Source organism: Camellia sinensis, chromosome 9 (assembly GCF_055761805.1).
Source record: "Camellia sinensis isolate YWXY chromosome 9, ASM5576180v1, whole genome shotgun sequence".
NCBI classification, from domain to species: Eukaryota; Viridiplantae; Streptophyta; class Magnoliopsida; order Ericales; family Theaceae; genus Camellia; species Camellia sinensis.
In genome coordinates this window covers 43,389,927-43,462,015 of record NC_138969.1, presented here as the reverse complement: position 1 = coordinate 43,462,015, position 72,089 = coordinate 43,389,927, and the positions used below count along the sequence as shown (strand labels likewise).

The window sequence follows — 72,089 nt, the reverse complement described above, 5'->3', positions numbered from 1 at the left end:
CTTCCCGAGCGGAAGGAGGGAAATCGCAACTTCCTCGCCTAGGCATCCTAGTAAAAGTAACGGAGACACGTTAGCACACTCATACATGTGCCGAAGCTAAACACTTACATCCTAACACATGGACAACTGTAATTCACTCCACATAAGCACATAAACATGTAAGCACTTACGAATTTCATTTCCAGATAATGATAGTCCCGAGGCGTTACTAGAGTTCCGATCAGAAACAGCATTGATCAAGTGCCTTTCCAACTGGACTCCCAGAAACCCAAGGATCCAATCAACATCCAAGAAACTACATTCCATACCCAAATAGTCACATAAACATGTTATCACAAAAGTACGTAACATTACGTCTAAGTCTCTAACGAGCGAGAGAAACCCATTGTGATACTAATCACTTCCCACGTACCCAAAGTATTCGAACCAGGTACGCTCTGATACCAAGTTGTAACGCCCTCAAAATAATAACTTTAAACCCATTAAATACGACATGCATTGATATTCAAAAGCTTCACATTCTTTCATTTATCAGAGTTTCATTACAAAAAGTATTACATGTTAACAACAAAAGCAAATGCCCTATGGGCTTACAGCTTTCCAAGTTAACACTTGGTTACAACAAAAGAGTACTAACTCAAACACGTTAAGCCCTTGGCTTGAATTTACATGTAATACATCAAAAGTAAAACAACAAAAAGTCCGCCTCTGGCCTCCCAAGCTACGTCCTTGGAGGTGGCATGCTACCTGTACCTGAAAATGATATTCCCATATAGGGTGAGCCACAGCCCAGAAGAAATACACTAAACCAACCATGAACAATGACTAAAAGATTAGCAACTGATAGATGGTCAACACTGACACTTCCATTTACATCTCCCTACGTTACCATGACAGCCAAGTCTATGTTACAATTCACTTTTCATTTTTGTTCAACTTTGAGTTTGAAAACAAGGCTCAGTACTCTGGCCAGAACGTTTGATGAGATTATAGTTCATCACTAGAACACTTTCGAAATCCAAGGTGGATACACATTATGGTGTTGTATCAATAACACATAAACTACTCCCATACTTCGCAAACAATGAAGATATACATTTTAGTGCTATATCAAATCAAACAAACTTTTCAATAGATAAGCATATGAGCTATATCACTACTACAACAGATAAGCATATGAGCTGTATCAACACTTCAATAGATAAGCATATGAGCTGTATCAACACTTCAACCGATAAGCATATGAGCTATATCAACATTCCAACAACCGGTTTAGAGGTACATCCCCCATCTTCCCCTAAACCATTAACCGGTTTAGAGGTACATCCCCCATCTTCCCCTAAACCGTGGAGTACATCCCCTATCTCCTCCCATACACAAGTAATGCATATAAACACAGAATCACATATGCAATCAATCAATACATAAAATTAATGTATTCCATCAACCGACATGCTCTATGACACATCCAATTGATTAGTTTTAGTTTGCCTAATCATCAAGCATTGTCTACAACAATCAACACTACCCTCCACCGGTAGCCCCAAAGCAATTATTTCTAAGCAGGAAATAAATGCACAATGGATATTCAATCGACATTTCAATTCGGTGAGTGATAAATAATTCAACTACACCTTTTAACCCCATGCACTCCCAATCTTAACAATTCCATTTCATTTCCTCATTTCCCACAATTAATTATCTCAATTAATTAAACAATGTAATTAGGTCATTTTCCATAATTACCATTACCACCCTTAGGTCCCATTTTCATCAATGATTCAACATTTATTCCATTTCTCTATACCAAACATGCATCTAGGGTTATTACAAATAAAACCCCAACTTTTGTAAAATAACACAAAAGGCCCAAACTTTCACAAAATTACCAAACCAACCCCAACCTCTCAAATTACCAAAATTTAAGGACAAAATCCATAGAGAGGAGTAGGATATCCCTACCTCAAATTCAGAGCTCCAAGGGAGAAGATGAGTAAAACTCAGAAGTGCTCCAAATCCCAAATTTCTCAGATCTCAACAAAGCCCTCGACGATCAACACACTTCTTACAAAGGCCCAAGGTGAGGAAAACACTCTAGGTAGATCAATCCTAAGAGAGAAGTTCGGTTTTAGAGTGAGGTGCTCTCCAATGGAGGTTTTGAAAAAGTAAGAGAGAGAAAGGAAATCAAAAAGTGATCAAAAAGGTGGTTTCACGAACTGATATAAAAGCAGGTCCGCTCGAGCGTACAACACCCCGCTCGAGCGTACAGACACAGGTTCACGCTCGAGCGTCCAAAGATCCGCTCGAGCGCCGGGTGCACTCTCCCAGAATTTTCTGCAGACGACCAAAATGCTGAGAGAAGGAAATTCACGCTCGAGCGTCCAAACTGCCGCTCGAGCGGAGAGGCAACAACAAAATCCCGCTCGAGCGCCAAATCGCCGCTCGAGCGGAGAGACCAAAACCTGGGCAAAATTTCTAAGTTTTAAAACACGACCCACTTATTCCCAACCTGCCCAACACAACCCAAAATTCTAATTAAAAGAGTAAGGGATAGAAATGAGGATAAGATAACAACGAATCTACGGAACCGAGTCCGGATTATAGTTAAACAACAACAGGAAATATCGGGACCGCTATAGACATGAAAGTAAATCATTCGCTTCGGTCATAATCACATACAAACAATCTACTACAAATCAACAACTCTAAAACTTAGTAATAAAAAGAATTACATGGTGGTACAGAAAGATCTCCATATCTCATATCACTTTGATCATCACTATGAATTGGTTGGCCTATTTCTCCATATTGATATTCCTGGTAGTAGTTATTGAAAGTGCATTGATCATAAGTGGTGTTGTTGCTGCCACTACTACTTGATTGTTGTTGTGTCATTGTAAGCCCCCCTGTACAATAATTGAAATCCTTTGTATATGGATATTGATGAGGTTGTTGAGAGTAGTTCCTGTTAGGTTTTTATTCTTGGCAATCCAATTTGACAAAACTCCTTTCAATTGTACTTTTATTCGCTCTTTTATTTCAGTGAGGCTATGCGTATTTAGATGTGAATCTAACTCGAATTGTACCTTGTAGAGAAGTTTCAGAAAATAATTCTTTTTATGCTTGCCACTTCGCTGACTATAACGGGGATCGAGCGGTCGTGTCTGTGCTCGAGCGAAGAATCCTTGGTTCCAGAAGTTTGATCGCCTGCAAAAAAACACTGGGAGATGTTTTTTTCCTGCTCGAGCGAAATTTCCTCTCTAGCGGAGATCAGGAGATCACATAACATATTGCTATAAATATGTGTTTCAATCAGATTTTAGGGTTACGTTTCCAGATCTTCTTCTTGGATATTAGGGTTTATATCTGGGGCTATTTTGCTAGTTTTTTTTTTTTTTTTTATGTTTGATTGAGTATTCAACTCATAGTTTAAGAAGTATACATCAAAGAATTGTTTGTTTATTCTATACAAAAGAGAAAATTGTTCTTTAGTAGATTTTGAGAAATTCGAGTCTGAAATTTTGGTGGATTCCGGAGTGGCACATCTTCGTGATTCGACATCGGCGTTATGGATTCAACATTGGGCAAGACAGTTCCGAGGTGAAAACCGTGGTGGAAAAGGCATAGAGGGGTTGGTTCAATTCGGGCATAGATTCGCTAGGTAATTGAGAGTACACTTGTGTAATTCTTTTTGTCTTCTTAGTGGATTGTTTTGTGGCTTTGGCTGGTGGTTTTTTTATCACAATTGAAGGCGCTCCAATTGTGGTTTTTCCACGTTAAAATCGTTGGGTCGATTTGTCTTGATTGTTTGATTGGGATTGTTATATACTGCTTAAAATTGATACATAATTATAAATCAATATCTAGGGGATTTCTAGATTTTTCAATTCCAATTTCCCATATAAGGTGGTTGATAGATGTGTGGTGGTGGTTGACTTGGATGAGGGTAATAAGGATATGGTACTGGGCATATTGGTTGCCAATGTTGAGTTCCCCTTCCATCTTCTTGTCTAACTCCGAGATGTCCAGATTAATTTCTAAGGTCACGATGACCATAAATATCATCAATATGTCGTGAACGCCCAATTGATGCTTCTACATCAAGAGCAAAAATAGAATGTCGTCGCTGCTGTGTAGAATCCTATTCCATTTATGATCAATATGATGAATACTGCGTCTACTACCATGTGCAGAACCTGCAGACTCCCATTGTCCACCACTACCACCACCTGTTGGAGGACGACTGCCATCACTATCATCTTCACTACCACTAGGTGGACTCAAACCGTGACCCTCACTAGAGCCACTTCCAACAGACCCTACTCTTTGATGGTGTTAAGTAGGGGTGCTCACGGATCGGATTTGTGCAATTTGGGGTTCGATTTTGACCCGTCCGCACTTATACAGTTTGGGGAAAAGTCAAACCATAACCGCCCACAGTGTAGTTTGCGGTTTGTGCGAATAGGGTTTGTGAATGTGCGGCGGTTGCGGGCGGTTTGCGGTTTGGATTTTTCCCTTTAAAAATTCTTAAACAATATCAATGTATTTGATGATTGCTAAGTGCTTCTTCTTCTTCTTCTTTTTTTTTTTTTTTTTGAATTCAGGTTCCAAGAAATCACTGTGCATTGTTCTACGCAATAATCAAATTCAAAGTAAAAGATTATAGATCATTAGATGCTTAATCACAATATCTAAACTCATGAATCATGCAGATTGTGTTCACATGCAGAGCTAGAATGGAAATGGTTGGGGATAGGGTGCAATTGTAGCCTTTGAAAAAAAAGACAAAAATCAAAATTTTGATTAATTTTAAACTGATGGCTCGTTTCAATCGATACTTTTGGCTAACCACTAAATAACCATGATCTACTACTAGTTGTAACAATTATCACAATAACAAAACAAAATTAGGATTACCAGATTTTCTCATTGAATTTAATTTTCTTATATAAACTTTGTACTGGTTCTGGTTTCATGTTTTCACTAACACTTTATTAAATAGTACTTAGCTACACTACACTATACTGCTTGAATATTGAAGCACTTGTTTTTCTTCCCATTTATTTTTATATGTAAGAAGATCAACACAGCTCCAACTTCTCAGCTTCCGAACGACAAACAACATAGAGAGAGACTGAGACAGAGACAGAGACTGAGGGAGGCTTATCTAAGAGTTGCCAGAGAAACAAAGATAGATCGACGCTAGTTCTGGTCGATCGGTGCTGGTTCTGGTTGATCGGGAGGAGAGAGAGAAGAGAGAGAGAGAGAGAGAGATAGAAGATCAAGAACGAGAGAGGCTTACCTGAGAGTTGCCAGAGATAGAGACTGAGACAGATCGGCGGTGGTTGTGGTCAATCGGCGCTGGTTCTGGTCGATCGAGGAGAGAGAGGAGAAATGGAAGAAGAATGAGAGCTGAACTACGGGATTAGTTTTTTTTTTTTTGTTTATTTGGGCAAAAAAAAAATAGATGGATAGGATAGGTAGATAGATCTAGATGATGATGAACAGTCCATGTTTTTTTTTAAAAAAAAAAAAAAAATTATATTTGGCTAAGTGCAGGCGGGTTGTGGCAGGTGCGGTCCAAACCCGCAACCCGCCCGCAACCCGCAAATCTTATATATTCCAAGCCGCACCCTACCCTATTCACTTTGCGAAACCGCCCATGCATGTGCGATTCGGATCGGGCATGGCGGGTTGTGCGGGTCGGATAACCCTATGCCCAGCCCTAGTGTTAAGGTACTTGGCTACTAGTGGCATGATCTCCCTCATCATCATCATCAACAATCGACCAACCTGAGTTATCTTCATCATCCAAGATTGCATGCTCTCTCTCTTGAAGCCATGGAGTTAATAGATCATCTTCTTCAAATATATAGTCAAGATTGATGGGGTTAAAAGATTCCTCTTTGTCATCTTGGCTTTTTCGTGAAGCAAGTCTGATCTTTAGCCTCATATTGTAATACACATAAACAAGTTTATTTAATTTTTTATACTTCAACCGATTCCTTGTCTTTGTATGTATCAAGCTAAATGTACTCCAATTGCGCTCATAATTAGAAGAAGACATGGTTTGGCTCAATACTCTCACAGCCACTTTTGGAGTGCCAGAACCAATGTACCATAATGGATCCACCATTTAGCTATATACAAATCAATCAATCATTAGTGATTATGTTATAATTTGATATAGAAGTGTTGACAATGTAACAATAATATGTAATTAAAATAGTTAATAGTTGATTGAGTATATAATAATTACCAGGATTTGTTGCTTTCACTACTCTTTGTGCTAACACAACACCAAAAGAATCTTATTTATTACAAAATAAAGAGATCTACAATGAACAAAATGCAATAAGCAGTTTTACAAACACAATTCACAAGTCAAATAATAAGTTATTAGTTTAACTAATATTAAATAATGACTAACTTGGTTTATCGCCTGTATTTGCTCGTTTAAATCTGGTAGAAGTCTCGAAATCACATTTCTAACTCCATTCATCACTTCTCGATGATTAGAAAGGTGCTCCCCATATTGGAATATGGGATTTGAAAAATAACCTACATTCAAATATAAAATAATAATAAAAGTGAGACAAAGGAACGCATAATTTCTAATTCAAATAAATTAAAAAATTACTTACCAACAGCATGCAAGTCCGTGTGTAGTTGGAAAGCCCATCAATTATCAATAATCTTCCAATAATCTACATAATAGCGACAATTTTGTTTGATGGCCAACTTTGCTCTATCCATGGCTTTATATATAAAACCCATTGTGGGCTTTTCATCCCCATCTACAAGTCTAAGCACCTTTAGAAGTGGTTCATGAACTTTTAATACATCTGCCACCTTGGTCCAAAAATCTTTACTTTGTATAATTTTTTTCGCTTCTTTTGCATTATCTTTTTTGGACCATTTGTTGTGCTTCCACTCTTGAGAATGAAGCATATCCTGTAAAAATAGTCTTATGTTTAACAATGCTTTCCAAAGTAATGAAATTGGTGGCAAAGTGTGTGATGATAGGACGTAACAACTCCCTATCTCTTGTGAATCTCTTCATGAAATCTACGATCCAATTGGAGTTGTAAATTAAGCGTGTGATTACTTTTGCACAATCCAACACCTTTGCTACACTTTTTTTCTTCCCAATATCCTTTAACATAAGATCAATACAATGAGCTGTACATCCTGTCCAATACAGATTCTCCATTTTTTGCAAGAGTTTGTAACCAGTTGCCTTTATCGCAACTTCGTTATCAGTTACGATTTGCACAACATATTCTTCTCCAATTTCATCCATTACCTTGTCCATGAGGCCCAAGTAATAATTAGTTGTCCTACTAGGTACATCAGTTACATCCACAGACTTCTGAAAAATTGTTCCACTATTGCTATACACAAGAAAATTAACAATGTACTTTCTTGTGGGCCCAAACCATCCATCACACATAATGTAACACCTCTCTTAGCCCAACTAGATTTATGAGATTTTATCCAATTTTGTAAAGCTTCATACTCCATTGGTAAATACACTTCAGTTACCTGTTTAATAATAAATAACAAACAAAAACTATTAACAAGCATCTTAATAATTTATTTATTTTTAAAGATAGAAAGAGTTTTTTCAAACTTTAAGTCAGAGGCTTACTTCATAAGAACTAGATAGCTTTGTTCCTTTTCCAACCTTTCTTGCAGTATCCAACATTAGTTCTAGCCATTTAGAATTAACAACATTAGTAGGCACCGGAGTGAACAATACAAACTGGCTAACAGCTCTTCCTAATTTTTTATTTGCTTCTTTCAAGAATCTAGAGGAGAGTTTGGATTGTTCGTTGCCTTTAGTCCTATGAAGATCCACATCTATGTCTAATAATTGAACTTTTGGAGAGGATGTATCAATCCATTTCCTACTTATACTAGCCTCACAAACACTATGACTTCGCCGAGCAAAACCAGGAGGAGGTGCAACCTCAATATCACTAGTCCTAATTTGTCGGGCCATAGCCATTTATGGGTCCTCCTCATCATTTTCATCATCATCACACTGACTAGTTCTAATTTGTTTTGTCAATTCCTCATTCATCTTCCTTTTGTCAAGCTTTTTGCCCTTATAATTATTCAAATGATCTATCATTAGTGTTTGAACTTCACCACTGACATTAGCACAAGGTGCGACTTGACCTTTCATATAGGCCAAATGTTGTTTCAACCTAGTTATACCACCATTTAGCTCTTTTCCACAAAATGTACACCTAATTTTATACCTAGTATTTTCTAGTGGAATTCCAAATTTCCAACCAATATCATCGCTTGGAGGTTTTCCACTAGAACCACCTCCGTGCGCCATTATAACTTTCAATTATCTACAATAATAGTTTTCAATTAACAAATATTGTAATTCTAATTTAGTTACTAATAATAATGCATTTAAAATAAAAATCTAAAATCTAAAATATTAAACCTCTTTAAAAAAATCTGACAGATAAAACCTCCTTAAAAAAAAATTTGACATAAAAATAATCTAAAAAAAAAATTTTTGACAGATTAAAAAATATGAAAAAATAAAAAAAAATTGACAAATTAAACCACTTTAAATAAAAATAAAAAATCTAAAATATTGAACCTTTTTTGAAAAAAAAAATGAACAATCAAGCTGTTGACAGACAAAAGTTTTGAAAACTATAGTGAAAGTCAGTTAAGCAAATTCGATACATGAGCCTAATTATACATTGCTACCACTTAATTTATTGGTTTTAATAGGTCCATGAACAGGGAGTCTAATAAATCAACTTAAAGGAATGAAGAAGTGAAATAAGTATGAAACATACTTTATAGGTACAGTGCTGAGAAAAACATAAATATATATATTAATATTTGAACAATCATAAATATATATATATATATCTCCCATCCCATACCATAATATAATCACAAAATGCAGAACAGTGGCTTAAATAGTAACTACAAAACAGGAAAAAACAAAAAAAACAAAAACAAAATAAAAAAAACAAAACAAATATATAAACAGAACAAAACAAGAAGAAAACAGAGCATGACACAACAAACCTTCAAAGAAGAAGCTTGAAAGCAGTGCCACTGGGAGATGGGTTTGGATTCAATTCGATGCTTCTCCCTGCAACACTTTACAAAATCGATGCCAATGGGAGATGGATTTGGGTTTGATTGAGGATTTGGGTTTGGTCCGATTGACGATTTTTGTTTAGAGGTTGTTACAAATTTATGGTCCGTGAGTCTGTGAATTGCTTGAAGAAGACAAAAAACTTGAAGTGAAAGGTTTGAGTGAGTGATGTACATGTATGTGATGGGTTATTCCCTTCATTTTTGCATTTGCTTTTGTTTTTGTAGGTGCCCTACTCCATTGTCATTTGTACCGAACTATTATTTTTGTTTTTGCAGGAGGTTCTCTGCTCAATTTGCAGCCCTATCGGCGGTAGAAAACGTGTATCGGAACTCTATCGCTCATGTATCGGATTCAAGTCGATATGTACCGGAAATCGGCTGCTACGGCTGCAAATTTCATTCTCACCGATATACTGGCCCATATCCGAATCGGCAGTCCAATTTTCCGGTATGAACGTACCGGCCGATATTTAGAACTATGGCCACGCCCGCACGGATTTATTCTTCCCAGTAGGTCACCCATCCCAAAACTGCTTCGGCCTAAGCATGCTTAACTGGGGAGTTCTGCTAGAGATTTTACCTCTTGGGAAAAAGCCTCGATACTATATAAGGATCTAGATTTTTACTTTTATAGCTCAGGAACTCCCCCTTCATTCCCGATTTAGGACACCAGGACCTTACAATAGGCATATCCTTAACTTAAATAAATATATGTGTCAATATTAATTAAATTATTTATGTTTATATATAATTAAAAGTAGTGCTTTTCCCATACTTAGGTGGCACATTATAAGGGCTATTTTTTTTCTAAGAGAGCTACGTCTGCATGTATTTTTTTAATTATATATAGAGTTCTACGTAAACTCAAACCTAATTTAAATTATACTAACTTTACCTATTTTATATAGATTATATTTGACAAATATTTCTTTGCCATATATTTTTCATAATAAATTGAGATAATCCACAAATCTAATACCAATTTTGTGTTTTACGTTTTTCTTCTTAATTCTTTCAAGGGTATTATGATTTTTTTTAATGTTAATTTTTTTTCCTTCTTCTTATTTTCTCGTGCATTATTCTATACCTAATAGTAATTCTATATTATTCTATATTATGGATTTGTCATTTAAATTTTATAGTAATTCTATACTATATGAAACTATACTTCATTTCTTACATTATTTTATATAATTACAACTCATATGAGGAAAAATCTGCACAACAATAATATTCTTGAAGAACTTCTAAAGTTTAAATTTATTGCTTTAATTACTTTTTTAATTATTGAACAGTAAGTTCTTTTATATTTTGACATCGTATTATAGATGATTAATCACTTCACATATTAAGATGTATCTATCGTTTGGATGTTTTCATTATTTTTTCTTTTTGGGTTTAAATGTTATTATGTTATTTTTTCTTGATTAGTCGTTGTTGAATTTCTTTTATATAGTTGTTTTTTTTTTAATATTTTAACTAAGAGTATTTATTTTACAATCTTATAATTTAATATATATTATATATATCATGTAATATATAAATATATACAAAAGAAAATTAAATAGTTAGAATTACTTTTAATTTTATGTTACTAATTCTTCTTCTAATTTAACTATTACTTTTAATATTAAAATGATTATTTATTTTACTATTTTATAATTTAATATATATATCATACAAAATTATTATATGATAATTACAATTTTATAATATGATAGAACTAAAATTATCAAAATACACAAATAATTTAACTAAAATTAATAGATATGTATATATATATATGTATATATATATATATATATTCAAGTAACAATTTTATAAAATGATAGCGTCAATATTATCAAAATAAATAACTAAAATCATATTTTAATTTTAATTTTAATTTTAAATTATTCTTTCATAACACATATTGTACTATCAAATATATATATATTTTAAAAATAGTATGTGCATTGCACGGATCAACTACTAATTTATATATATATATACAATTATGGATAAATTACAAATACAACTCCTACGATATATTAAAAATATAAAATTTTCCTCACATTTTAAAAATGACATCCAATGCCTTATGGTTTTTACTCATATAACAATTGGTCCCCTTTGTATTTCTAATTTTCAAGACGTGAGAAATATATATATATTTTTTTGACAAACCTCAAAAGGTGTATTTATAATTTGCCCTAAAATCATTTTAAAATATATAGTGACGTTTATAATATAAAATAATAATTTTAGTTATATCATACTATAAAAATATAACTTAAATTATAATAAGTTTTAATTTAAATTAATTTATTTATATGTACACATATATATAAATATTCTTTTGTGTTTTTTTAATAGATTAATAAATAAAAATATTAATTCATCCGTTCCAAAATATTAGTCCTTATTTCATTTTTCATTGTTCCAAAATATTAGTTCCTTTTCAAAAATTAAGGAATAAAATAATATAAATTTACTATTTTGGGGTGTTTTGAGAAATTGGTAAAAAGCTAACTTTTGGCTCTTTACCAAGTTTTTTAGCTTTTTTGGAAAGTGATTTCGACAGTTGGTAAAAAACTGGCTTTGGCTTTTTGGTTTAATATTTGTTTATAGTGTCAAATCACACTAAACTGACCAAAATACCCTTACCCAACTTAGGAAATTTGCTTTTTTACCTATGTGTGTGTTTGAACAATTTTTTGGGAATGTAATATTAAAATTTCTCAATGTTACACAGTTCAAATTATTAAATTATTAAAAATATTTAATTATTCAATGTTGCACTACACATCACAGTAAAATTATTAAATTATTCAATGTAATATTCAATTTATTATTTTCTGAGAAGAAATTGCATTCTTACCATTTTTTCTTTTCCACATTAGAATATGGTAAACGCCGTTGAGAACCTTCAGTTTACGAACACAACCATACAGTTTTTATAACAATTCCAACAATTTGACACATTCATATCATTTACCATCAATTTGTAAAGACCGAACAAGATCACAGCCCGTGTTGACGCCGATGTCGCACCAACTCATTCCGAATTGATTTCCTCACTTCGTTCATGTGTACGTTATCATCGCCTTCTAGTTCACCATCATCGTCATCACCAACACCCACAACATTTGGCATGTCATTGAAAGTAAAATTCTCTACATTGGCAACCCCATTGAAGGCTTTATCATCGTTAGAGTTGCGGCGTATAAAATTCTGTAGTGCCATTGAAGCCTTGACCAATGGCACCTGCACTTTCCCAAAATCATATCGATGCATGTTATGTAAGAATCCCCATCACACTTTCCATACTCCGAACGTACGTTCAATTGCTCTCCATAAGGAGGAGTGCACTGTGTTGAAAACTTCATTTGTATTTTTTCCCATCTAGTAGCGCGAAACCCTTCCTAGTGGTATTGACATCCTTTAAACGATGCCAAAAAGCCTTTTTGGTGCTTGTACCGCACATCAACAAGGTAATATTTTCCTGATTGTAATAAGATAATTTTGCATTAGTAACATCATTCATTAATCAAATGCACACAACTAGCAACAACATTGAACACCCTTTGTTCAGCTAACCTTCTTTTGGGTTGGGGAATTGTTTGGCCGAGTCCTGTGTTACTTCGTTAAAAACTCTGCTGTCGTGCATATTACCCTCTCATCTACAAGAGATAAAAGTAAAACACAAGTTAAAATCACTTACGGCGAGTATGTTTTGTGTGTGCCGTCCTTTACGACCAAAATATGGCGCTGCCTTCTGCAGCGAGAGATGCGCCTCCACGTGCATAGCGATCCAGGTTTTTTTCCCGACTTTCATTGTGTCTGGACTCGGTTTAGTGGTTGTATGTTGTTGTCTGTATCTTGTTTCCATCCTTTAACTCCTTGTATTTGAGTTTTGAGATGTGTTGGGTGAGTTTGGAACAGGTTGGTTGCGAGTTGGTGCAAGGGGTTGCTGCCCAGGTTTTGGTCTCTTCGCTCGAGCAAGGCTTCTTGCACTCGAATGAGCCTTGTTTGGTGTGTCGTTTCGCTCGAGCGAGCATTTGTGCGCTCGAGCGTGCGTCTGCATCTATGTGAAGACCTAAAGGTTGGTATTCTTCGCTCGAGCGAGCCCTGTGTTATTTGTTCCTTCGCTCGAGCGAGAACTCTTGCGCTCGAGCGTGCGTCTGCGTGAGTGGTAGACCTGAAGCTTCGCATTGTTCGCTTGAGCGACGCTTCTTGTACTCGAGCGAGGTCCTTTGTTATGTCTAGTAGCTCGAGCGACAAGTCCTTTGCTCGAGCAAGCCTCGCATATATCAGTTTGCAGCAGCGTGTTTTTACACTATTTTTGAACCTCTCCTTCTTCCAAAACCCTAAATCGACAGCCTCTCTCTCTAAAATACCCCTTCTCTCTACAAATACTCTTGATCTAGGGTCATTCTACCCAATTACCTTTGTCAAAAAGCTAGAGCATCGCGTGGGTTATCTTTTGATCTGAAAAAGTATGGATTTGGAGCACCTTGAGTTTCTCTCTTCTTCTCCTTTGAGCTTCTCCATTTGAGGTAGGGATAATCTACTCATTACTATAAGCTTTAACATAAATATTGGTCATTTTGTATAAATGGTTGGTTTGGGTGAAGTTAGGGTTTGAGTTTGAAATTATGAAAGATGGGTTTTCTATTTTGGACTCCATGTGTATGTGAGGTCTTGGAAATGGAACTAGTTGTGTATTATGGGTGAAATTTAGCCTTGAGTGCAATTTTTGAGAAAATGGAGAAATGCCCTAATTTAAATTATATAAATTATTTGTATAAATGACGAAATCAATGTGGAAATATGAAATTGGTTTGGAAATTATAAAATTGGGGAAAGTTGTGATTAAATGGGGTAATTGGATTGATAAATCACTCACCCATAGTAAAGTTAATTATTTATCTATGTGATAAATTTATTTACCTATTTAGAAATATCTGTCTTGGGCTATCGGTGGAGGATAGCCATGATTGTTGTAGAAGCTGCATGATGATTAGGTAAATTGAAACTAATCAATTGGAATATGCCATTGAATATGACGGTTGGATGTAAACATTGTATATGTGATTGAATTGGTCATTGTATCTAACAACTTGTTTAAATACATCGTATATGTATCTTTGTTTGGAAGGAGATAGGGGATGTACTCCATTGTTTGGGAGGAAATAGGGGATGGACTCCATGGATAATTAAGTTAGCCGGAGTGTCCAGGGTGAAAGTCCTAAAATCTTATTTATATCTGGGTGCCGGTTCCCTTGGACGTAGTTCTGTAAAATGACAAGTGAATGGAAATGCACAAATGATGTTTATGATTGAGGTGTTGATTAATAAGTTGTAGTCTCTTGTTGAATTGTTTGAATAATATTGAGCTATGTCAATGAATTGATTTGGGTATTTAAAGGGAAGTGGATTTATTATGATGTAAATGTTGATTGGTCATGGAAATGGTGTAAATTGGTTTATAAGTGTTAAACGTTTATCGGATGCTAATGTTTTAGTTAATTCTCAAATATTGTTTAGCATATCTCTATTGGACTTTGGCTCACCCTACTTGGGACACCATTTTTCAGGTACATGGCACATGCCGCCTCCAAGGTCTTAGCTTGGGAGGTTTAGGAGTTGAAGGCTCCATTTTGATGATTTATTTCTTATGTTAAATGTCAACTCAAGCCGAGGGCTTTTATGTAAAAGAGTTAGAACTCTTCTTTTACTGTAACCAAGTGATAGCTTGGAAAAATATAAGCCCTTAGGGCATTTACTTTGTTATTAGGAGTTAGAATTACGTGCTATAGTTTCAAAATAAACATCAATGAAAATATAATGCTTCTCTACTATGTTTATGGATCCTATGCATAATTGTCATATGTCTTATTTTGAGGGCGTTACAACCTGTGTGTCATCTAGTGCGCCAATACAGTCTTGCGCAAGCACATAAAACAATTGCGTAAGCGACAATGACGAACACATTTACCCAAAAATTGTAATCCCTTGTTTTCTGAATGTGGTTACTATTCATGAAACGTTTGGTAAATAATTAAACTCACTCTGAATGGCAAATATTTTCGTTGGGACTCTAAGTACGGATGTCTGTTGTGTTGTGACCTCACCGGTCGACAGTGTGCAATTGTAAACAACTTCATTGCTTTAAGGACTCGCATTACATGATGCCATATTGTTTCCCTCGAGTGTTGGAAATGATCTTCAATATCCCAACTCGGGAAGCCCCGCAACACAAATATGAACATGCCGACACTCTCAACTACGTCCACACCATGGAGACGCTATGGAAGTGGGAGGCCAAAATCCTCAACTAATGTCTTGCACAACAATAAAACACACATCCTTTGGCATCCGAAAATTTTGCTAAAATGCTTCATTCCGACCTCGAAGCATCTTCTCCATCCACATGCAACCAGTCAATGATGATGTGTGAAATTGAGTCCTGTCAACATACGCTTACTCATTGGCAACGCGTGCAATTTCCACCCATATTATTAATGTCGTCAATTCCATTTCTCCAATCGTCTCTTGTATCCACGCATTTATTTGGCCATTGCGTGTGACTCCGGAGCTAGTATCCTCTTGCAGATCCATGGACGCTGCAAACCATCGAAAAAAAAAATTACAAGATTTGCATACAATTTAAGAAATAGGTTTTGTTGGAACCATTAATACCGGGAAAAAAAATGATTCTTTAATTTATCTAGGTTAGTTGACAGTAACCATTTTGTACAGTTTCCAACATTTGCTTGCCCAAAATTGTGTTACACTAAATACATTAATAGCAGGATGTAAATACATATTATTGTCAGGCACATACCAAACCTTCAGCGGGGTTATGTTACTGTGAGGTGAAGAAAAAATGAAACGCAGAACTTGTAAACGTGGAAATTTGGAAGACAACACCAACTCAATTGGTCACCAGGCAGTTGTTTCCATACGAACATACCATCAACTCCATCATATACATAGCACTTGTTTGACAAGTTGAAATACCAAATATACAACTATTTCCATGTGATGCATGAAGAACAAATAGGCGACAATACCATGTGAAAGGTAGTACATGTTGAATGTGGGTATAAGATTCTAGTCTGATGCATCCATCACATTAAGCAACAGTTTCATTTGCATCATCAACATATGAGACACAAATAATTACATAAATATTGCACCTGAAATTTTGTAAATAATTCAATATATATAGAAATCTAAATAAAAAAATAAATCAAATAAATAAATAAATAAATACAGAATATAAATAATTAATAAATACAACCAAAAATGAATAAATACAAAAATAAATACAAAAAATTAAATAAATAAACAATAAGCACGAAAAATAAATAAATATACTACAAAATTTATAGAAATATAAATAAATAAATAGAACCAAAAATAAATAACTACATAAATATATACATAAATGTAAATAAATAAATAAAGACAACAAGAAATACATATATTAATACGTAAATATAGAAATATAAATAAATAAATACTGAGATTTTCACAAGAAATAAATATATAAATACTGCAATTCCGTACACAGTGCAACATACATATCTGAAATGTAGTACATGATGCACCAAAAATAGATTCCATTGCCATGAGATATTTGTATAACCAACATGTGATACAATAGTGGCATGTACTGGCTTGTACACTTTGCAGAAATTACCCAAATCCTCAACAATGGGTAAAAACCTACTCCTCCCATCTACCAACATGAAGACAAATATGTTCAACCCTGTAGCAAGTTACACAACGAAAAAGTTGGGAAAAAAAACCCTTGCTGTTAAAATTAATAGCAAATTTCACAACAATAACTAACAAGGATAACATAAACATATTCAGCCTATGTCGAAACTTAACTAAATGCACCCAACACAAGCGAAATTAACGACTACACTGTAGTCAGGCTTATCGATCTTCTACAAAACAAATTTGGAAAAAAAAAAAAAACGTCCAAAGCATAAAAGTCTACAAACATTTGAAGTACAGTGGCATGACAGCAATAAAAATGACAATACAAGAATAGAAGCTTAATCCATGTCAACCACACCATCACTACCAAACAGACGTACGTCCCGTTCACGATCCTTGCCAACTTTGGCCAGCGTGTAGGCACACTTCTCTTTTAACCAGTTGACAATGTAATCCACGGGGAGGGCCATGATGATATCCCGATTATCGGATGAATCCATTATGCCGTATGCGAATGAGAACAACTTACTGCTGGGCTCCAATCTAGGCGTGCTCATTAGCCCTGCAAGATAGTCCCCCACAGTGTTCTCACTCTTCCCAGTGATAACATATTGCGTAATTTTCAGTTCCTGGCTTTGTTTGCTGACTGCTTCCATGAGGTTGTCCATGCTACTAGCGACAGTACCAGGCGTTGCCCGCTTGTGATATTTTGCATTGACTGATTCGTCGACTGCCGATTGTGGGGGAGCATCGTCGAATAGGGAACTATCTACCACGTTCTCCCCGATAGTGTCATGGCTCGGATGTAGTGGTGTGCCAGCACTAAGAGGTCTCATCCCGCTGTCCTCATTGGCATTGGCCGCGGCAGCACTATCATCACGCAGTTCAGTTGGAACCCATGTATGTTTCCCTGTTGTAGCTGCGCCAGAGTACACCTGTTCCATGAGCTCCAAGTGCTCTAAAGGCTTGGTCTTGAACTTAGCACATCGGTTGTTCATCTGAGACAGAAGAATACACATATGTAAGTAAAGGTAACAATTTATTTGCAAGGCAGAAAGTGTAACAGCAATGACAGTAAAAGCCAATAACATTGAATTACGTAATTGAGAATGTGCACCAAATAATTGTACCTTTTTAGTTGAAGGGATATGTAATAATTCGAAAACAATAATTATAAACATACAAATAAGTGTGAACATGGAAAGTTGTGCGGTGCACAAGAAATAATTTAAAAAATGTCGCAATTAATAATGAAAACATTACAAATAATAATTGTAAACATGGCACAATTATTTGAAGGATAACATTAGTATATTAAGGAATTGCTTTGATTTTTAAAAGTAGTTACGTAAACAACATATGGCACCATAAATCACAAATACTGGTACAAGATTAATACTAAAAAAAAAATTATTGCACTACATACCGCTTGCAGTGAACAAACTCGTCTCTTGGTCGTACCCAAGCCCTGTCAAGCCTTAGCGGGCATTCTCCAACTTCTTCCACGCAACCCAATCTTTCTTTAAGTTGTCAAATTTGTTTTTCATTTGTTTGGCTGAATGTAGTAGGCCCGTTTTGTGCAAAAACTTGTTGGCAACGTTCTTATACCCAGTCATCGACAATCCGCACGGTTGTCGATTACCAACATCCATTTCAGCTATGACGAGTTCTAGAAACAACTTTGTATTGTCACTGTTGAATTGGTATTTGTGGACTAGTTGTTGTTGGGTTGCGGTGACAATCTTACCTCGATTCTTGGAAGGAGTACGGGGTGATGAACGATTCGTTGCAATGAGTAGTGCGATTAGTGTACTTGGAGTCATGAGAAATGCAATCCTGCTTGTAAATTTAATGATGTATTAGTTTCACAAAATTAGAGTATATATGTTTTTCATGTCCAAATTCGAAATCGAAGTCCATCTTCAATTTATGAAGTTATGCACATACTAGTACAAAACGCCAAAAGACAAAGACGGTTTTTATAACACGTTGCGGAAATGTTATGTAATATAGGACAAACACATTACTGGCAACAACTACATAGGTGATACAAAACGAAACGTAAATGTAATAACATCCATGACAATGCATCATATACAAAACAACAACACAAAAACAACGACGCACAAAACACTAACGACAGTCCTAAGCATACGTAGGCTCTGATCTATGTGAACAACGTCCGCAAGTAACCCCATATCGACAACATTAGGTGGGTGGTCAGTAGCAAATCTTTTGCTACAAAACTCGTCACACAAACCAACCTACGCAACACATTGCTGCCATACAAAGTGAAATACATAGTTAGACTACATGCTATGCGACGTAACGAAAAATAAACAAGCACATGACTAACTGCATAAGAGAGAGGCAACACAAATGCATAGTACGACTAAGGCAAATGTAGTACGCACGACTAGGGTTTTTGGCAGGTCTGGATATCTTGACAACGCAATGTCCAAAGCCACATGCACACATCCTCGGTGGCCATAATGAAGTGGCAGTTGACATGGAGGACGCCATCTCGATAATGTTTTTTTTTTGGTTGACATGTTATAAATTGAACTAATTTGATGTAGTGTGAGAAATGAAAGAGTAAAATTGATAAAATTAAAACTATATGATCCAAGTCAATACAATAACAAGAATCTCATGTATTGGATAGTTTTTTTTTTTTTTAAATGAGATTTAACTAATATAGTGTGTACAAATTAGATAGGTTTTCCTTCATGAGTTGATGAGTAGGGTTTTTTTTTTTTTGGCCATACTTTCTCTTAATCTAATGTTCAACTACAAAAGAGGCTCAATGTATCTTTTGCACAGTTGCTGTATCAGTCAGCTCAATTTGAAGCTGCAATTCTCTCTGTCTCAGGCCCATGGGTTGATCAATGCCTCACCAACCAAAATGTTTTTGCTCACAAATATTCCCCTATTATCTTGGTAACTCTAATTTTTCCATCCTCTTTTCCTATCTTTTATACATGCATAATATATATATATATATATATATATATATCTTCGCACCGGATTTTCTATCCAAATTATTTTGCTCTCTTAAAAAATTCAATTATTAAATCATATTTTAAAATTCTATATGATTCAATGATTGTGATTGTTTTAAAACAGAAGGGCATGAAAATTTAGAAACAAAAATCTTTAGTCGCATATATTTGCCTAGTAACCAATGCACATATATATTGATTTATAAACAAATAAATTGTATATAAAATCAATACAAAATTATATGACAAGTCTTGATTTTGTCATTTTAAAACAAAAATTATAACAGAAGCATTTTTTTAAAAGAAGCATCCATCATCTGTGCAACAAAATTTTGTTTTCTTTTCTTTGTACAGTGATCAATACAAAGCTAGCAATAGTAACAGCGGGAGATGGAATTAGCGGAACATATATGGAGTTGGTTGTCTATGTTCACAGAACACCGACGGCCAAAGATCAGGAATACAACATCACAGAGGGTAGGATTTGACAAGTGAAAGCAAATATCGAGCAATATTACAACATACAAGTGTTATACACTAGCTGATCCCTTCTTTTTTGAACAATTTTTCCATAAAAATGGTTATGGAAATACTTGCGAAAAGACAACAACGGATGATGGTTTTTGGGCTTACCTGATGCTGCAGATTCGACGACGGCGAGAACATGGATGAGGAGTCCAGAGACAGTGTCTGCAGGTGATGGCTTCATCGTGGGTTGTTAGAGAGAGTTGCAAAGTAGCGCAGCGGCAAGGAGGAGGAAATGAGCAAGTGTTTTGCCCTAGGCCGTAATTTGTTAACATGGAGGGTAGTTGCATAATTTCACAAGTTTGCATTTTTATCACTTCCCAAAATGGTTTTGTTGCGTTTTTGGCTGCCTTGGCTTTTTTTCACATGCATGAAAACGTAGTTTTTTACTCATCTTCCCAAAACGACACTTTGCCTTTCTTTTAAATTCATTAATAATATAAAAAGTACAATTATGATAATTGATATTTTTTAAAAAATATATTATCAAAGAGTAATTTTAAAAAATTAATATTTTTTAAATATAATAATTATATTATTAAAGAAAAGTTAAATTTCTTAAAAAAAGATTATTACTTTAGGACAAAAGGAGTAATATATTATTTCAAATAACTTGCTCCACTCCAGCAAACATCACCGTGAGATAAAACGGCACCGTATATGTGCCACAGCAGGGGGAGTCACACAGCTACTCCAACTCTCCCCTCCAAATCCTCTGCAACTCTCTCTCTCTCTCTCTCTCTCTCAGGTATGGGTTGTCCCTCTCTCCAAAACTAGAGGGGTTTTGGAATCTAATTTTTTTTAGGGTTCTTTTATGTTTTGGAAATTTTGTTTATACTTGTGTCCGTGATCAGGGTTTTGAAATCTTTATATTAAATTGCTTTTATAAACTTGACAATCGTATTTGAAAATTGACTATGGGTTATGTTTATCTGATTTAGATACATATATATATATATATATATATATATATATATGTACACACCAGTACATGTTTACATTGATTTTGATTATTTCCATCAATATTTACAATGATATTGTATATGTTGAATGCATATAGAGATTTAAAGATATATCTTAATTAAAATTTGACATTTTGAATGTGTCTGCAGAGAAGAAGTCTGGGAATAAGCTTTGATGGATAGAACATCTGCAGCTTGTGCCATGGAATGGAGCATTGATCTCGAGAAGGGCCTTCGATCAAAGAAACCCGGTCAGACCCAATCTGAAAATCTTTGAATCTTTCATTGATTTGTTTTCAAACTTTTCATGAAGACACTGTTTGTTTGTTTTTTTTTTTGTGCATTTTTAGTTTTTTATATCAAGTTCTTGTAGACCCATATTGTGTTTTCATGGTTTTTGGCTAGTGGTAAGAGTTTTATCATATTTTCAGGTCAATCTCTTGAAGCCATACAACAGGTTGGGCTAAGACTTGAGCAGTGGGATAGAGAACCTGCAATTAACATAGCACAGCATAACATGTTTGGGTTAATTCCAGGGGAGGATAGGCTATTTGCAAACACAATCCTCCTCCGTCTTATAGATGCTTTTGGCACGGGTGACAAACAGACCAAGCTTTGTGTTGTGAAGGTTTTCTTATCGTTGTCGAGGCACCGTAGAAAGAAACGTGGACAACACGATGGAATTATGTTCAAGTGTAGTTTAGAGAACCGCTTAGAACTGCTAAGACAAGTAAAAATTGTTTTTGACACGGGGGATGCTGAATCAAGAGGACTAGCCTTGGTTCTTTTTGGTTGCTGGGCTGATGTTGCAAAGGACAATGCTGATATTCGATACCTTATACTTTCGAGTTTGGTCTCATGTGATGTTCTGCAGGTAAAGCTCAATTTGCGATTTATCATCAACGTTTCTAGTTTCTGAACTATCTGAAAGATAAAATGTTTACTTGTATGTTCAATAATTTATTCCGGCTTTCAACAAAGTTTCTTTACTCTAAGGATTACCCAAAAGATGGCAAATTATTTTTGTTGGAAGTAATTCTCATGCGTAATGTTTGTATGTTTGTCTCGCTAAAGGGATAACACGGTGATTTGCTATACAGATTCTATAGGCAGAATAACTAATTCAGGTTGACTTTTTGGGTTAGGTCATTTTATTCATCAAATAATGAACCCTTCTATATTGCATCTTTGATTGATTTATGTATCATTTTTCAATTTCTGGACCACAGTAATAGATAGAAGCTGAGGATGTATGGCCTTTTTGCTCTTTGGTTTTATGGTTCTATGTAGGCAGAGTTTCTAAGGATGCCTTCTTTCTCTGTCCCATAGAGATTTTTCTTTTTGCAACTTCTTTTTGAAATTTCTACAAAGAGGGTGAACCTTGAATGAGGACCATGATTTAAGCTTCCAATCATGAAGAGGTAATATCAGAAACATTGAACTCATTATGGATAACTGATGGATCCGTATATCATATCATTGGATGTCATGGTACAAACATTATAGTTTTAAACTTAGTATTACATACTCTTAGATTGCATTTGGATTTATGGACTTAAAAGGTGGGCATTTGGTGTTTAAAAAATTACAGTATTTAGGAGGATTGACTATTGGAATTGGAAAGGGAGAGTCAAGGGAAAAGACAGTAAAGGTTATAGAGATAATTGTCCAACTATGTTCCTTGTGCATTTAGAATTCTTCACGGGATGTATTTCAAATGACCACCTTCTCCTTCTCATTCTAAATCTTACTAACATAAGGCTCATAAATTTATATGTGGGTCTTGTTAAAAATCCAACCCTGAGGTATAATCTTAAAAAGAGTAAGCCCAAATCTATCCATCTTAAATCCATCAATCTAGATGTAACCTTGTAACAAATTTAGTTCCGATTTTAGTGTCTTCGTTGTACATGAGCATGGAAGTGGGGACCCGGGAGGCAAGCTCCCATGAGGTTATGGATAGCTAATTAAGTAATTATAGAGCCTTGGTAGCAACGTAATGAGGATTCTATTTATCGAGACTTAATGAGCATCTCACATATCACACGATATTATGATTCTAAGCATGAAATTCTGGACATAGGACATGATTAATTGGTCTTTTAATAGTTATTTCCTTTTAACTGTTCTCAACATATGGTTTGCTGCTCATTTTGTAATGAACTGATTGTCTAGAAAATTCAGTGGAACTGATCTGTCACATATATCAGGTAGAAGCTGCATTGTTTGCCGGTGGATGCTTTTGTGAGTTGTCCGATGACTTTGCTTCTATTCTTTTGGAGATACTGGCTAATCTGGTGACATCATCTGAAACATTGTCAACTGTAAAGTTAGTAGGAGTGCGAGCTTTTGCCAAAATGGGGTGTTCATCTTCGCATGCAAGTAAAGCTTACGAGGTTCTGCATCTTTTTCTGCTCTACTGTCTTATTCAGATAAGCATGCATATATGCATTCTGCATATGTACTTTTTATTTGACTAGTTACGCATTCTGCATATGTAGAGTACTTTTGTGGTAACTATATGATGTCATGACCACTTCTAGCAATATTGGCATGACCCTTGATATAATAGAAGTTTATAAGCATTGATGTGAGAATGTAATGATGTAAGTTTTTGTCATATGATCATATTATTCATAGGAAATAATACAATAATGTAGGTGAATGGGATGGTACCAAGGTTTGAAAAAGTGGTTATGGTTGCCGCAACGGTTGCGGTGGCGTGGTTGCGGAGTGTAAATGCCGTAACATAACGGTTGCGGTAACCGGAACCGTGAATTTTTTTTATTTTTCACACAACTTGAAAAAAAACTTACCTGATATGCATATATATATATTTTTTAGAATCACATTTGTTGGGGTTTTAAATTGATTTTAATCCATTTTTGTTAGTTTTTAAATATGATATGATCGAATATATTTTATATTTTTAAATTACTATAAAAGGAGCCTTTTACATTTTATTTCAATAGTTATTGACTTTACATGTCATAAATCCATATCTTACCTCTTATTTTTATTTATTTTTTTTAAGAATAATTGATTTTAAATGTTTACAAAATTATTTTTAATCAATACCAGAACTAACTAAATAAAAAATATTTACAATTATTAAATGAAATGATTATAAAAATAAAAAGTGAGACAAACAAAAATTATTTTTGAGCTACTGAATATTGCAGAATGTGTATAATGTATATTTTGCAAGCTTTTTTTTTTTGGAAAGGAAGCTGTGCAGAATATTGTAAATGTGTGTAACGGTGTGTAACAGGCCGTTATGGTACTGCTACGGTCGTTACACATGTGAATTTCCGTCACACCGCAAAAACGGGTGTAACTGATAGTGCCTACCACCGCAACCTATGATGCACGGACAACTCTCTGAGGGCTCCGTACCAGTGTCGGACACGTGTCGGACACGGACACGCGGTTGACACGTGTCCGACACGCAACAGAGAGTGTCCCATTTTTTTTAAAATTTTTTTACATCCGGACACGTTCCGGACACGTTATAGACACTTTTGGGACACGTTTGTAGGTAATTTCACAATTACATAATTTGTTTGGGGTCGATTTGTAAATAAGTAAAAACCGATCAACATCTGCCCTAATCTAATTCGATTAGAACAGAAACAGAAGAGAAAGGGTGAGAAAGAGAGGACCTGGTCGATTTGTCGTTCGTCGTTCGTCTTCAATTCTCGTCGGTCGTCGCTCCTCGTTAGTCGTCGCTCCTCATCGATCGTCTCTCGTCGGTCATCCCTCGTGTCGCGTCAGTCGTCGCTGCTCTTCTGCTTCGATCTTCATTCTTCTTCTTTCCCTCAGTCGCTCTCTCTCTCTCTTTCTCTCTCTCAGCCTCTGTCTAATCTAATCTTCTTTCCCTCAGTCGCTGTGTCTCTCTCTCTCTCACTCACTCAGCCTCTGTTTGATTTTATTTTCCTTTTCTTTTCTTTTATTTTTTCTTTTATATTTTGATTTTATTTTATTTTTTCTTCTATATTTTGATTTTATTTTTTCTTTTATTTTATTTATTCTTTTATACTCCGATTTTATTTTATTCTTTCTTTTCTTTTATTTTTTTGTTTTATATTCTTTTATAAATGGTCAGTGTAACATCTCTCTTCTTTTGTTCTTTTTTCTAATTCCATTTTATATATAAAAAAAAAAATTGATTAGTTTTGTTCATTTGAATAATATTTATTGAACATATAATAAAATAAATAAAATTAATCATGACATATAATAAATAAAATTAATTATTTTTTATTAAAATAACATTAAATAAAAAAATAATTTTTTAAATAATTTTATGACATATAATAAAATAAATTAATTATATATATTAAACGTGTCCCCAGTGTGTCGTGTTGTGTCTCCCATTTTTTGAAAATTTGCGTATTTACGTTTCTGTGTCGTGTCCGTGCTTCATAGACCACAACCATTACGTAACACCGCTTTTTGAAACCTTGGATGGTGCAGATTGGATTTCGACTGACTCTTAAATGTTATTGTGGACTAAAATCACTTTTTAATGAATTTTTGTATTTCTCTTTGTCATGACCCGCTCCCCATACCCAAGGGTTAAGCATCGTGATGGCCAGTAACTGAAGTTACCTACGGCCAATTCTTAAACAAATAAATAAACGCAAGCGGAAGAAATATTTCAGTAAGGGTACCAAAATAATCATTGGAGCTTTTATTTTTATTACAAAAAGTATTGACCAAAAATGCCGATATTTACATATAAAAAAGTGCTATGTATGTCTATTTCGCAGCCTCGCATCTAAGACTTTCCAGAAGCTATTTCAGAATTGCATGTTTCCTGAAAATTGGTAAAAAAACTATAAGCACGTGGCAGAGTGAGAAATATTATACCAAGAGTATAAGGGCACGAAATAACCATGGATAGTTATGTAGCTAAAACATTTACATAACTCAGTTTGATAAATAAATCATTTAAGTACCAGAAACTAAAATACAGATGTTATGTAAATATATCACCATAACCACGGTACAGAATAGAATAGAACAGAGTAGAGGTCACAGAAGTGACAGTCAGAACAGAGGTACGAATTCAAGAGGTGGCTCGTACGGATTCTAGAGGTGGCTCCCACAATAGTGTAGCATTTAGCTCCGCACAGCACTTTGGTCCGCATAGAACAGAGGTACGGATTCAAGAGGTGGCTCGTACGAATTCTAGAGGTGGCTCCCACAATAGTGTAGCACTTAGCTCCGTACAGCACTTTGCTCCGCACAGAACAGAGGTCAATGGATCAGAGGGCCACAAAATAACCAAACAGAAACCAATGGTTATTTAAGTCCCCAAAGGCGTTGGACTCCCGTGGTGGTACTTACAAAACATAATTTTATATAAGGTCATAGCCAAGTATTCTTTAAAAGTAAAACAGACATATCCATGGGTTTCCTTTTAAGCAAATAGCGTTCAGAAGATAAACCATGTAACTGAAACCTTTATAAAACATAACTTTTATTAAAAACATAACTTATATAAAACAGATTTTGGTAAGTTAAAATATACGTAAAATACATTTTGGTGACTCAAGATATAATATAATTCACCTTAACTTTAATACCTTACTCTTTCTTTTCACTATCAAAGACCCTTTCACCTTCCACTATTTCTCTCTTCTTTTCCTCTCTTTCTGTTCTTTCTTTCTCTTTTCTTCTTTCTTTTCTTTCTGTTTCTCCTTTTCTTTTTTCTTCTTTCAGCCGAATCACCCCCCTATATTTAGGGAGGTGAACCCACTCTTCAGTCAACACGCGTCCCTCCCCAATTCAATCCTCAGATTCGACTATAATTATATATATTCGTTCCTATCCTTAATAGATATTTAAGATGATTATCTTTTGACCCAACTTTTTAATATAATTATATAAATTAATTAATGCTTAATTAAATTACACATTATCACATACTAACAGAAAATTAATTATTTATTTTATTATTATGTCCATTATTATTATTATTATTTATATTTTGACCCCTAAACTTTTAATAATTATATTATTTTACAAAATTGCACATAATAATATATAATAAATTATATATTTTCCGAACTGAGATTAAATAATATTAATATAAATTCTACAGAATAATTAAAAATCTGGGTTGTTACACTCTTTACATAGATAGTACACATATTTGAATGTGGAAAGGTGTTACATTATTATTATTATTACTACAACTACTACTACTTACAAAAACCATTATTTTCATATTTTATTTTTATTTGATGAGAATGTCCTAGTTATGTAAAATGTCTTCGTTTTGTGGCCAATGAGTCAATGACATTTCAGCTATTGGCATTGCTGTCTACAATTTTCTTCGATATACTAGTTTTTTTTTTTTTATGTTAGTAAATACTTCTTGAAACCAGCGTCAAAATCTTTTCTAGTGATAAGTTTTACGGTTACGATTAAGGCTTAAACGATTGATTCTCTCCCAAATGCATCTTGACAGTGTAATCATTGCATTCATATCATAGTTGAATGAAAAAGAAAAGTTCATGCATTCATATTTTTGGAAAAATATTCAATCAAGCATTATTCGAACTAGTGATCTGGTGAAGTATATGTTACATCACATATAACAACGATATTGAAGTACATTATATCAGCAAATTATCATCATGTGCTGAATGCTGAAATCCCCCACACCCTGTGGAGTGTGAAGATGCAACTTGAGTTGATGGAGCAAAGCCATGCAACATCTATGGAAATAAGTTTGCCATGCAAGTACATACAATTTACAGAACATATGGAAGTACATCAAACCTATTAATACATAAATACCATGTACACAAACACATATACAAGTGGATGCATACATATGGTCATAAATTCATACAGATTACAGAGGCATAGCAACATAAATATATCGCAAATTCAAAATTTGTTTATTGCAGGCAGGTCTAAAGCTGGTGTTATGTTCTTCAGAAGAAAATTTATTGGCTGCAATGCTGATTTCACTTTCAAAACTTGCTTCCAAATCAACATGCCTGATTTCTGGACAGGTACATATTCCAATCATCTATTGAGATTTTGCCATGCATGTTCTGATTAACTTGTCAGTATAAAAACTTGCAGTCTAGCAGCTTCCCTAAATAAATAAATAAAAGAAAAAGGACCCAACAACACTTGCCTTTGAAAGCAAAAAATATAATTCCTGCCATTGCTAAAATTTCAGTCCAAGGTTATCTAATAGTTTTGGTATTGGAAGATATTCTAATAGTTTTGGTCTTGGTGAAATGAGTTCTGATTGCATAACATTTTACTCATTGTCAATCAGTGATGATTGGCGGTCAAGCATTATGGTGATTTTATCATAAATAAGAGTTTCTCTGATGCTATTTATTTGATATTTAATAATTTTTGGCTTCTGATTTGCAGGTGGCCTTGCTCTTCTCTTTTTTAACCCAAGAGAAACCTTTGCATTTGCAAGCTACAGCATTAAAATGTCTGCGATATATGGTTGAAAGAGGAATGTGCCATTTTCCTGCTAGTGCTGTTCCAATCAAAACATTGGTCAGCATGCTAGATGAATTTGAATTTCCACCAGCCTTGCAATATGGAGCTCTACAAATTCTGCATAAGGTTATTACTGTGGTCATGTTGCTTTTCATGATATCATATTTTGCTAAATTAGTATTTCTTACACTGGTCAATTTGCAGGTTCTCTTATATAACCTACCTACTATGCCTTGTGCAGACATGCTTGAGTTTTCCGAGCTTCTAACAATTCTTGAAAATGCTACACAATCTTCAATCATGGTAAAGAAACTCTTAGCCATCCGTGTTTTAGTAGATATATTGGGCAACTTCATGGGAAAAAAGGAAAAGGCATTAGATGGAGTCGATTCCACTACTCTGGCATCCAGGATTATCTCATTTGTCATAGATCAGATCAGCTTGCTGGTTAAGGTTGTACCAAATCTTCAACAGCTTGATTCAGAAATGGAGCGACAGGGTCAAAGCTGGCTCAGCCTTCTTCTTCTTCTGGTTGAAAAATATCCAGATCTCGGTGGGATGGTGCTGGATAAAATTTGTGTACTTGTAGGAAATATGGTGAATAAGCATGATGGGGTTGTGGGAACAGCGGAACCAGACTTATCAGGTCATGAGATCATAGAGTTCAGAGGACAAAATAGAAAATTAATCACATCAAAGCTTTTGCTTTCTGTTTCCAAGGTTGTGGCTGCTTGCCTCGATAATTTCAATGAATCTGGTGCTGTTACTACTCTAGTCCTTGATACAAAGGAGCTTCTGGTCAAACATGTACAACAATGCAGCTCATTTGATTGCTTTAGGGTTTGGACCGTCTACTCTTTCTTGTTGCATTCTCGTATCACTTACTGTTGCATGTTGAATGAGTCAGAGAAAAATGACAATCCTGATAGAAACTTGTCTATTTCTATTCAGGATTACTTAGTTCAGCACGAAATTACTTCCCTAGAGTGTGCAAAGAATATGTTAGCAAGAAAGGATAATTGGTCTGCTTACAAGGTTGGGAGAAATGCTGCATATCAGGGAGCATGGTTTGCTGCTGCTTTTATATTTGAGCATCTTATAACAATGGTTCAATCTAATACCTGTTGTCAGTGGTTAAAATCCTTGGCTGAGTTTGCTCATTCTGAAAGGAAAGTCCAATTGCTTAATTTACCAGAACAGGGTTTTAGTTTAGTAAATTGCTTGGGGATTAACAAAACCGCTGTCACACCTTTCGGAGATGATTTAGGTGAAAGAGGTCAAGGTATGGATTGGAAGCTGAGGTTACCTAACAACATTGAAATTCTTATTGAGGCTTGTAACAGTCTTCGTTCTTTAGAGGAAACAATGGGAGCCATTGTGACAACAGGTCATGCTCTATGTTTCCAGAGATGGTTTTTGGCTCTTAGAGCAAAGGTTTTAGAATCTGTGGCTGATACCCTTAAGCTCTACTGTGTTCCATTCATACAGGATAACATTAAGAATGACGAACAAGTAAAGGGAAATAGTATGGTCGAGAGCCCGGGATTTTTGCAATGGATAACTTCCATGGCGTGCTCGCTTACTCAAATATCTTTGCGGTTGAATGGGCTAGCACGAGAATTTGATCTGATTGCCACATCTTTCAGGGGCATGGACAAGAAAAGTTTTGAGATCATTTCAGCACATGCAGTAAGTTGTTCATTATTGGCCTTCAGTACTGGATTTTCTCTTTTCTTTCCAAACTTAATTATTGAAAATATTTTGGGGATGCCAGGGGAAGGTTTTCACGGTATGCTAATACAAGATCTAGTTTGGCGGTTGCAGCAGATAGACTGTGAAACCTGCACAAAACTTGGGTTGCTCTGGAGGGTTTGTAGACGACCCAAGACCTTTTTCCTGCAATCCAGAAATCAAATGTTCAATATTAGTTGTGAAGCAAGAGTCCTTCTTACAGTTTGCAGTTATGCTGTCACAGGAGTGGTCGCCTTGCAAAATGAGGCGAATAGATTGCGTGATGATGAGAATCTGTACCAAGTTACTAAAGAGAGTTTACAACATCTGTTGGACATAATTTCAAAATGGATGCTCATCCCTTTCAGGACGCCAAACCACTTCTTTCGAGTAAGGTAATATGCTGGACAATTGTTCTACCTCCTTCAGAGTTCCACATGATCATATTCATGTATCCTAGGAAGGTTTTTTATTTGCTAGTTTACTTATCTGAAGTGGATGAAATAACTAAATTTTAGAACTATTGTTATGCTTCAACGTTTTGGTGACTATCTGCATGTTGGCCCTCATTAAATAACTAATGTTGAACCTTTTTCTTGACTCTTTGTCTAGGCTACATAATGTGGTCTCTTCTCCTTATAGTAGTGTGGTTCTAATCTTTCCATTTTATAAAATATCCTAATGTATGAATCGACATCAACTTGCAGGCCTTGCATTTCGTCTGAGCTATTTGCTTCAAACAGTAACACTAGAAGCCCAGAGGGGATATCAGTCTTGCCAGGCTTCCATCTGTCACTAAACCTTTGTCTTCAATTGAAAAACGTGCCAGTAGATCTTCCAGTTCAGTTGACCAAGCTGTATTGCATCCTTTATTGTAGAACGTCTTTTCGGGTACCCTCTCCTGGAGCAAATGAGGGGCAAATGCAGTGGAGTTGTCGAGATGATGACATGGTATATTTAAATGATAAGTTATTCCAATTTGTCATGGAGAGTACCCAAAAGGCTAGCAATACGCAGCGTAAACTTAATGCTGGTGATTGTGGGGTTGTGGATATTTGCGTGTGTCTTGAACCTAATGAGAAAGGCCAAGGGTTCTCTACTTGCTTGTTTGATGTTTCTGCTTTCCCTCCTGGTTCATACAAAATCAAATGGCGTAGCTGTTGTGTGGATAGCAGAGGTTCTTATTGGAGCCTCCACCCTTTGAATGATGATCCGGTCTTCACTGTACAAAAAAGTATTCCTTAAGTTTAGCAATTTCAAGGTAAGAAACAGTCCTAATTTTGGAATGATCATTGTTGAATATGGATTCAAGATTCGATTATCTTCTAATTTATGGGTTTTTTTTTGGGGGTAAGTAATTTATGGGTTTTAATCAGAGTGTATCAGTCTTTTCTATATTTCATTGTGTATTCTGTTTCCGTCTTTCCTTATCCTTGCCATCTTCTGTTGCTCTCCTCAAAGTTCTGATTAATTGTGGTGTTTTTCTGTTTTTAGATCCAATTCAAAGGTATGGAAGACCAATGAATTCAGGTCCTCTAAAGGTGCCCCAATGGAAAATACATTGCCATGTGTGAAGACAGGAACAAGAAAAATGATGAAAATATCAAAGGAAATTGCAGATGCCAGTGGGTAAGTAGTTCTATTTGTGCAATTTCAACACAAACTTTCATCATAACTGATGTTATTGATCATGGGTCACACTAACAAGTGCCTCTGGAGCACTTGATAATGAGTAATTAATAATAGTTTATTTCATTTAATGAGTTTTGAAACTTGTTGAATTTTAAATAATAGGCTAAAACTAGAAAGTTATTAAATACATCTAATTTAATTAGTAAGTTAAAAATAGAATGTTACTAAACTCAAGACAATTTAATACACATTAACAAGTTAAAATTAGAAAGCTACTGAACTCAATACAAATTATTACAATAATAAATATACCTTATCAAGTGCCCCAGGGGTACTTGTTAGCATTAGCCATTGATCATTTTGGATTTGTCCTTTTTGCATAGATCTACTAGCTTGCTTCTCTACACTGCCCTGAAGTTGCTGGTTCTGTTTTTGTAAAATGAAATCGATATTACTAGTTTACTGGCAGTGGCTTCACTAATGTAGACTGTAGACTGATTGTGATTCTTTGTCCTATGCCAAGATTGTCTTTGATAATGTTTTTAATGAATCCACCAATTCCATGAAACTGTTGATATGCTTTTCTAAAGATGTGTATGGTCGATTAGGGTTGTTCTTTTCATTGTTTCTCTTGCAATCAACAGTTAACTAACTTCCTGCTTGAGCTTTCTTCTACCACTTAGCATGTTGACATAATCTATACGTTATTGCACAGGAAGGCCTTGCCAGTGGAGGAAATTCTAACCATGGCTGGAAAAAAAGGACATTTACTACTTTCCCTGAGGAAGAGACTGAACGGATGCCATTTGGGCTAGACCTTGGCTTCATAATTGACGAGCACTAGCGTATCCACATGATAGAATCAGACTCATTCCTGAAATGCCTTTCTAGATATTCCTCAATGTCCTAGTTAATTCCAGAAGAAATTGAAGAATTTTTTGGGAATCCTACAAGATCCATTCGTTCTTTATTCTCTGACAGATGGTCTGAACTTCATAATGATCTGATTGTTGCTCAGAAGATGCCCGCTTGCTGAGGCAGTAACAGGGTACAAAGTCCATAAACCACACAACCCTAGATGACAGAAACCTGATGATCCCAATCAACAATGTGATTCGTTGAAATTATGAGGTGGTTCCAAAAGTAGGGTCGTCAATTCCAAAAGAGCCTTCAAAGCGAGGCAATCTACGAGTCGAGCCCAACATCAAATTCCTGATGAGGTTAACGGGCTGAGCAGAAGTTATGGAATCAAGAAACTATTGCCGCAATGAGTTGGATTATAGATGTACAATAATTTTTTGTTCCCTTTTATTTTTCGCCCAATGTTTTTATGTGCCTTCTTTATACATGCAATGAAACATCGTGTTTGTAGAACAAGTTATGGAATGTACCAAGTTTTACCTTAGCCAAGAAGAAAAAAAAGATAAATGAGATCAATTTTGGCTTTGTGAAAATGAAGTGTCATTTTGTACAATTTGTGTTTACCTCATTGTGACAAGATTTGAGATGTGTGCTTCTAAAGAAACTGGCATCTTTCTCAATTAATATTTTGAGCAGAAACATGCTTTTTCCAGGGGAAGGTCATATGGTTTAATGCAGTAGACAGCTTTACTTTGCTCAGGCAAAAGCCAGTTTCTGCCTGGCAATAGCCACAGCCCTATTGGATTCACCACGGTAGCAATTATCATGCAATCCATTTTCCATCTCGGGGAGAAAAACAAGCACTCTAACGAATGCAAAAATAAAATCTTGAAAAATTAACATTATTAATCTTGAATACAACAAATCTCAATAACAATCTATAAAAGCAGCAAAACTTGCCTCTAACATCAGTGTGGTGAGATGCCAAATTCACGCCTCCTGAAGATTGCCTTACAAGATATGCAGTGTTTGGGGTTCTTCAGCAAGCCCGGCGGAAGATGATGCTTCTCAAACAAGTTGGGCTTCACCTCTTGCCACCTGTCCTGCTGCAGCTTTCTCCTGAGTCTTCCTCCACAAGTTCTTCTATTTTAAGTGGTGTAATTGTTGCCTTGATGCAAATTTTTGTCAATCTAGTTCAAGAAACAGACGAGGTATCTCATTTCTCAACTGAAATGTGTGTGATGGTGTTAGCAAGAATGTAATTTCCAATTCAGACAAAGTGACAAAGGAGAACAGAGAAGTAAATAACTACTAGTGCAGGTAGAGTAAAATTAGACGAGCAAGTAGCTCCAATTGGTCATTAAAAACACACATGATGATTCTCACTTAAGCTGGGTTTTGGAAACTGTATCACACAATCTATCACACATGTTGGACAAATTGTGTATGAAATTTGTTTCCGTAATAACAAACTCAAGCTCAATACATAACCATACAATTCTATTATCAAAATCTCCATAAAGGAAGGGAAAAAAATGAGAAATACATGTACCCATAAATATAAATAAGGTTCTCTCCCGAAAATATTGAATAAAAGCTTGAAAGATATATATATATATATATCTACACAGACTGTAATTTCAGAATCTTACATGATCATTTTTGGAAACTATACTTACATGACAAGCATGAATGGTGATAATGCAGTTTGGTTTGGATAAGATGGGTCGGACTAATCCAAGCGCTCTACGGGTTGGCTGTCATTCGTCTTCCTAATCGCTCCTGCAACAAGTCCAGTAGGAAGGTTCCGAGATGGGGGTGGTTCCCCCTTGTGGACCCTCCGGTGATCAAGTTAGATGTGAATGAGGTCGGAATAACAATTTAGAGAGAAGATTGAGAGTAGAGAGAGAGAGTGTGTGAATTATTTATTGTCAAAACGTTCCTCAGAAGCTTTCTTATATCTCTTACTTATCATTTCCTTGTCCATTTATGCTGTCTCATTGGTCGAAAGCCTGCAACCTACTCGCCGTCGACTATGGTGGTTTCATTACGTCCCAGAGCGAGAGGTCTTGTTGCATTTAATGCTTTGACAGTCTCATTTAATGCTTGGCCCGTAGGCTCAATAACTCTACAAAATCTTTGTCTGCCAAGTGACTAATTCTCTACTCAACACGTGTCTAGCTGTAATTGGTTTAGACCACTATGGGTTCTCTATTCTCTGCTGGGCTCCCTGTTTATTTGTCAGGCTTTATAGTGATAACTAACCAACTCATTATCTGGGCAGTCCAAGGTAACCGTGGGTTGGGCCCTCTTGGGCTATGTTGAGTTTTGTATCTTTCTATATCTCTCCGAGAATCTCGTTTGACTAAGAATCGCTGTTGGATTATGGGATTCTAATAAATCTTTTGGTAATTTGTAAAAAACTTTTTCTTTATAAAATGATTTGTTTATACTAAAAAATTGCTCTGAATTTTAATTTTTAATTTTTAATTTTTTTTTTTTAGGAATTTGTTTATTATATATCAATATTTCTTTGATCAGTTTAGAGCTCACTTTTCTTAGTTCATGTATTACCCAAATGAAGATAAGTTATTATGTATGAGACGCACGGATTTAATCACCAAATTGAAACATAAAATTCTTAGGTCATATATTGAAACCAAAAAATTTCTGTTACTAAACGTTATGTGTGCTTTACCTAGACAAACAATGTAAAAAGCAATAGCAGGTGTATACTAATCACAATCTCAACTATGTCGCTTGAGGCAATATCATAGTTGTAGTTGTTTTGATGGTAATTGTTTAAGGTGCTTGAATGATTGCTTTTCTAATTTGCATAGATAGATTCAGCTCTGTTCATGCAGTGATTGTTGAAATTTGGTGAATTTGTGAACCCTTCTTGGAAATGGTTGAATTCTTGTTATCTTATCAAAATAATTCGTTTATTGTATCTATTTTCAAGTTGTTTTATTTTACATCTGTTATATTTATAACCTTATATGATATATCAACGTCTCTTAGATTTCATTTGTTTTATATAAGTTTCATTCTTTTTTAATTCAAAAGTCCAGTAATCATTTCTTGTGTTGTGGTAATACTCTTTTTGGCTATGAGACAATGGATCAGAAAATAAAATAAAATAAAATAAAATAAAATTAAGTCTAAAAATGAGAAAATAAAGAAAAAAATTGAGTCTGAATTAGCTATCTCTTGTTCTCACACTCATCTTATGTTTTTTGTGTACCCCTTTGTTGCCTCTTTTTATTGAATTTATTTACTTACCCAAAATAAAGTCATTCTTTTTTTTTCTCATTCCAAACCCACAATCTCCCCTCAAATGGGTGTACATACCTTGAGTATAAGCTGCCAAGTTATATATACATATTTATATATGTTTTTTTTTCTTCATTTTTTATGCCTAGTCCAGGCATGAACTTGATAACTACAATTATTGGGTTTGGAATGATTGCCACTTTCATTGTGTTTGTCTGCTCCAGACTGATCTGCGGGAGGATTAGAGGCGTTGGCTCAAGTCAAATGTCTGAGATTGAGTCTAGGATTGATCTTGAACAGGTAGATTTGTTTCTCCACACTGAATCTGACTCTCCATATGGATATGTGGTTTATGGTGTTGGTCATATTTGTTTTATCTGTTTCTGTTTGATTAAAGTTCCCAACGATCAGTAAGTCTCAAACATTATAACTTATATGTTTATTAGGCTTCAATTGTAGATTAACACTTCAATAGGTTTTTCTCTTTGCATTGGATAGAAGGTTATGATTTTTCTTGATGGATAGCAAAGACCACGTGTTCACTTTAGTTTGTTTTTTTTTTATGCATATGTCATTGTTGATGGATTGATTGTGAAAAATAGTCTTTTTCAATTTAGTAGATAGTAGAAAGTATGTAGTTGCAGAAAGGAAGGAGATTAGTACGTCATTTGGGCAAAAATGTTGTTTGGTATCATTTTCATTTTTTGCATGCGGAAAATAGAAGAGTCCATGTCACGCGATCCATAGCTAAAGATGTTGTATCCATAGTTCTAATACTACAAACTCACCCTTATCAGCCCAGAATTTACCCAAAAAAATAAATCAATGGCTCAGATTTATTTCATATGTAGACTCTACACTTCATCAATTCAATCTCTACCACACAAACACATTCGGGGTAAATTCATGATCCGTAAGGGTGGGTTCCTAGCATTTTTCTTACATGTGTGTAACTTGGCAATTTATTGTGATAATATCATGTGCTATCTTAACACCAATTGATATGATATCAAAATTTTTCTAAAATTTGTGTTGTATATCTGAGTATCATGTATTGGTGATGTGTTCTTAGTTTAAATATAAATATACTAATTGATATCGCTTTCTTGAAAATATCCAATATATTGTTCAATATGTTGCCAAAATTTTTTTGATTGTTTTGAGACGTAAGTTTTTACACACAAAAAAAAAATTCTTTATTTATTTTCACCTTTTATATTATTACCTCTAGATGGCAAGACAAAATATTATATGTTGAATTTTTTTTCTTGCAACATGCCTTGAAATAAAGGTGCGTCCTTTAGACATGTGGCACTGACCTTAATAGATGAAGCCAATGGTTGGTATGGTGGTTTGTGGCTTGATCATCAAGATGAGAACAGTGAGATATATAAAGGCATTATGCTAAACTGCCAAGTATTTAAATAAATCTTTTTCTGTTGATCCTCATTATTTTTATTACTATTATTATTGTTGTGATTATTAATTTTACTACCATGGTGTGCTACATTTGTATCTTTGAAATTATCTATTGATAGAAGAATTAGAGATTTTGTTCTTGGCTTCTCAAAATTTGAAAAAGCACGCTTTTATACATGGGTTGTTGTTCAAATTTTTTTTAAACCCCATGTAATGGCCCCCTGAAACTCAATCTGGACCCTGAAATTTTGAAAAGCCCTCTTTGTATAAGGGATGCCCTCCAAAAATTAATTTTCCATGTAATAATAGCCCTTCAAAAATTAAATTCAGTCTCATGTTAGAAACTTAGAATTGCGGACATTTCTATGGGAGAAGTGCGCTACATTCGGTCTCATGAACACTTCTTCATCATGTCTCTATTAAAAAATCAAATTCATAATATATCAGGCTTTACTAACACTTCTTCATCATGTCTCTATTAAAAAAATTTTTTAGCCAAAAAGCCACTTCTGCAAGCTTTTTCAAAAAAAAAAAAAAAAAAAAAGACTGCACAGCCGGCAATGTAAGCAGCCTACACTGTCAGCTAGAGAAAATGTTCCATCAATGAACATTTTATGATTTTACCCCTTGATAGCAATTTAAAAAAATATTTTTTTAGGAATAAATTTGTCATTTTAATTTTAAACATCATTTCAACACATTTTTTAATACAACTCAAATAAAATCTATCTCATCTTCCCAAACACAAAAACTAAAATAGCCTAAAATAGCAAAAAAGCCAAATAGCCTACTAAAATAGCCACTTTCCAAACGAGGCCAATATATACATTGGGTTGGGTAGAATTGACATGCACACAACCATTAAAATCTAGGGTTGAAAAATATTTGGAATTTCTCTTACAGTATAACCATTTTCGCAACCACTACTTAAACTAGGACTATATTATAAATAAGTAAACTACAAAAAACAAAAAATAAAAAATATCAGAAACCAATTTTACTACAATCTCAAAAAGCACATATGGCAACAAAACAGGGTGGCATTAGGATAATAAATTATATCCCAAATGTACAAATCCACTCTCATTATGCTCTTTGAACAGGTGGTTGGATCACATACACGTATCTCTTAACTAACTAGAAAAACAAAGAGTTAAAACCGGCATTTCAATTTTGTTCTATACCCCCCTATACACAGATGAGCCTACTAGAGATGCTACACTAAAAGAATAATAAATAGTACAAAAAGAAACATGTGAAAAAATTTAACCTGCTTAAAGCTTCTTCTGATCCATCACCACTTCCGTCTTTAATCACTATAATCTTCTGAATCTGCTGAATCTGTGCTTTCATCTTCATTCTGATCCCCATTTCCATCTGAATCCTCATTCAAATCTACATTTGCCTCAAAACCCTCTCTTCCCATGTCTTCCGAATATTCATTCATATCTACATTTTCCTCAAAAGCTTCTCTTCCCATCTCTTCGAAATCCTCATTCATAACCATATTTTCCTCAAAAGCTTCTCTTCCCATCTCTTCGAAATCGTTATCATCCCCACTACCATCAACATCCTCATCACTCATCACCATCAAATTCCCAGTCCTCCATTTCCCATTTTCGTATCCCACTGCACACTCATCATTGTCATCAGATTCAATGGCTTCCAAACTGTTACTATTATCAGCACCCTCGATTTGCATCTGCTCGATCTCTTCACCAACCCACTCTCCACCAGAGTTTCTTGGGGACTCTACAAAATTCTTAAGGCCACCTATGTTGCCGAAATGACTCAGCGGCGTCTCCTGATCCTGAACTTCCCTCTTTTCTTCTCTCCTCCTCCTAATGGTTCGGCGACCCCGTCCAAGTTTCTGTCCATCTGTTCTCTGTCCTTGCTGCCTAAGTACATCGGTTAATGTCACGACATTTCTAAGATTTCGTTTGCCAGAACCTGTAACTCTTTTTTGTGACCTTCCAGGGACACGGCCACGGCCACGAACCCCTTGCCTATATCCAGAGATCCCATACAAGTTAGCCACATCAGCGCTATTCCTTTCTTTCCTGTGTTTGCCTTGGTGCACTTCTGGTTGTCCAACCTCTTCAATATTCTTCATAAAAGCATACCTCGATGGAAGCTTCTGAGGATAATTGAAACAGGCCACTATAAAGTTACTTCTAACAAGAAAATAAAAAGATCATAAAAGCAGTCTATTGAACAAAGAATGATACACAAAATCAAGGGAGAGTAACGATATTTTAAGGAGACTCAACTGTGAAATCTTCCACTTCATTGTTATCAAGAAGCTCGGCTTTCTGATCCCGTGTGTAGGAAATGGAGCCATCAAGCTCCAAAAGCCTAAGAGCGACAGCAGCAGTGGTCTGCGGTATCCAAGGAAGTTGAGGAACTGATCCAGCATCGGCAGAATCACATACACCTCTTCCTGATAGAGCAGAGACAGCCAACAATTCATCTGTTGTCTCAAAGAGTGTGGATAAACAACACCGTTTGATGACAGCCTCAAACTCGGTCAAAATCTGAAAACCAAATTGTTTAAAATTCAAATTCATAATCTCTTTCAAAGAAAATCATATTAATAAGAAGTAGACCGAGGCATGTCAATTACATTGTCCAAAAGGGGAGGAAAACAAAAATAAAAAAGATGAAAAATAAGAAAACCTGTAGAAGATCCACAGCAGACAATGAAGCATGTAACTTAATACCCCAAGTCTTCCTACAGTTCTCCATCCAAGAAGATTGAAGAGCCTCGGATGGAACGGAAACCTGCCAATTCAAAAATGTAAAATATAGACAAAATTGATAAATGACAACTACATACAAGATGCCAGAATAGGGAAAATAGATTAAGCGATAATCCTGGAAAAATTAAGGGTTCTAATCCAATTAAATAAAAAATAAAAAACTTAAAAAGTAATTGTTCCCTCACCTCAATGACAGTTAACAAGGCCCTGAGCAATCTGATTCTCAAGGGATGACAAAATTTTGAAATATTAGAGTTCTTGCGGCTTTCTTTCCTTTCCTCTTCACACAAGGGCACATGTTCAGAAAGATTTATCTTGTTATCAAAGGTGCCAAATGACCTGTAGCAAGAAGGGCAGTGGTCGTTTTCAACAATATATGAGTCGAGACAAAAATCACAAATTCCTAATAGTGGTCTGCATCTTTTCTCTCCATATCTCATGGCAAATAAAGTTGATGAATTGAAGCATTCTTTCCACATCCACATCTGGAACTCTTGATATCTTTCCATAGCAGCCTTTTTCTCAGTTTCATTCTTCCCAAGCTCAATTCTAAAAGAGGATGATGGTTCACTGGTAATAGAATTGGAGCCAGAAACAGTACTGCTAGGACTGTCAGCACCCCCACTTTGAGCAGGACTAGAATCCATTTCGGCAGCTTCATTACCAACATTTACACTTCTGCCCATAATACTAGCACTTTGAGAATTCTTTCTTACGTTTTCCTTGAATGACTTCTCAATGTTTCGCAACATTATGTGCAAATGAGATTCCCTAATCCCACGTGTGTCCAAGGACGCTAAAAGAGCATCAAATGCCTACAAGTAGAATAAATTGGATCAGTAACAGATGGCCAACAGATGCAAGGCATTACAAATATGCAATGAGAAAGAATGTGTTGAAAGGCGCTTAAGTAGTGTAACTGAACATAATTCAGAACAATGACATCAAAGAAATTATTGAAACAATAGTCAGACTCCAATTATTTATAGTCGCATATTCCATACCAAGGTCCAGCTTGTAAAGAACCTTAAGAACTGACAATAGTCAGACTCCAATTATTTATAGTCTATGAAGCACGGACACGGACACGCATACGGACACGGACACGGACACGGGACACGGCAATTTCTAAAAAATGAGGACACGGACACGGCAGGGGACACGGCAAATTTTTTAATTTTTTTATAAATATTTTTATTTTAATACATATTAATTATTTTACTTATTTATTATATTTTTAAATAATGTGTTGTAATTAATTATTTTATTTTACATACATGTATTTATTTTTTTATTTATTAATATGTATAAGTATATATTATCTTATAATATGTATTATCCATTATCTAATGAGTATATTTATATTATATAATAACTATTATATAATATATAATAAAATAATAATAGTTATTAGTTATATATATTATATATAGTTATTATATAATAAAATAATAATAGGTATGAGTTATATATATTATATATGAATATATAATAATTATAATAGTTATAATATCAAGAGATGAAGACAGACGGGAGAGAACTGAGAGAGAGGGAGACAGAAGCAAGGAGACGATCGCGATCAGAAGCGCGAGAGAGGGAGACGATCGCGATCTCGATCGCGATCAGGATCAGACGCGAGGGAGAGAGAGAAGGCGAGACAGAGAGTGAGCTCTGCGAAGGCAAAGGCGAGACAGAGAGAGAGCTCTGCGAAGGCGAAGGGGCTGGATCGTCGAAGTAGAATGGGGCTCTGGATCGTCGATCGAAGTCGAAGGGCTCTGGATCGTCGCTGACCAGGTTTGTTCTCGTTTTCCCCCTTTCAGTTACTTTTCTTGCCGTGTCCATGGCATGTCCAGATTCGGACACGCGTGTCCCCTGCAAAAAAATAAATTAAATTAAGGGGACACGCCAGATGCCGTGCCCCGTACGTGTCCCCGACGTGTCCCCGTGTCCCCGGCGTGTCCCCGTATCCGACACCGCCACGGCTTCCATTTTGCCGTGTCTATGCTTCATAGTTTATAGTCGCATATTCCATACCAAGGTCCAGCTTGTAAAGAGCCTTAAGAACTGTACTACAACTAAAAAGTTGCTTTCAGCTCATTGAAAGACTACCTTGCAAGCTTACTTCTGATTTATTCACTGTAAAACTGGAATGACACATTGACCAGACATCACATTAGTAAATATTATATATTGTAAAAGGTCTACCTCTTCAGAATCAATAAGCCTCCAATAGCCATCAGGTGATTCAACAAAGATCCTGCCAGAACCAGGATCATGTCTAGAAGCAGATGCAACAAATCGCCAGTAACGATTACGCCTTCGATCTTGACCAAGAGGCAAGGACCTGTATATGTACATTTCTTCTGCTCTGTGGCCAATATAAGTTTTCAACTGCAAGCGTGACCTTTCGGCAGCATACCCATTTTGCTGAACTGAGGAACTAATTTGACAAATGGAGTTATCGGGTCCCACCAGGATTCTATCTGGAGGTAAACTGTTGAGGTGATCCTGCACATTGTCTGCCCCAACGAAAGACTCTTTCTTTACTGTGTTGGGAGGTGACTCAGAAATTTTGTCGTCAAAACCAGCCAATGGGCTTTGGCTGCTCTCTGTTGCAGCACAGGCCTGTTTTATCTCAGTTTCATTCCCCGTAAAAGAAGAGTAAAGAAACTTGGGAATACTCTCTTCTTTGATGCGCTTTTTATCTAATTGTGCCTCAGCCCACATTTGCTTTTTAAGAACATTTGCTGCATCCAGGCGATCCTGCAAAACTCTCAACATCAGACAACAGACAAAAGGACCAACATTTCTATTCCTACACCAAGCAATTTGATAGACATAAAATTGAGAGAACGTTACCTCAAGAACAGCACGAATTGAGTTTCCTTCATTGGCTTTGCCAACCAAGGCAACAAGAGCGTTGAGACGCTCTTCAACAGAAAGATCTGAATATTCACCTTCAGTAAGTCCTTGAACCCATGGTTCACCCGATTTGCTTTCATCGATCTCTGTATCTCCTTGATAAGGGATAATTGCAACATTATCTTTACCAGAATCATCAATAAATTGATTGACAGAAGTGCCTGAAATTTTGTCCTTGGAAACTTATTGAAGAACAACAAATACATATATTATCAAAGACAAAAATACATAAATGATCCTTACCTGCAGTACCAGGCTCATTTTGCATATTTAGCGTGACATCGTCTAGGAAATTATCCTTTTCATTTCCTGAGTTAGTGCTATCTTCATTACTGCTGTTTTTGTTTGCATTTGGCGAACCTAAATCATGAACTTCAGGACCATCAGCGCCTTCACCTTCAGAGTCTTCGTCTCTTTCAACATCATCAGCATTTTCCCCAGATAAAAAACCATTTTCAAATCGCTTTATTTTCTCTCTGGCTGCTGCAAGCAAAGCCTCAGCATCAGCAGGATCCTTTCTAAAAGCAGGCCGTACACAATATGTGGAAGGAGCTGTTCTTTCAAAAAGGACTGCATCCCTTGATAATGCAACAGAAATAGAAGCCTCCGGTGTCTTGCTTGTTGTTAGGTTACGAAGTCCAGATTTCTTCAAGCAGACAGAAACAAAAATCAGGAAAAGGTAAGGGGTGCAAAGAGCCATCCAAAATAAATATAAATTACCTGAATTTTATGTGCAAGTTCTAACACTGTCAGGCCTTTGTTTCCCTCAAGAGAGAGAACATGATAAGCTGCAAATTTGACTGTTCCAGGAGTCAACCGATGCCTTGATCTGCGCTGAAGAGGAAAACCTTTTTCTTGCATAATTGCAACTGCATTTTCAGCCGCAGAACCATTGCGTAGAACAGAAATTATATCTTCACAACCTTTAGTCTGCACATACAAATATAATTATGAATCAATCGATATGAAGGGAAAAAACAAACTCAGAAAAGAGGGAAGTTAATTATTCTGCAAGTCAAGCATAGCAAATAAGCTTTATTATCTCAATGTAGACAAATGCTCAAGATAATATATAAGTCAAGCCAAGATTCTCAGCAAACCAATTTAGAATTTAATTTGGTTAGCAAATGATTCATTAAACAAGCTAGCAATGGTGACACCCCCGTAATATTCATCCTATCGTGTATTGCAAGAATAACATCCATGACTGGATCACGAGTACATATCCACAATGCATTATCCCTCTATGAATTATGAATACAGTCAATATTAAATAAAAACTAATACCTTGTTTTCCTATTTTAAAGAGTCCTAGCTATCTGACTTTCTGCACACCCTGATAGTAATATCATATAAAAATAGACATCATAAGAAACATTTACTTGGCAACACTTGCACAATCAGCGGAATCCGTCTCCCCGTCCCAAAAAAAAAAGAAAAAAATTGGGGTTTACAACCTTTTTTTATTTTAAACACATACAATCAGCTTGAACATGTTTGTATCATAATCTTAGCCAAGAAATATAAGGTGATATATGCAACGATGAGAACATTAAAATAAAGCACCTCATCTTTATCATGTAAGCATGCCCTATCAATACCCTTCTTCTTCAACTGTGGCCCAAAACCTGCTGACAGTGCAAACTGCCGCAATATTTCAGGCCACGTCAACGGGTTTAAGTGGTTCTTCCAGGTGCATATGTCAAAACCCCAAAGATATGCCTGCAGAAAGTCAACATCAACAAAAAGCTCTGTAATTTTATTTTTTTTTTAAAAAGAAAAAGAAAGGCTTACTGCCACAGCTATAACTACAAAATAGAGCTTGAGGTTACCCCTTCAACAATCTGTGGATGTCCACCTTCAGGATTAGCAGAACTACATTGATTTGTTCCTAACCCAGTGGAGGGTGTTCTCGCAACATCTTCAATATCTTTGATGATCAATTTCAGAAGAGAAATGTGTATCTCGCTCAGCAATCTTGAATCCTAAAGGATTAATATGCAAATATTAACTCCAGAAAATAGCAAGAGCAAAACAACAAATAAGATATTTTCCCAGACAACTGAAAGAAAGACCTCCCAAAAAACTTACATAGTCATGAAAAGCCTGAACAAATTCATCAAGGGTGAAAGGCCAGAGCCCCAGAACATCAGCAAAAGTAATACAGAATCTCCAGACCTGACAAGGCAACCACAATGTCAAAAAAAAAAGGCTTAGGGTTCACAACTTTAACAAATCATCAAGCACTATGAAGCATGGATATAGAGAAGCTAACAGTAAGGTCTATTCTGATAGTTTAATGTCATTACATTAGAGAAGCTACAAACCAAAGTTTAATTCTAAAAACCATAGTCCTATGAAGCTAAGAATCTTCACTTCCATCAACTTCATCTTTGAATAATACTACTTGGAAATTTGCAGACACCCTTCATTTGTTTTATGTAAAAATAGCCAATATATATTGATTTCTTGTTATATAGATTTTGGTTCCGTTATATTTTTAAGAAAATTGCATTTAAGCCTCGCTATAGCCACATAAGTGGTGCGTATGCAAGACATACATGAACCATACTATACAATCAATTTATTTATTTTTTAAATGGATACATATTTTGCGTACCTGGTACACATCTACCCGTAACCAATGCGTACCCATACCAAATATGTACCAAGTATAAGTACTACATTTTTGTAGTACCCATGCTTCATAGCATATAACAATGAAAGCTAGAACATGAGCATGCTTCAGGCAACAGGCATATTTAAGCTAATCCGCTGATGTACAATATTATAGCTTATCCACAAAACATTATATCACAGAAACTAGAAAGAAACATTTTCTTTTGACTAAAAAGAGAAAGATGGATTATGTTCTTTCAAACCTGGGTTGAAAATAAAAATTTACAACTAGTGCAGCCACTAGTACAAGTATTCTAAACACTCGTACATGATATGCTCCCTTACAATGCTTTCTGAATATGGGCCCTAGTCACCAAAGAAACAAAGAAGAAATGGATATGAGACGAACCATTAGAAGGTTTCCAATGTTCTCCTCTGAATCAGTCCAGGGTCGAATTGCAAATGGCCTTTTCAACTGCACAGACTTGAGAGGGAATGAACACAACAAATCTGAAGAACAGAACTTTTTGTCAGCAGCCCATTAGATTTCCAAAATATATTAAACTGAATCAGAAAACAATATAAATGAAATGACTTGAGATAACACATATAGCATTAAGGTAGCTATTTATATAACTAAACTGCATATGAAATATAAAATCCACAAGTTTGGCATGAAAGATGCAGGATCCTATTCAAGTTAATTCACCACAAGTTAAATTTACAAAATTAAAGACTGCATCAAAGACAGGATCAGAAGATGTTAGAGATGCTTAAACAGAACAGGATCCTGTTTTTTTTGGCAAGTCTATAAGGTCCATTTATTTAGTGGTTTTTAAGAATTTATTTCCCATGTGAGAAAGCTAGATTTGAAAGATAATTTAAAGAGGCTTCAATAGGGAGATGAAATGAGAAGATAAAAGAGGCATTGCATAAAAGAGAAAACTCATTATTAAAAACAGGGTGTCGTAAGAGGAAGAACCTAATTGCTCACATTGACAAGGTAAAAGGGATAAAAACACAAACTTAAGCTTTTGACTAGCTCAAGTTAAAGCTCATATTCTTTGAAAAAGACAAATATATGCTGTCTCAATTTCTTCTATAGCACAATAATATGGAATTTTGTAAGCAGCTTTCAGAACAATTGCAAAAGATACAAAAATTATAGAGTGAAATAGAAAATTCTTATGGGAATGTCAAACAAAACGTACCCCTGAAAGACTCGAGGTTTTGCAGTGTGTCATGGTCAAGAGAAATTATTGAAGGTAATCCCTTGCTTGAAGCAGCCAATTCCATTAATTCCAACCGTTCATCCTCAATCAACTCCATGGATTCCTTGGCCATTCTGCGTGCTGTTGCCCTCTCAAGAGAAGCTTTCAATCTCACTTCTTCCTTCTCTCTGCGAAGCTCTTCTTTTTGCCTCTTTCTCTCAGCCTTGACAAACAAACAAAAATGGAAGCGACAGGGAGACCCATGAGTTTTGTCATCACTAGATGCTGTAAATAAAGTATATTGTACGAGCTCAAAAACTTACACCATTAGTTTCTCAAACTTACTCTCAAAGATTCCTTCTGCAAAAATTTCTCCCTCCGTTCAATTTCACGTCTTTCTTCACGTTCAAATCTCTCCTGCAGTCGCTGCTTTTCACGCATCAACCTCTCTTCTTCCTTCCGCCTTTCCCGGTCTTGCTTCTCCATTTCTCTTTTCATTTGCTCTTCTCTCTTAAAAAAAAGATTCATCACATCAGTATGAGAAAAGTTCTTTCTTTTCTTTCCCCCCTATTCTGTAGTTGACAATTAGTTGAAGTTTAGGACAGATGAGACCAAACCTTACGCCTCAAGATATCTTGTTTCTCAAGCTCTTTCCGGATCCTTTTTTCATTGGCATCAACTTGCCTTCCAATTCTAGATTCATCACTCTGCAAGAGTTAACTAAAACATGACTACTAATTCCTGATAAAAGAAATTGTGCGCAAAACACGAGGGCTTTACAATACCTTGCGTTTTTTCTCCATCTGCAAGCCATATTCACTATTGGAAATGTGCCTATCAGATGCATCTGTATTTTCTGGCACTATTGCTGGATGTGCACTGTCTGAAGCATCCAATTGCATGTTTATAAAGGACTCCCTTTGCGCAATGCAGTTATTATCCCCAGATGGTGATGAAAAATGTCCCTGCCTACCTTGCTGAGATGATAAACTAACAGACTGTACCTGACCTTGGACTCCATATCCCCTAGATAATTGTCCATTACCATGCACAAGCACTGAAGGATTGGCCCTAGGACACTCAACAGGTGAATCATAGAAGTTCGATGGAATAAGTCGTCCATATGAATCAAATCCGATGCTAGGCTCATCAAGAAGACATTCACGGTGACCCCTAACAGCAGCCTGGAGGAACAATGAATTAAAACTTTAAGCTGCATTTATCCAGATGACCTAAGTAACTTTATTTATTTCATTATTGGTTTTAGCAAGAATTTTAGTGTTAAATACAAAAATACATCCATCAGAAGAAACAAATAAATAAGAGCACCACTTGTGAATTCCAATATTCCTACGAATCCATTCACAGGTAATAAAAAGTGACAATTCCTTTCCTTCGTAAAGGAAATATCAGAGAGAGAGAGAGAGAGAGAACCAACTTTGATTGACTTGAGATCACATTGCTCAAATGATTTGCCCCCATAAGAAACCCCAGATTGGTCCCGCTGCTTTGTCATCACTACTCCACAAGGAAAACCAATAAGTTAGCATAAAATATGGAACACAAGAAATTTTTATTCAAAACTCATATTACCTATTACTTCATTCATTTATAAACGAGCTATATGATTAAGTTAATAAAGAATGCAGTATTTCACTTACAGACAAATATTTTTAAAACAAAAAACATATAATTTTATTTGAAACAACTAAATAATGATAGACAACAAAGATTTTCATCAATGCATATCCAATAATGCAACAAAAAGAACTGATAAAGAAAACTGAGTGGAGAAAATTCAACTAAATATTCATTTTTACGTCACATCAAACTTCTATCATCAAAGCACAAGAATCCTGAAATTTGGAGAATAATCTATAGCTTATATATCAACATCAAGGGATAGTTGACTCGAGAGTTTCATCCTTGGGTGCTCGAAACTATTTTTCCTGTTTTTGCCCTCAATTAAAGTAACAAAAGCATATATAACTTCAAGGGGTGATTCTATTTGCACACACCACACTTTGTCTCAGTACACGCCATTTGGACATTAACATCTGAACAAAATGCATATGCTTGGATATCTACTTCCGAACAAAATATAAATGTTTGGACATCAACTATCAAACGGGATTTTTGTTCGAACAATTGGTTTTTATTCAGAAGTTGATATTCGAACATTTTATTTTTGTTCAGTAACGACACAAATGGTGTGCACTGAGATAAAATATGGTGTGCGACTAGAATTAATCAACTTCAAGCCATCTATGTCTAATTTTTTTCCACCTTTGCCCTCCATTATCACTTATTTTTTCTTCACTTTTATCCTTCATAGTTATTGGAAACAACCATAAACTAATTATTTGTATTCTTGACTTTCATGTCTTCCATCAATACAAGAATGATCTATTGCCATTGAACAGGCATGCATACTAGTTGTGTCCTTACTGTACCAATATTCCGTATTTTCACCATTTACCCAGTCAACATGTACATATCAGTTCATATCCATTTCTCTTACCCATGTACACATTTCATAAGACAAATTACATTTCCTTCAAAAAATTAGTACCTCAAATGTAATTGAACCCATAGATATCAAAATAATTAGAAGATCAAAGAGAAAGCACCCCCCTACAAGTTGATCCTCCAGAAGTGATAACTGTACACACAGATCAAAGTCCATGCGCTCAACTAAAAGCTTGGATACTAACCACTAGCATAAAGGAAGTTTACACAGTAGACAAAAGTCTAGGAAATCAACACTTAAAACTTGTATATGATCAAAATACACTATCTACTTCCTACACACACAGTATTAGAACTGGTAGGACTGCCTGATGCCATGAAACCAGACTCAACAACATGGTCACCACCTCAGGAAACAAGCAACACATAAATGGATAGTAATGAAACCTGCCTTTATTCGACAACTCTAAAGCATGCCAAATTAAGTTCATAAAATTTGTTAGGGAAGGGTAATATAACATAAGAAAAACCCAAAAATAACAAACATTGACCAAAATTACAGAATGATATATTTCAAAATATAAAAAGTCAAAAAACCATATTAGATCATCAAATTTTTTGTTTTAACATCATATCCCAATCACAAATACGAGAATTATGTTTTTCTTTGTTTTAACATCACATCCCAATCACAAATATGAGAATTATGTTTTTCTAATAACCAAATAAACACACATACAATAAAGACAATATAATCAATAACAAAACACAACATAATAAGTACCTATAGGTACCCCAAATGCACCCGGTGGAAGTTCATCAAAATCCACCCCAAGAATTGGCCCATCCTCCCTCAATGGCTCTCCCAGCTGTGCCTCCACACAAGCTACCACTCTACGCTCCATTACCGACCGGGGAGACTCATAATACCTTCCCACCATCGGCACACCACCCCCATAATCAAACTGACTCGAACCCGACCCTGACTCCGACCCAGACCCAGACCTTGATCCATGATCACTACCTCTCTCAGCTACCATTAATTCATCCCTATCAGAATCTAACAACCCCCTCTTCACCACCACCGCCCCGCTAGCTGGGGGCTTCTTCACACCCCCATCTTTCTTATCCTTCAACCTTCTATGACAAAACCACATCTGCAATTGCCTATCTGACAACCCCAATTTCACCGATAGCTCCGCCCTCGTCGCCTCCGACGGATAGGTCTCCGCTGCACAACCCATCAAAAAACAAAACCCATCAATCAATCAAAAACTTCATCACCCAAATCACCAAATTCATATACAACATATATATACACAAAATTGAGATTGAGATTGAGATTATACATACAAGCGTAGGTCTTTTCGAGGATTTCCAACTGATAAGGAGTCTTCATCTGTCTCTTAGGCTTCTTCGGCCCCTCAATCGGACTGCTGTCACTGTTGTTCTTATTGTTCTCCCCTTCAGAAGCGGCCTCCATTGAAGATCAAAATCACAGCTTTTTTTCAAACCTAGAAATCGAGAGACACCCAAAAACAAAAACTAGGGTTTCTGCGATAAACAAACAATATATAATCTCTCTCTCGCTCTACAAGAAAACAAAAGGAGAGAGAGAAATTGGGGCAAATTTTGACGCACAAAAGGACATGAATGTATGTATATATACATGTACAATGTGTAGATATAGAAAGAGAGAAATAATAATTGTGATTGTGATGAGAGAGCAATGATAGGAAATTGCGAAGAAATAAAAGAGAGAAAAAAAGGGAGTTGATTTGAAAGGAATAAAAACAAAAGAAATTAAAAAAGAACAAAAAAGAACAGTCTTTCTTTCTTGGGTCTGTCTCTACATATTCCATATTGTTAGTATATTTTTTTGTTTTTGTTTTGTCTATTTTGTGTTTTTGAAAATTTTTAATTTCTAATGAATGGTTGAGTCTTTGTGAATTGACTAAATGAGAAGATCAAGTAAAATAGGAAGGTTACTTTTTTTCTTTTTTGGCCTACCCTTGTGTGCACTGTGTGTTTGGGGTATAATTTTGTTTTTGTTTTTTTAATAATAAATTTATTTTTGTGTTCTTTTTGGTTTCTGGGTGGTTTTTGTTATTTTGGGGGTTGGTTGTGAATTGAAATCTTGTGTTTCATGGTTTGGAATCTTTTGGTGCCACAATCTGGTTAAGGGTTTGTAGTTTGTGTTTTTGTGGGTCCCACCCTCCCTCTCTATCTCTCTACCCTCTTTTGAGTGAAGTGGGCTAGACTGGCCTTTTTTCTGTTGGGCTATTTAAACTGGGCTCTTTATTAAAAGTATTGCAACATATGGATTCAATGTATACCCATCAAAAATATATATATATATATATATATATTTAAGTGAACTCAATTTTTCAGTATATCTTCTTCATCTTTCTAACTTAAGTTCGATCCAATATGGCCATGTTAAGAGGTGCAATCAGAGAGATTGCAAAGGAAGTTTTTGTTAATTGCATTCTAAAACCAGCTTTGAGCAAATTGAGTTTTGATATTATTCAATACTTTTTTGTGCGACACCAGAATGTCAATCGTAGAGGTGGGACTATGATTGCCTTCTTTGTGCTACTACTTGTGGTCGTGCTACGTAAGAATATACATAAATCCTTTTTTGTTTTTCTTTTGACATTTAATTGAAAGTATTAATCTATTGATGATTGATGACATACATATATATCAAAGACAACTAATATTCTGACTTGCATATTATTTCAAGATTGTTACGAGCACGTTGAAGAATTCCATCGACAGTAATGAAATACAAGTGGTATTTTACTTTTATTTTTATTTTTACTTTTACTTTTTAAAAAAATTATTTTTAAACATTCCAAAGGAAAATGTTTGGTTAGGGAATGAGATGGGAGTCGTGATCTTTCCATCAGTTTTTTATTCAGCTCTTCTGCATATCACCAAAATAGCATCATAAAAATTGTCACTAAACACAAGTTTAGTGGGATTTACTTCATTTTAAAAATAAAAAATAAAACAAAACAAGGCTTTGGTGACTATTTACAAGACAAAAATTCCGTCGTCTCTAGTTTTCTCTTTTTGTTTAACTACCTAATAATTATAAAATAAAATAAGATGTACAAGGTGAATCAATAAGATTCTATTTTTAAATTTCTCAGTTCTTTTTAATCTTTGAATCATGTGAAATTTATAAAATACGTGAATTTTAAGATCATATCCAATGATTAAAAATGTATTAAAAAGAGGAAAGAGAGATTTGAGGATAAAAAACTTTGGCCAAATTGAATAGTCAATGATTAAATAGAATAATTTAGGCCACCCTTAAATTTCATTGATCGAGAGACTAAGGTGTATTATCTTTAAGGTAACAAGCACTTCACTTCTCTTTTGATTGCTCCAATTTTGGCAAGGGGCCAAAAGTGCTCAAACATGCGAATTAGTTAATTCACGGTGAATATTTACCAAATTATTCTTCTTCTTTATATACATTTTCATAACAAAACACAATTTCATAAATACAAACATTCAAAGTGAAGAAATCAACAACCTCAGCCTACGGACTTCAAAGCAAAGCAACAATCTCTTACAACTATATTCAATATGGTATAGTAAAAATGTTCCAAGCCAAGCATGATTGCCAATTAAGTTGGTTGTTGTTTAACCATTATGAATATCTTATAATGAATTTAGGATTTTTTTTTTTTTGGAGGGGGGTAACACAAAAATCAATTTTAGCCGTTAGATCTAGATGGTGGAACAATCTTTTGTGTATATAAAATAACTTGAAATAAACTCAAACAAAATAAATAAATAACATACCGAATTTATTTTGTTGAACCAAATAAAAATTACAAGACCAAGTCGAGTGTGTAACACTCTGTCCTTAAGACAGATTCGCCCCGCTACGGTGCTTATGGTTAAATGGCGTGTATCTCCCAGGATACAATGATCTTCACAAAAATTTATAGAAGTACTTCAAATAAATTTGTTCGGCGAACCCAACCTGTGATCTATACTCTCTTTTATTTATTCTAAAACTAAAATGAAGAATATATGTACTTAGAGCAAAATGGACAGCAATATCAAAAACCTACAGACTAAATTTTTTCCCGGATACTTAACATTGCTGGAATGTAGAATTTATAGGCAATTACACATGACCCGAACAAGTGCAAAAGGAAATGAAAAGGTGCAAAACTGCCGTATCACATGGAACAGTGTTTATTTCCCCCAAACAATTTTGAACACAGAACCGTTGGATTGGCAAAGTTCAAAATTATTTGAATTTAATATTTAAACTATTTGAATAGTTTAAACAAAAAAGTCAATGGAGGAAAGAATAACAAACAGTTTGGAATTTAATATTTAAACTATATAATCTATTATAGGAAACCATATTAGGAAACCAAAAATAAAATTACATTAAAATTAAATTTCCACAATAATTTTTATTGAAAAATTCAAATGAACTTTGTCTAAAAATTAATGTCAAACCCAAAAACGACATCAACTTCCCATTCACTCATAAATGGTTTTGACGTTCCGTCTTCACCGTGTGACTTGCCACGTGGCAAGGAACACGTCACCTTTTCAGACCCACCCCAAAAGACGTTTGGGGCCCACCCAAAATGGGCTCAAAATTATGCCTATATAAAACCATTTTCCAACAATCCCCCACATGAATGAAATTTGACGGAGAGAAAATGCAACAACATGATCTAATTACAGAGAGTACAGAAATTGAAAATATTCTGCAAAGGATAGGTAGCTTTTGGCTTTGAACCTTCCCTTGTGAGACACTATCGGATTTACTAGCTAACTAGTGAACATGATGTCTTGAACTGTTCAGCCATTTGTGTAAACCAAGACAATAGAACTCACACAGTATATTCCCAGACACAGTTTAGTTCTCACTATTGTGTTCATTTTGGCCCTGAACAACCTGGTCTATCATGAGTGCTCTAAAGACTTGTAGCCCTTCACAAATCTTATAAAACCGGCCCAGTTCACACTCATATAGGTGATTCTTATGAAAAGTATCCTGCCATACTCCACTAGGTTTACCTAGATATAAGAATCATTAAAAGTATTACTTAACCTAAATCGCTGCAGACATCACTTATTTCATCATAGAAATGGGTAGGAATTGGACTCCACAGTGATCCTTCTGAGTCAATCACAATTCGGTTGTCCCTTTGAACCTAGATCTTGGGATCTCCAGTTAACTAGGTTGGGTTGCCGTTGTGGTAACTCTTATTTAATAGGCTTAAGTCCCATTCCCCTCGATGAATTTTCAACTAACTCTCTTGCTAACCCTTTGGTTAGTGGATCCGCTATGTTGTCTTTAGACTTAACATATTCTATGGAAATAATTCCATTAGAGAGTAGTTGTCTTACGGTATTATGTCGACGACGAATGTGTCGAGACTTACCGTTATACATATAACTCTGTGCTCTACCTATTGTTGATTGACTATCGCAATGTATGCATATAGCAGGCACCGGTTTTGGCCAAATTGGAATATCTTCAAGGAAGTGGCAAAGCCATTTTGCCTCTTCCCCAGCTTTGTCTAAAGCTATGAATTCAGATTCCATAGTAGACCTAGCAATACAAGTCTGTTTGGAAGATTTCCAAGATACAGCCGCCCCACCAAGAGTAAAGACATACCCACTGGTGGACTTCGAGTCTCTTGTATCCGATATCCAATTTGCATCACAGTATCCTTCAAGTACTGCTGGATATTTAGTATAATTTAACCCAATGTTACGAGTAAATCGGAGATATCTTAGAACCCTTATAATTGCTTTCCAGTGTTCTACTCCCGGATTACTCGTATATCTACTTAATTTACTTACTGCATAAGCTATATCTGGGCGAGTGCAGTTCATCAAGTACATTAAGCTTCTAATAATTTGGGCATACTCTAATTGAGAAATACTTTCCTGTACATTTTTAGAAAGGTACAAATTAACATCTACAGGTGTTCTAGCTAGATGATCATCATCTTTGCTGAATTTGTCAAGTATTTTCTCAATGTAATGAGATTGTGACAAAGCATATCCTTCTGATGTTTTGGTAATTTTCATACCAAGAATTACATCAGCAATGCCCATGTCCTTCATGTCAAAATGTTTATTCAACATTTTCTTGGTAGTTTTAATCATATCATTATTACTACCTATGATGAGCATATCATCTACATAAAGACATACAATGACATAACCTTTATCTGTATTTTTAATATAAACACATTTGTCACACTCATTAATTTTAAATCCATTTGACATCATTGCCTTGTCAAATTTCTCATGCCATTGCTTTGGCGCTTGTTTTAAACCATATAATGATTTAACCAATTTACACACTTTCTTTTCTTTTCCTGGAACAGAAAACCCTTCTGGTTGTTCCATGTAAATTTCTTCATTTAACTCACCATTTAAGAAAGCGGTTTTAACATCCATTTGATGAATTTCTAGATTATATAGAGATGCAATGGCAATTAGCATTCTAATGGATGTTATTCTAGTAACCGGTGAGTATGTGTCAAAGTAATCTAGACCTTCATTTTGTCTAAAACCTTTGACTACAAGTCTTGCCTTGTATTTGTCTATTGATCCATCCGCTTTCAATTTTCTTTTGAAAATCCACTTGTACCCAAGAGGTTTACAACCTGGTGGCAAATCCACCAATTTCCAAGTGTGATTTTGCAAGATGGATTCAACTTCACTGTTGACAGCTTCTTTCCATAAAGGAGCTTCAGGACTGGACATAGCCTCTTTAAAAGTTAAAGGCTCATTTTCTAACAAATATGTTAGAAAATCTGGACCAAAAGATTTTGAGGTTCTAGCACGTTTACTACGCCTAAGTTCCTCTTCCTCATTTTGATCTAACTCTTGTTCTTGATCATGTTCTTGATCCTGACTAGTAATAGTATCAAAAGATCTTTTATTAGTACTAGTCTCTTGTCCAGTCTTCTTTGGAAATACATGTTCAAAGAAAGATGCATTCCGAGATTCAATAATAGTATTTACATTCATTTCGGAATGTTCTGACTTATGAATCAAAAATCGATATGCACTACTATTCTTGGCATAACCAATAAAAATGCAATCAATGGTCTTAGGACCTATCTTAGTCTTTTTAGGACTAGGAATAGCCACTTTAGCCAAACGCCCCCACACTTTTAAGTATTTGTAGGATGGTACTCTTCCATGCCACAATTCATAAGGTGTTTGATTTATTTTCTTTCGGGGTACTTTATTTAAAATATAATTAGCAGAAAGTATTGCTTCCCCCCACAAGTTCTGAGGTAATCCAGAACTAATTAACATGGCATTCATCATTTCTTTTAAAGTCCTATTTTTCCTTTCAGCAATTCCATTTTGCTGAGGTGAGTAAAGAGCGGTGGTTTGATGAATTATTCCATGTTCTTTACAAAACTCACCAAAAGGTGATTCATATTCACCACCTCTATCACTTCTAAGTTTCTTGATTTTCTTACCAAGTTGATTTTCAACTTCATTCTTATATTGAATGAAAGTTTCCTAAGGTTTATCCTTGGTTCGAATTAAATAGACATAACTATATCTAGTATAGTCATCTATAAAAGTGATAAAATACTTTTTCCCACCTCTAGTTTGAATTGATTTAAAATCACAAATGTCACTATGAATTAATTCAAGTGGTTTCGTACTTCTTTCAATTGAATGAAAAGGAGTTTTAGATAATTTTGCCTCAACGCAAATTTCACATTTATGATTTGAATCAATGTTAAATTTAGGTAAACATTCCATATTAATTAATCTACGCAAAGATCCATAATTAACATGTCCTAGTCTACCATGCCATAAATTTGAAGACTCAAGCAAGTAAGAAGAAGATGTAGTATTATTAATAACTGAGGGTACAACGGTCATTACATTTAACTTGAAAAGGCCATCAGACATGTAACCTTTTCCTACATACATCTCATTCTTAGTAAGTACAAATTTATCACTCTCAAATACTAGCCTAAACCCATTCTTACTCAACAAAGATCCGGAAACTAAATTCTTGCGAATGTCCGGTACATGCAACACATTGTTGAGAGTGAGTTCCTTTCCAGATGTCATCTTGAGTATAATCTTTCCTTGTCCTTCAACTTTGGAAGTTGAGGAGTTGCCCATAAAAAGTTGTTCATCATTGTCCACTGAAGAATAAGATGTGAACATCTTTTTGTCGATACAAATATGGCGAGTAGCACCAGTGTCCACCCACCATTCTTTAGGATTTCCGACAAGATTTGCCTCGGAAACAACTGCAGAAAGATTGATATCATCTATACCATTGGAAATATTGTCCACTTCAGTCATGTGGGCTTGAGCAGGCTTCTTGCTTGTTCTTCTTTTGCTTTTGCCTTTGCTACGGCAATCTTTGGCCCGATGTCCCTCTTTGTCACAGATGTAACATTTGCCATTAAACTTGTACTTTTTATTATCCCCCCCTTTAGAGCCTTGTGATGAACTTTCTCCAGAAGACTTTCGTTTCTTGGTTTTTGAAGCATGTTCCACCACATTTGCCTTAGACTCCATAGGAAGCTTACCAGCCCGCTTTTCAGAATTGCGGTTGTCCTCCTCAATCCTCAAACGCACAATTAACTTGTCCATAGAAATTTCTTTGCGCTTGTGTTTGAGGTAGTTCTTGAATTCCTTCCAACCTTTTGGTAATTTTTTAATTAAGGCTGCAACTTGAAAGGATTCACTGAGAGACATACCTTCTGCGTGAATGTCATGCAGAATGAGTTGGAAATCTTGAGCTTGGCTGATCACAGTTTTTGAATCAACCATTACAAAATCCAGGAATCTGCCAACCACAAATTTCTTGGAGCCGGCATCTTCTGTTTTGTACTTTTTCTCCAACGATTCCCAAAGTTCCTTTGCTGTTTTGATTGGACTATAGACATTGTATAATGTGTTGTCAAGTCCGTTCAAGACGTAATTCCGGCAAAGGAAATCGGCATGTTTCCAAGCATCAACCGCAGCAACCATTTGCCGGTCGGTTTCATCCTCTTTCAGGATAGGAGCATCTTCACGGAGAAAATGAGCCAGGTTCAGAGTTGTAAGATAGAACAACATTTTCTGTTGCCATCTTTTAAAGTCAGTTCCTAAGAACTTCTCTGGCTTTTCACCGTGATTTACTGGTACTGTTACAACAGGAGAGGGGGTTGGCGTCATTGCAGCCACCACAGTAGTACTTGTTTGGGCATTCGTTTCTGTAGCCATCAATTCTAATATATAAAACAAAATTATAATTAGAATTTATACTACACAGAAAATTAAACCAAATTCACAGAATTAAATTCTGTAAAAATAAAAGAAACAAGAATGTAACTTTTATTTTCCAATTAATTTGAAAATAAAATAAAATTTATTTAAACAAATTAATTCCACACAGAAAGTAAATTCTGTAAAAATAAAAGAAATAAAAATTATAACTTTTATTTTTCAATTAATTTGGAAATAAAATAAAATTTTATTTAACCAAATTAATTCCACATAGAAAATTAAATTTCTGTAACACTTCAATAATTAAAATACTGAAACAGAATTTTAATTAAAGAAAACTCAAAAAATAATTTCTAAAAACCAAAATTAGTTTTCTGACAAAATTCCACAAAAATATATTCTAAATTGTTAATGACACCAGTATCGTACTACTAGTTGTTGTCAAAGAAAAGAGACAGTATATTACTACTATCTGTCAAATAGCATATAATCACTATTTGTTTTTCCAACCAGAATATTATTTTGTAAATTCACAGAAAATAATTTTCTTCCGAAATTATTTACGAAGAATGAAAAAAGGGAAACAAACGAAATATTCTGTAAACAGAATAATTCGAGTCTGTCTTAAGATTGTTGGAACAATCTTCTGTGTATATAAAATAACTTGAAATAAACTCAAACAAAATAAATAAATAACATACCGAATTTATTTTGTCGAACCAAATAAAAATTACAAGACCAAGTCGAGTGTGTGACACTCTGTCCTTAAGACAGATTCGCCCCGCTACGGTGCTTACGGTTGAATAGCGTCTATCTCCCAGGATACAATGATCTTCACAAAAATTTATAGAAGCACTTCAAATAAATTTGTTCGGCGAACCCAACCTGTGATCCATACTCTCTTTTATTTATTCTAAAACTAAAATGAAGAATATATGTACTTAGAGCAAAATGGACAGCAATATCAAAAATCTACAGACTGAATTTTTTCCCGGATACTTAACATTGCTGGAATGTAGAATTTATAGGCAATTACACATGACCCGAACAGGTGCAAAAGGAAATGAAAAGGTGTAAAACTGCCGTATCACATGGAACAGTGTTTATTTCCCCCAAACAATTTTGAACACAGAACCGTTGGATTGGCAAAGTTCAAAATTGTTTGAATTTAATATTTAAACTATTTGAATAGTTTAAACAAAAAAGTCAATGGAGGAAAGAATAACAAACAGTTTGGAATTTAATATTTAAACTATATAATCTATTATAGGAAACCATATTAGGAAACCAAAAATAAAATTATATTAAAATTAAATTCCCACAATAATTTTTATTGAAAAATTCAAATGAACTTTGTCTAAAAATTAATGTCAAACCTGAAAACGACATCAACTTCCCATTCATTCATAAATGGTTTTGACGTTCCGTTTTCACCGTGTGACTTGCCGCGTGGCAAGGAACACGTCACCTTTTCGGACCCACCCCAAAAGACGTTTGGGGCCCACCCAAAATGGGCTCAAAATTATGCCTATATAAAACCATTTTCCAACACTAGATAAAGAAAAAATTTCAATCATTGATCGATGATGAGTAAGACTCAATACAAAAAATCGAAATGGTTTTGCCAAAAAAAAAAATTGAAGTGGTTGTTGTAGTTACTAATAAAACTAACTATATTTCCCTCTCACATATTGTTGTTCTTTTATTTGGCAATTTTCACTCATTTCTAATAATTAAAAAAAATGCATGATTATAAATAAGCCTAATATTCAAAAGCTAACCATTTATCAATGAAACTTCATGCTTAAAATCTTCATCATATTTCACAGCCACCTCTTCACTTTTTCAATTACTATTGCGTGAGATTATTGTTATTATTTTTTTTTTATCAAAAGAAATTTTCATTAATGTAGCCAAATAACACACATAGAGAGGAATTCATCCAAAAGATAAACTTACATCAAACAAAGAAAAGATAAAACAAAAATTACACAGAATAAATCTATGAAATTTTCCAGTCACACAACCTGAGCTTGCGCTTGTGCTCGTACTGCAAAACAGAGGCTATAAATAACCAACCATAGAGCATGCCAAATATAGATCATAGGTTACAACTAAAGAGTGGGTAAGTTACATCAAGCATTGATGGACTCGATAATCAAACCAAACCATAATAAATAAATAAAAGATTTAAAAAAACAAAAAAAACAAAAACAAAAACACTAGAAAACTCAACTTCAAATCAGATCTGTAGCAGATTTGAAGCAGATCCACACCGACAGGATGGAGGAGGAGAACCTAGCACACTTCCACCATGGGAGGAAGAAAACACCTCACATAGAGAGAGAGGTTTGTTGGTATTTTTTTCATAATGATACAAGAAAAATATATAAAATAAATTAAATAGAAATGACAAAATAATTTTTTTTTTAAAGAATGAAATACATAATAAACTACACAACTAAAAATACAGAAATGAATTAGATTATATTACTAATAGAACAAATTATTAACATGGATAACTAAATATTAGAACTCATCTTTGTAAACTAAATATTGAAAAATTTAAGAACAAATGATAAGAAAAGAAACAAACTGAAACATGCACTAGACAGTTTTCTTAAAATAGATTCACCGCCTCCCAATAGATGCTAGAGGTACGCCGGCGTTTGTCTTCCAAGATACGATGATCAAAACCAGCTAATACAGAAGCATCTTCTGAATAGCTTCGGTGAACTTAACAATTGATACACTCTCTCTAACAAGAACCAAAGAAGAGGCTAGCAAATGAAGATAGGAAAAAGTTTCTTTGGTGTAAAAAACCATCTCCAACTTTTTATCTCAAAACACCATCTCCATTTCCCATCAAATATCTCTTCAAAATTATTCTACTAAGTTGGAGGGGAAACGCTTCTATTTATACAAGTAGGGGAATCTCTAGCCATGAAGGTTATATATCAATAGGGCCATCAAATGTCATTAACCAAGGCCATCAACTCTAGCCATTAAGGCTAAAGTTATAAAGATTGAAAACCTATAGTCACTAATATGATCATCAGCTCCTTTATCAAAAGATGAGAGCTCCAAAAGTCTAAACCTCCCATGTGCTTAATATATACAAATAAATATGTAGATAATGATGTTTGAATAAACCAACTAGATGGGTCATAAAATGGATACTAATGTTGAGTCACAATGTCACGACTCGCTCCCCGAACCCAAGAGTTAAGTATCGTGATGACCAGTAACTGAATTTATCTACAACCAATTCTTGAAAAAATAATTAAATGCGAGTGTAAATAATATTTAAGTGAGGGTACTAAAATAATCATCGGAGTTTCTATTTTTATAACAAAATTTATTGACTAAAAATGCCAATATTTACATATGAATAATAGAATTATAAATACTATAAAAGTGCTATGTGTGTCTATTCCGTAGCCCCACGTCTAAGACTCTCCAAAAGCTATTTCTGAATTGCATTCAACTTGTTTGGTTTCTTTTTTCTAAAAATAGTTTTCAAAAAATTCTACTTTCCTGTTTTCCGTATTTTTTTATTTTTATTGAATTTTTTTAATATTTTAAATAATTTTTTTTAATTTTTAAACACACTTAACATAAATACACATAAAAAGTATAATTTTTGTGAAAAAAATCTTTTAAAAATTCAATAAATACCAAAAATAAAAAATAAAAAAAATAAAAAAAAATTATGAAAATTTAGTATGGCTTTCGTATTTTTATGTATTTGTTAATTTTTTAAAATATTTTTTCACAAATTTTTTACTTTTTAGATACATCTAAGTAAGGTACATCTAAAAAAGTAAAAAAAAATGTTTAAAATTTAAAAAATATTCACTATAAACAAACAAAAAAAAAACACGAAAAAAAAAAATTAGTTTTCAAAAAACTTAATCTAGAAAACTCAAACCAAACACACTGCTAAAAATTGGTAAACAGGTATAAGCACATGACAGAGTGAGAAATATTATACTAAGAGCATAAGAGCATAAAATCACCATAGATAATTATTGGCTAAACAAAGCTTGATATTAAAATACATAATATATAATCAGAAATCATATAACCCAAATAATCCTAACCACAGTACAGAGCAGAACAGAACAGATGTATAGACTCAAGAGGTGACTCGTACGAACTCTAGAGGTGGCTCCCACAATAGTGTAACATTTAACTCCGCACAGCACTTTGTTCCACACCAGAAATTAGAGAGTCAGTGGATGCATGGCAGACAAAGGGTCACAACGTGACTAATCAGAGGGCCAATGGTTATTTAAGTCCCTCAAGGCAAAAGACATCCGTGGTGGTACTTATAAAATAATTACTCAAAAAATATTTTAATAAACAGTTATATCTATGGGTTTTCCTTATTATATAAATTAAGGTTCATAAATTAAGAATATTAATATAATTTATAAAACACAAATTGCATAAAATAAATTATGATAACTCAAAATATATATAAAATATATAATGGTTACTTAAGTATAATATAACTCACCTTTACACTATATATTGGACTTATTGGCCTCTTGGTCACTTCCTCAGACCTCCACTCGACCATTCACTCAACCCTCGCTCTCCCACTCATTCGCTCCCTCTTTCTTCTCCTTTTCACTTGTTTTCTGTTTCATTCATTTCCTTAGTTTTGTTTATTCGTCATGAATCAACACCACACTTATATATCTGGCTTGCCAGATGTCTTCTCCAAATTAGAGGTGGCAATTCCACTTTCCATAATTACACTTTGACCCCTAAATTTCTTGATAATTACATTACTTTACACAATTACACATAATAATATAAAATAAATAGTATATTTTCCCAATTGTGATTAAATAATATTAGTATAAATTTTAAAGAATAATTAAAATTTTGGGTTGTTACACACAACCCGATCCAAGCCCAATTTTCAAACACATGCATAAGTTAAACCTAATACAACATACCTTAGCCCAAGCTTAAGATTAAGTCCAAGTCCAAGACTAAACCCAGCACATGTACAAATACAAGCCTAGTCCAAACTAAGACAATTCCCATTCACAACTTAATGGTTTCGGCTTATCATTTTATATTGTAATCTTCTCACTTGACAGAATACAAAACCACTTAGACTCACCTCAACCGACGATTGGATCCCACTTTAATTTCAAGTTGAAGTTGCCGAAAAACCATTATTTTGCAACAAGGTTGGGAAGAAAACAACTCCCAAACTTATTTAGTAGAAACCAAAGGGAAAAAGAGAGGGGAAAGAGAGAGGAGAAAGGTGGTCGGAGACTGAAACCCCCTCTTTCTCCTCGAGCAATCCGCACCAGAGAAGAGCAAGAAAAGGAGTAGAGAGAGAAGCTCTCAGTTAAAGAGAGACAGAGTATACTATTGCGTAAGATAGAATTGTTATGTTTGTAAAGCATAAATAATAAAAATATAAAAAATGAATGATAATCTCACTACCAATTCAATCCTTTGGTTTAATTATTACTTCTCTATAAGAAAATGCTAAATTTTTATGTAGTGGATTCATATACTAGCTTTCTTTTTAATGGTTCACATTGCTTTTAGAATGTAAGATTTCTATAGCAGTATGTGGATTAAGATTCTCACTCAGCAGTGTTTAGTTTAGAGTACGTTTGTTACAATAGAATGAGTTGGAATAGGATGTCCATTCTAATTTTGTATTTCCATTCTCTTATTTGGTATGCATTTTCTAACGGGAATAATCATTTCATGAGAATGGTTATTCGAACAAAATGTAAGAATGTCTATTCCTTATTCTAACTTAAGAAATGGTCATTCTATTTCATCATGAAATTATTTTAAAATTTTATTATTATTATTTTTTGTTGGCACTTAAAAAAAATATGAAAATTTACCTATAAATCCCATATTGAGAAATGGTGAACCATTTAGTCTCAATGATTTTCTTATTAACTAATTAGTCTCATTGATTTTAGAAAAGTCTATATTATTTAAAAATTAGATTTATGATTATACTCTTATTTCTATTATGTTTCCTTCTCTTTTTTTCTTTTGTACTAGAAATGTAAGGTACACAATATAAGGGAATCAAATTTGGGATGCATTTTTATATGAGAATATTTTTTATTTTGAAAATATTTCAAAATGAGTACAAAAATGACTTAAAATATGAGATTCTTTAAAAAAAACTTTAGTGTACTTTTCCCGAACATAACACTTCAAAAAAATTCCTTAATGTAACACACAAAACACGATGTGTTTTGTTGGAGAGTTTAAGAAGGGATTTGGAAAGAGAAAGGGGAAAGGTCAATGTAGTTTACACACCTTTTTCATTTCCTTTTCCAAATCCCCCAACCAAACACAACATTAGTGTATTTTTTTAAAACGTAACATTCCAAAAAAATTTCTTAGTGTAACACTCTAATGTAACGCACAAAAAAATTCTTCGTGTACTTTTTCCAAACATAATACTCCAATATAGTACTCTAAAAAAACTTCTTAGTGTAATATTCTAATGTAACATACAAAAAAATTTCTTAGTGTACTTTCCTCAAACGTAACACTTCAAAAAAATGTGAGATTCTTTAAACTATTCCAAAAGAATCACAAAAATTCCTTAGTAAGTTTTTGACAAATGTATAATTTCAAACTATAAGTGTTACGTTTGGAAAAAAATACACTAAAGAATTTTTAAATATTTTTGTGTGTTACATTGGAATATGTTACATTGGAGTATTATGTTTGGGATTATATTAATTGGAGTGTTATGTTTGGTTTTCTTACACTAAGGAATTTTTTTTTTTTGTAGTTATATTGGAGTGTTACGTTTGAAAAAAGTACACTAAGGAGTTTTTTTTTAGTATTACGTTGTTACGTTTGGAAAAAGTACACCAAAGAGTTTTTTAATATGTTATATTGGACTGTTACGTTATTAGAGTATTACATTAAAGTGTTAAGTTTTTGTTGGTAACGTGGGATTTGTTCTAGAATGAGTAAAAATCCAAAACTTCTATAGTACAAATTGCCCAAATATGTAATTTTACATTTGGAGAAACCCATTTTTATCTCTAAAAATTAAACTCAAACATGTAAGTGATTACCCTTTTGCGTAATTTCCACTTTAATGGGACCTTTGGGTTCATAAGAAAAAAGAGAGTACTAAACAATTAACAAAATCACATTTTGAGATTTATTGGTACTTCACCAAAAAAAATATTATCATTTAGATATCACTACCATACCCTTCTCTTAACATCCATTCCACCACCACAACCACCACCATATTGCCACAACAACCATCACCACAGTCGATGCCACAACTATCACACCACTATATTACCACCACCATACTACCAATATCACTATTACTACCACCACCACTTTCACCACAATCACTATCACCACATCCATTACTACCACCTTCATAAATATCACACCATCACCATCACCATCACCATCACCATCACCATCACCATCGCGAAACCACCACTCTACTACCGTTGGCCATTGTCGCCATCATCACAACAGCCTACCATCACCACTATCATTCTATCACTGCCATCACCACCACCACTATCACGACTCACACCATCACTTCCACAACTATCAACATTATTATGATCTATATAAATTTTAATTTATTTGTTACTAGCTTGTTAAAAATAATAATAAGAAGAAATCATTTCATTCCATTAGTTTAATAAGTATAACCAAACATGAGAATGTGAATTATTATTTTATTCCTATGTCTTTCCATATTGGCAACCAAATAATGGAATGGAAATGGATATTTCATTCCATTCAACCTTATATTTCATTCTCACTCTCATTCTATTCCCATTTCATTTCATTTTATTGTACCAAATAAAAGCTGAAATGAAATGGCCATTTTGTCATAATATACAATCCTATGTTTGGTTCGGTAAAAAAGAAAGAAATATACCAGGGAATACTTGTTTCAAAAGATTGAGACATAGAATTGAATTCCATGTCCAATAGATTTACTAGTCCATCGTTTGATTAGAAAAGTGAATGTCAAACTAATACTCGAAGGAAAAGGTTTTCCTCCAGCTTATTATATAGAAGATTCTACATCATATGCGATGTGACAACAAATGATTGACCACTAGTTACAGAGATCAAAATCTATTCAATTTCCAAATAGCATTATAGGAAACATATCTTTAGGAATCTAATTATGTTGGCTTTTTGGCTTTCGAAGGTTATTATTGTAATTTTGAGCGTGCCAGCAAGGATCAATCAGTCCTTATAGAATATTAATTGCCAACCAATTATCAGACGATTGTGTTTTAGTTCTTTCAGTCTCAATGAAGAGGACTTTTACTGATGGCTTTGTTTAGGAGAATTAAGTAATCAATGATTAAATGAAGAACAATTTCATTAAGTAAAATGGAAGACTTACAAAGATTCAAATTAGCCTCGTAGAGATTTACAGCAACAAACTACTTGAAACTACTCCTATGAACGAAGTGCAGTGTAGGAATTTGAAGTACAGAAATGTAAAGAACAAGAAATGTAAAAACTGGAAAGAAAATAAAGTAGATAAAACTGGTTTTTTGCATTTGAGTCTGGGAGCTCTCTCTGGGGCCTTCTCTGCTATTTATACTTCTCAATGACAATTGTCGAAATGAACTTCTAAGTGTCGAACCACCCCTCCATGATCGCTGATGTTTCCTTATAGTTAGCTCCACTATGCCATATCTGCAGTTAGGCTTCCCTCCTGATTTTGAATTTAAATATATTTATAACCATTAAAAGTCACGTCATCTTGTATCTCTTTGTCAATCCAGTGCTACGCACATCTTTAATAACCAATACTAACTGCCACGTGTGTGATTATGATTAAAGTTTTGAACTGTCTTCCCGTATTGCCCTCATCCTGCCACGTGTTGGACTGTGATTGGCCTGTACAAAATATGTAGCCAACATTACCCCCCGCACTAATGTACCCAACACTTGGTGATATTAGTGGATCAAGGTATTTATCCACGTCCTAGTACGTGCATGGGCTTTCATTTTTCAGAAATGCAACCGTCATTCATCAATGAACATTTGTATTAAATTCTCTTATATCCTTTGAACATTCTCACTATCTCAGTATTCAAAAAGACTGGTACAACTCTTATGGCCAAGCAGACCTTTTCTTACCTCGATCAAGCATATGAAGAGTTGTTTGATAATGTTGTTCGTCCTCGAAAGAACCTTCATGCATTGATTAGCCACCTTTATCCGCCTCCATTTATGCAAGTTATGGAAGCTTTCTCAAATCATCGACCTTCTAACCAAGAACCTAATGCTTACGATTCTTTGGAGCAAAGATTTGTAACTATGGATATTGGAAGCTCTTCTTCTACAGCAAAGCCTTCCGCGTGGGATGAAGCTGCTACTTCTTCTTCTTCTACGACCTCTAGCTAGGAAACTTGGCCTACCCCTACTCAACCTCAGACGAGGGAATGCATTTATCACTGATTCCCTGAATTCAATGGCCCTCTTGAAATCTCCCCTTCCAAACGCAGTTTTGTAGTATATCCATATGTTCCTATTGATTGTATACGCAGTCTTGAGGACAATCTGCTTTCAGCATGTTATACTTCTACCTTGCCATCTTAGATGGTTCGAAGTGTCCCACATCCTGATGAAGCTTTAAGGATCAGTCCTGCGCTTTTAGCCAAAAAAGTAAACCTTTATACCTCCGATTGGCTAGAATGTGTGGCCAAACCTTAATTCCTAGATTCGTTCAAGGAACCTCTAACTGCTCCTCTCTTGCCTTCCAATCCAAATTGGATTGATGAATTGAGGCTCACTCTTTCTGAGGGCCAATACTTCACTCTTTACCAGGCCCCAGTGCCTCCAACTCCCTATCAGCAATTTAGGGCTCAAACCTTGCTTGCTGTTTTTTCCCATTTATCCTTTGAAGTCCTTCGAGATGACATTCCCCACAAAAAATTTATATGGGCTTGTGATATTATGTCTCGAAGTCATCTTCTCAACCTTGTGGCCCAAATAGAGCTTTATACCTTTTTAGACCAACTTCCTCTCCTGTTCAACTGGCACTTCAATGTTTCCATTACTAGTGAAGTTCTGGATGAAGCATTCTCTGCTCGAATTCAGGTTCAGTATAAGGCAGAGAACCTCCTTGATGAATATGAGGCCTTTAGGAGCTAGGATTCTGAGCATATGGAGGATGTTGCTATGCATGAAGAAGAAGAGATGGACGCCACGAATAAAGCCCTAAAACAGATAGAATTCGAAGTGAAAGCCCAACAACTCTCTTCTCAATTAAGGGCTTACCAATTAGATAAACCAAACCTGGACAAGATAGATGATAGAGTAGGAAGAGAGTATTCATTTATTGAATTTTGTTGGACTAAATTCCATGATCTTGTAACTTTGTCCATTCCATATTTCTATGAAATTGAGAATGTAATCAAATGAATCCCAGTGTAAACAGTACTTATCAATAAAACTAGGCTTTCCGAATTTCATTTATCAGATTCTGATTTACCATGCAAATTGTAAACTTAATCTATATGGTTGATGTGCTTTAACTCCCCAATTTCATCACAAATTCTAACTCAAACTCTTCCAAAGTGTGAAGTTTTCCCTTGAAGAAAACAATTATTGCCTCACATACTGATTCTAGGATTAACATAATTCTTCAGCTATCAACTTTGAATTAACTAACTTCGTCTTTCGAAACTTGATTTGATTATTTTGAATTCCCTAACATATGGTTAATATAATCAAGTAGTTTCAAATTAATTAATTTTGCTTCGAACAAACAGTCTATATTTTCTGAAATATGGAAACATTTTTCAAGGACTGCACTGTTTTATTCTAAAAAAGTGATTTCTTTTGCATACTACTAAACCAACTATTGGTTTGAAACCTAGAACAAACAAATTCTAAACGTAAAGTATTTCAAATTTCGCTTCGAAGGATTTTACTCTCATCAAGAAACCTAAAAACGGGTCTTTAATCCTTTTGAAGTAAACAAATACCTGAGTATTTCTGCACCCTTAGGTATGGAATGTGCTTCAAAGTCGACTTTCTGCTTTCGAAGCCATTTGTCACTTGATTTTGGCGCCAAAACTTGACTTCGAAGCCAAATATTTTATTTCGAAGCTAAAACTAGTATTTGAGATACGTTTCCCTCCATAACTATCAACAATGAGGGAAACTTTTTGCACCCGTACCTTTAGTACTTCTTTACGAATTCCGTCCAGATAAACGACTGGGTGTTTTTCAGACAGAAAGGTTTAAGAACCCTTTTATTTTGTGCTCCCAATCCACTTGGTCGTCTAACACACAAACCCTTCATCTTCTGTTGGCTTTATCTTTCCCTTTACTCTCTTTCCCAACTTTGTCTTTTGAAAAAACTCTCTATCAATGGCTTCTTCTTCCTTAAAAATACTGGTTGTGGAGCGTGCGAGTCTATTTGTAGCCTTGAAAATGATCATTGATGAAGAGTGTGAGAAGTACAAGGCTGGTGGAAAAAGTGCCATTGACGGACGTATCTTCATTTCTCGTCGTCATGAGCAACAAGAGTACGTGCTTGGGCCCATTTTTAAGGAAATTCCTACTGAGATTCCAGCTCTGTACCCACGTCTAGAAGACCATTGTCTCCTTCAGGTAGGTGGTCTTAACTGGGGAAGCTGGAGGATGAACCGACCTCATCGCTGCTGGCCCACAGTGAGACCAGAGTGGGAGGAATGGTATGATCGGGTCGTTCTTGATAGGACTCTGGATCTTCAGGAGCTCTACCTCTTCGACGCCCTTCAATTATCCAGGTTTACCATTTCGGAGGACCCTTTTTTAATACCTGCTGCCCTTTGTTTTTGGAATTCTGTTTTTAATTTCTTTCAATTTAGATGTGGGATGATGGCTACTACTATTCTTGGCATCTTCCATCTGTTAGGATTGTCCCCTACTAGTACCCCCATTGGTCCAGACTATCTTGACCTCAAAACCCCTTTTTCCCTCCTCTCTCTGAACTCATCCTATAGTGACTTTGTCAAGGCTGAGAATAAAAGAGAGGGCTCTATGACGGATAGGGAATTTTTTTCTTTTATATTATATTGGCTTTGCAAGTTCCTCTTTTGCACCTCTTCTCAGAGGATCATGCTTGAATTTGCCCTTCTTGATAAAGCCCTTATTTTACAAGGAAAGATAACCTTAGCTCCATACGTTCTAGGTCATGCTTATAGAGTTTGTTCCTTTTTTTTCTGAAAAAACCCTTGGATGCCAATCAAGGAGGCCCATTTTGGATACTTCAACTTTGGCTTTTTGCATATTTCACCAAGTTACAGTCTAAATGCCTAAAGTTTCTGGAGCCAAACCCTACCACTCATGGCATGAAGTTAGCCAATGTTTCACTCTATCCTTCCAACTTTGCTTTTTACTTTTCTTTCTTCTACCAACTCCCAGCTTCCCCTTCTTCTCATAGCTTCCATCCTTTCGAACCTACCAATATTGGCCCATCCTGGTTAAGGACCTTTTTGAGTGATAGGTCCTGTTCTACACCCCAGCACAAAAACATGTGGGCTTCTATTCTGATTGCCAGAGAATTGTTCATTAAAACTATGAACCCCAGAGCTTACAAATGCATTGCTGAGCCTTATTGTCCTGCCCAATTTGTTAGGTAATTTGGATTCTCACAAGGGGTCCCAATACTTCTCTGCAGTCAGACCAATTTAAGCCTTACCAGCAAGGATCTGAAAGTTCGAAGATCTAGATTGGAAGAAGCAACTTCCAAATTCATCCAGGATTTCATTGACTTTAAGTACTTCCCCTTCATACCTCAAAGCAACATATTGAAAAGGTGCCAGAATTGGTGGATGGCCAATATGGAGGTACACTTGGCTATTCCTCCTCAAGATCTGTTAATGGTACTGGATGTACCTCAAGCCAAGTCCAAAGTGGCTGAAGAAGTTACCTCTTCCATTTCTCCTATTACTTCAATTCTTGCACCTGTCACCACAAAGTCTGTTTCTACTGCCTCAACTCCTTCTAGAGTTACTCGAGCTACCTCGAAGAAAAGTATGTACTCTTGTTTCTTTTCTCCTCTTCTCCTTTATG

At 34.9% G+C, this 72,089-nt stretch overlaps 3 protein-coding genes across 9 annotated transcripts; 1 reads left to right on the top strand and 2 right to left on the bottom strand.

Annotated features, from left to right (window-relative positions):
• Positions 1–6,681: 6,681 nt before the first annotated feature.
• Positions 6,682–8,011, bottom strand: LOC114299160 (uncharacterized). Its single transcript, XM_082888944.1, has 4 exons — positions 7,652–8,011; positions 7,462–7,545; positions 7,109–7,372; positions 6,682–6,954 (listed from the first exon to the last, which is right to left on the bottom strand). Exons 1-4 carry the CDS (start codon positions 8,009–8,011, stop codon positions 6,682–6,684), a joined length of 981 nt encoding a protein of 326 aa, XP_082745070.1.
• A 13,014-nt stretch (positions 8,012–21,025) lies between these two features.
• EMB1895 (ARM repeat superfamily protein) lies at positions 21,026–33,651 on the top strand. Of its 6 annotated transcripts, none has more exons than XM_082886704.1 (10): positions 21,026–21,135; positions 21,500–21,600; positions 21,781–22,223; positions 23,560–23,745; positions 28,273–28,380; positions 28,757–28,960; positions 29,039–30,960; positions 31,273–31,826; positions 32,060–32,194; positions 32,917–33,651. In XM_082886704.1, exons 2-8 carry the CDS (start codon positions 21,525–21,527, stop codon positions 31,808–31,810), a joined length of 3,477 nt encoding a protein of 1,158 aa, XP_082742830.1. In that variant the 5' UTR covers positions 21,026–21,135; positions 21,500–21,524; the 3' UTR covers positions 31,811–31,826; positions 32,060–32,194; positions 32,917–33,651. The 6 variants fall into 6 exon arrangements, with proteins under 6 accessions (XP_082742830.1, XP_028099649.2, XP_028099653.2 ...); XM_028243848.2 differs by having other exon boundaries at positions 32,913–33,651; XM_028243852.2 differs by lacking the exon at positions 21,026–21,135 and having other exon boundaries at positions 21,136–21,600; positions 29,039–29,674; positions 29,786–30,960; positions 32,913–33,651.
• A 5,121-nt stretch (positions 33,652–38,772) lies between these two features.
• HB-1 (homeobox-1) lies at positions 38,773–51,893 on the bottom strand. Of its 2 annotated transcripts, none has more exons than XM_028243854.2 (19): positions 51,084–51,893; positions 50,515–50,961; positions 48,700–48,779; positions 48,047–48,445; positions 47,879–47,968; positions 47,607–47,771; positions 47,262–47,484; positions 46,460–46,560; positions 45,523–45,609; positions 45,264–45,416; positions 44,998–45,153; positions 44,152–44,361; positions 43,675–44,077; positions 43,369–43,592; positions 42,715–43,272; positions 40,695–41,324; positions 40,427–40,531; positions 40,021–40,284; positions 38,773–39,887 (listed from the first exon to the last, which is right to left on the bottom strand). In XM_028243854.2, exons 1-19 carry the CDS (start codon positions 51,211–51,213, stop codon positions 39,060–39,062), a joined length of 5,253 nt encoding a protein of 1,750 aa, XP_028099655.2. In that variant the 5' UTR covers positions 51,214–51,893; the 3' UTR covers positions 38,773–39,059. The 2 variants fall into 2 exon arrangements, with proteins under 2 accessions (XP_028099655.2, XP_082742829.1); XM_082886703.1 differs by having other exon boundaries at positions 38,773–39,884.
• Between the last annotated feature and the right edge of the window lie 20,196 nt (positions 51,894–72,089).

Bases quoted from the DNA above. Each gene is read 5' to 3' on its own strand.
- LOC114299160 (XM_082888944.1), bottom strand. From the start codon at position 8,011: ATGGCTATGGCCCGACAAATTAGGACTAGTGATATTGAGGTTGCACCT. The intron at 7,546-7,651 runs GTAAGCCTCTGA...ATTATTAAACAG, and splicing joins AGCTATCTAGTTCTTATGAA to GTAACTGAAGTGTATTTACC. The intron at 7,373-7,461 runs GTTACATTATGT...ACAATTTTTCAG, and splicing joins CTAGTTGGGCTAAGAGAGGT to AAGTCTGTGGATGTAACTGA.
- EMB1895 (XM_082886704.1), top strand. From the start codon at position 21,525: ATGGATAGAACATCTGCAGCTTGTGCCATGGAATGGAGCATTGATCTC. The intron at 21,601-21,780 runs GTCAGACCCAAT...TCATATTTTCAG, and splicing joins CCTTCGATCAAAGAAACCCG to GTCAATCTCTTGAAGCCATA. The intron at 28,381-28,756 runs GTACATATTCCA...TCTGATTTGCAG, and splicing joins CATGCCTGATTTCTGGACAG to GTGGCCTTGCTCTTCTCTTT.
- HB-1 (XM_028243854.2), bottom strand. From the start codon at position 51,213: ATGGAGGCCGCTTCTGAAGGGGAGAACAATAAGAACAACAGTGACAGC. The intron at 47,772-47,878 runs GTTTGGTCTCAT...CTTTTTTTTAAG, and splicing joins AAGATATCTTGAGGCGTAAG to AGAGAAGAGCAAATGAAAAG. The intron at 47,485-47,606 runs GTAAGTTTGAGA...TTGTTTGTCAAG, and splicing joins TGCAGAAGGAATCTTTGAGA to GCTGAGAGAAAGAGGCAAAA.